Source organism: Juglans microcarpa x Juglans regia, chromosome 4D (genome assembly GCF_004785595.1).
Source record: "Juglans microcarpa x Juglans regia isolate MS1-56 chromosome 4D, Jm3101_v1.0, whole genome shotgun sequence".
NCBI classification, from domain to species: domain Eukaryota; kingdom Viridiplantae; phylum Streptophyta; class Magnoliopsida; order Fagales; family Juglandaceae; genus Juglans; species Juglans microcarpa x Juglans regia.
Genome location: NC_054600.1, coordinates 32,531,029 through 32,601,517, shown reverse-complemented (window position 1 = coordinate 32,601,517; position 70,489 = coordinate 32,531,029). Strand labels below are relative to the sequence as shown.

Sequence of the window (70,489 nt, the reverse complement as noted above, 5' to 3'; positions counted from 1 at the left end):
TGGCGACAGGGCAAGAGAGTTGGAGGATAGACAATAATGGTTTTCTTGTTTATGTCAGAGAGGGGCGAGAGTTGGGCGAGGAGCTTTGGAGATCTGAGTGTGAGAGGGGGAGCGGGATTTCCTGATGTGCAGTCACATTGTAGTTCCAATTAAAAGGGTACGTGGCATTATTCTATTGAAAGGCTGTTTTTCGGTGGAGGGCAGACGAACCGATTATAAGATTTTCTCTTTATATAAACGACTTGCGATGTTTACTCTCAAAATCAGTGCCTTAAAATTTTTATTTTAAAAATATAAGAACGGGAAAAAAGTGATAAGAATGGATATAGTTCATAAAATTAGTACAAAGAGAAAGTACATGTGCAAGACAGTGTTACATTCATGCAATAAAACATTGAAAAAACATCTATTTATTCCAGGTGAAAAAACCTCCACGCGCCATGCATCCTGGAGTTGCTTCTGATGACACATGCGACCCCCCGGCATCAGAGGCTTTGGACCCTCTGGATCTGACCCTCCATTCCATTCTTATGGAAGCGTGTGACCAACACACGCCGTCATAGCCTGTGTTGGTCTTTCGACTCAATTTTTTTCATACTGCTATCCTATGTTCCCGTTTTTCCTAACCGAGAACCAAGTGAAAGTGGACATGACAATCTCTTATAGCCAGTTCAAACCAACAAGATGCAGCACACTCCCATTTACTACAGTTTTAAGTCACAATAATATAGTTTGTTTCAACAGACTATACAAAAATCGCTTCAAGCGGCGTTGCCTAGTGGGGCATGGGTGGCTCCAGATCATTCTTCTTTCTTTTCTATGTAATATATCTGTTGGTTTTGAGATGATTGTAGCGAATTTTCACCCTACTAAAATTTGTATCCTGTAATCCTTTAATTTATCTATAAAATATTAAACTTACCTAGAAAAAAAAAATAGTGTTACATTCGTAAAAAATAAATTATAAAATTTATTTTATAAATTTATGTAATTTGATAAGATACTTTAAAATAAGAATAATCTTATAATTTAAACTAATTCTTCAAACTTGCCTCATTTGGTTATACAGTTCAGATGAGATGAAATGATATGTCTTATTGAAAGTTAAATAAAATATTGTTAGAATATAATTATTTAATATTATTTTTATTTTGAGATTTGAAAAAGTTGAATTGTTTATTATATTTTATTTAAGAGTTTGAAAAAATTATAAGGATGAAATAAAAGAGATGGTTTTGTATATTCAAACCGAGCATTAGAATATCTCCGTCGCAAAGGATAAGTATAAGGCAACGTTTAAATAGTGAGTTGATTTTAAAAGATTTATAAGCAGTAATAAAAAAAAAAAGTGGTAAAAAGTAATAAAAAACATTAAAGAAAAATAAAAGATAATGATAAAATATTAAATAATAATGGATAAACAGAACTTAAAACTTATTTGAAAATAGATCTCATCTCATCATCTCCTTCTCAAATATAATTTGAATATAAAATTTTTAAACTAATCATTACAACTTTTTGAAACTAATTATTATTATTTTTCAAAATTTTTAAATAAAAAATAAAATACAATTCAACTTTTTAAATTTCTAAATAAAAATAATATTTTATTTTTATAATACATTTTATTCAATTTTTCCTTTTTTATTTTCTAAAATTTAAAAAATAATTAACTCAAATTATCTAACTATTATTTATAATAAAAAATTATTTACACCAGCTGCTATAACTGTAGCATACTGTGTTAAGAAAGAAAAAAAAAAATATCATATAAAATATGCGGAGAGTACAACTGATATATAACCTTGCTTATTTACTATTGACGTAATTCTATTCAAATCACCTCTCACTGCCAAAATTCTATTCACAAAATGTGTTTTTTTCGTGGCGAACAGCGTGATTGAAACATCCAACCCCGACGGACAAAGGCTTCAAACAGACGAAGATCGAGCGCCAGAGAGAGAATGGAGAAGAAGCGTAGTCCGATAGAATGGTTAAACCTAATGGTCTCAGAACCCTATTATCTATTCCATTTTCTGGCTTTCTTCTCCTACTTGGTCGTCCGCAGCTCCGCTTCCCCACGTCTCTCTCCCCGCCTCACTCATCATCTCCTTTATCGGGTACTCTCTCTCTCAAATTGAGAACTTGTATTACATTTGCCATGATCTTGACCTTGGATTTTTTTAATTCCTCGACTTTTCATCTCTCTCTTTCCTTTACATCAATAGGAAATTCAAGCAATTCTGGCATTTTCTTTGTTAACTGTTATAAAGGTATGGTTTTTTTCCTCTACTTTCTCTGAGTGTTTTTATATTGCTATGCAATGTAGCATTTGGTCAATTTTGAAGAAAAGAAAAACCCAATTTTATAGTTTACAAAGTAAGGAGTCCGCATTTTACCTCTGCTTCTACTGAAATTGTCCTATGCGCTTAGACAAATGGTTTCGAAAATTATGTGGCTTTTAAGAACGCGAGTTGGAAGGTTATGGACTAAAGCTTGCATTATGATTGGATAAAGTAGCTAGGATTTTAGGAAATCTTTTTTTTTTTGGTCTGTGTCCTTTAACATAAGGATCACTTGAACTTTACCATAAGAGTTCTTGCTGGTTGCTAACTTTGCCATTTGTATGTTTGCAACAGATGGTTAGACAAGAAACCTGGGAGGCCTTTATTGCTGATATGCTGTTTTTTTCAAAGGTGGTCATCTCACCATTTCCTGTTTTTGCTAATTCTTAACATATAAGCGAGTAGATTCAATAGTTATTAGTCTGAATATTTTCTGTTGAAGTAAGAAAAGATAAAATCCAGCAAGCATGATTACAGGTTAACTATTAGTTAATGGATTAGGCGTGTATATTTAACCTTTATTTGTACAAAATACATGCTTCTGCAGGAAGGATGAATAGTTTTTTAGTGTTACTAGTAGTCAGAAAAATGTATTTTTTGACATCAATTTCCTCTAAAAAAAATTCCACCCCCCCCCCCTCCCCCCCCCCAAAAAAAAAAAAAATCATTGTCTATTTTCAGTATGGTACTTCTTATCTCATATTTTCTAACCCGAATGGCAGTTTCTGTCAGGTTTTACTTCTCGCTCTTGCTTTAGTAATGGATTACCACTTGGCACTTTGGTACTTGGGAATATTTTTTGGTAGGTACATTTTTGTATTGTATTTAAAAGCGAAAACTTTTTGACATATTTGATATTACATTTGGCCCCTAGTCCTAATTACTTTTGCAAAAATTCTTCGAATTTAATATGATTATATTATGACAGCAGTCCTCCAAACCCCTCTCTATGGTATTATGTACTCCTTTAATCTGATAGTATGCCAGTTATAAGAATTTGAGGATTTCTGTTTCAATTAATTGAATGAAAAAATAGTTAAGACTTAGAATACATGGCGAGTCAAAATGCTTACATACAAATAGATTTGATTATGTTGATGTGAATGCTTATATATTTTGTTTTGCATTTCTTTGCAGTCATATATATTCTAACTCAACAGCCTGCCTACCAAGGATTAGGTAAGGAGTAAATTTGTGTTTTCTCCCCATCTCCTCAATATAGATTAACATCAATAATATTCTTGTTATTATCATCGTTGGGGCAAGCTTTTGTTGACATGTGGTCAAGGATGCTTTGCTTCACAATGTGAGAAACTCAATGTTTGTTTTTTTTTTTTTCCATTTAATTGACGTCTTAGGTACTTCAAGTAAATTAACACCATTGCAGTTGGAAACTTTGCTGACAGAGGGGAACACATCAAGATTCTGGCTGGTTGGTTCTAAGGACTTCTCAGAATTCATATTGTTCAGAATTCATATTTTTTGACCATTTCAACTAGGCTTTCATCCTGATAAATTAACAGCACATGCAACTTTACACGAGAGGTTTCTAGAGGCATCTTTGTCTGGAGTGATTCCAGTACTTTCTGCTAGAGTTTTCTTATTGGCTAGAAACAGATGTCATTTTCCAGTTCATCAAATTCAAAACATTAGATAGACATGTAAGTTAACAGAGAGAGGATTTCGACTTCTTGGCCACCAACTTCTACTTTATATTGCATAAAAAATGTCCAATAACTGTATGAAAAGGAGGTTAGAAAACCTTGGTGAGGAGATTGAAATCCTAAGAGAGTTTAGGTATGGCGGAAAACTTGGTTGACAAGCAGTTGAGGAACTGGCTTAGATTTTTCATTGTTATAACTTATAGGTCTGGATGTTCACCTGGTAAAGCGTTTGCCAGGTCCGAAAAAAAAGTTTTGCTTTGTTCTGTTCTCTCCATACAAGATTTGCCACCAAGCTAAGATGGACACATACCTATTCTGTCACTGGCAAGCGTTTTCACCCTATCTTTTTGTAGGGATCTCCTAGGTGTTTAGTTGACATTGTAAATAGTCAAGGATATGAGAATAACACTGCACCTTTCAGGAGGCCCTCACTTGCCCATTAAGGTACAGGTCAGTCAGGCCTAGGCTATCAGATTGGTTGCTTTCTACTGCTTATTTATGATATATGATTGTTCTTACAAATACCAATCATTTATTGTCTTTGTTAAGATAAATATAAATGATCAAATCTACTTTTTCCTTTCAACTTAAGCTTTTGGGACAAGTAATGATTTCACATGGTATTAGAGCAGAAGTCTCGAATTCGAATCCTGACTCTACATTTCACCCATTTAATTAAAGATTCCACGTGTTAGGCCCACTTTTTGTGGGGGAGTCTGATCCACACGTGATGGAGAGTGTTAAGATAAATATAAATGATTAAAGGGATGCTAGGGGAATGGGATGAGATGAGAATTTTTTAAATAGTAGTGAGATAGTTTGTGAATAGTAGTAAAATAGTTTGAGTTAAGTATTTATTGGGTTTTGGGAAATAAGAGAGAAAAATTGAATAAAAAATATTATAAAGTTAAAAAATATTGTTAGAATATAATTTTTGTTTTGGAATTTGAAAAAATTGAATTATTTTTTGTTTGAAAATTTGGAAAAATTGTAATAATTAGTTTGAAATTATTTGTGTTTGAATGATGTTTTTGGGAAGGAAATGAGATGGGATGAGATGAGACTGAAATTGTTTCCAAACATCCTTTAAATCTATCTCTTCCTATCATCTTAAGTTTTTAGGACAAGTGATGATTTCATAGACTTCTTAAGATAATAATAGATTGCAAACGAGGCAGGTTCCTCAATGGGCTTCCACTCATGCCTTTCATCCCCTTATTTTCAACACTCATTTCTACAGATCCACTTGATTCCAAGTAAGGCTATATGATTATAAAAAACCCCACAGATGGGCGGAACCAGAAAATCTGGTTTGGGGGGGCCAAGTTAAAAAAAATAATTTGGGGGGGGGGGGGTGGGGAATACTAATTTTTATATAGTCTATTTTATAAGAACACATTTCAAAACTTAATTTTCATCAAATTTTGAAAATTTTGGGGGGGCAAGCCTCGTTCCGCCCCTGCCCACCCACAGAACATATAGAGGAGTTTATTGCTGGTTAACCTATTAGGTTAATACTTAATACTCAAGATGATGGTATACGTTCATTTGGTGTTTGAACTTTTTTTCCCCTCATTTCTTGAAAATTTTTTAGATGATTAAGGAACTTTATATTGCAGGTAGAATTTCGTGCATCATTTTCACCCGCTTGCATACGCACTAGCCAGTGCTTTCCAGAGCTCTCCATTACGTATGTTTTTGCACCTTACAAAGATCACAATAAAAGAAATTCTCTTCTCAGCAACTCTGAGTTGTGAAACAGTAGTGTTGTTGTGTTGCAGTAATCGAAATAAGCTGGTATCACCAAATTATATATGTGCTTATGCTTCCCTATTGCAGATACTCGCACAAAAATTTATCTTTTGGAATAGTTGATATTGGAATCTTCCCAAACGCTGCTGAAAAATTTGGAATATATCTTGGTGGTAAAATGAGATTAGCTCGGAAGCCGTTCAATTACTTTCAGTTTCACCATCTACATGTATCTTTAGTTATTTTAAGATATCGTATGGGGATTATGAACTTGCAGGGAGCATGGATCAACTTCCTACATATATCTTATTTGAGAATGCAGTTGAGGTTTCACGCATTCCACATTTGGATTCTGAAGCAAAATCTTCTCCTCCCATAACTAAGGTTCTTTCTGGCACTCATCTTAGTTCAGACTAATTCTTTTCAATGGCCGTAACCAAACCTCTCCTCTTCATCCTCATGATGTTATGGGGCTGTCAATTCTGACCTCTTTGAGTTGGTGGTCAATTTCTGTCTTTCATTTTGGTAAAAGTTTCTATGACATTTTTCCATGCAAGAGGGCTTACTGCTCTCCGCTAAGGGATTGAAATCCTAGCCCTAAGCTGTCAGACACTTAAAAAGTATGCTTTCTATTTCTCATATATTTGGGTAAGAAACACAATCTTGTGGTATATAACTTTGATATAGAAGATCCTTTTTTTTTTTTTTTTCAAGTGTAGAAGATGTTAGGGACGGAAAAGTGAAGCTCAGTTTAAAGAAAACAATATTGATGCCTAGATAAACCATTTACTTCAGCTGGATTTACTAATGATATACTGGTGTCTGAATAATTGTCGGAATTTGAAAATTGTTATGTTTACAATCAAATTACACTTAGGCCTGTATTGTGACTTCATGTGCAAGCCATAATAAGGCTTGATTTTGAAACAATCATGACTTTAAATTAACTCATGTATATGTTGAGGTGATATAAATTATTAATCATTAACAACCCGATTGTATATGTTGCAGAGACTTATATCTCGACATTTTGAGCTTGATCTGCGCCTCCTTGAGTATGTAAAGGGCAACTAGATAAATTTGCCAGTGATAGCGTGCTGTGCTGTACTCTAGGCGGTCTCCATTCTGAATGGTATGTATTCTTGACTGGCTTTGAGATGTAAAGAACACAACGAATTATTCAGTCCAGTTTTGTTTTTAAGTTTTTATTCTCCTCCTGTTGTGCGGTGCAAGACTAGACTATATTTGGAAATTGGAAAACTACAACTATTGCCTTATTTTATCCTACCATCAAGTTGGGAATTGGAAATTGATGCTGATATTGAAGTTGTTTGCTTAAACTTAAACCGACTGGATAAAAAGATTACTTGTCTTAGTTCGATCCCCATCCCCCTTTTAATTGCTTCTCAACATCGAAATGTTCAAATTTTTTTTATTTTAATATTCAAACAGGAAGGATAGCAAAATATTACAAAATGAGATGATTATAATGGAAACCTAGTAATTTAATTGTTTTTATAAAAATGTTATAAAATGAAGATAAAACCTCTAATCATTGAACCCACAATCCATATAACAAAAAGATGCAATCCATATACCACAGCTCATAATACAAACCCAAATAAAAGATAACCCACAAATCTATGCCCAAGTGGTGAAGGCCTTGGTCTTGGGGTATCACTCCCTTCAAGGTTCAAAGTTCAGCACCTCATGGGTGCAAACAATTCTTTGGGGCCATACCTCTTAGTGAAAAGTTAGTGATTTAACTAGTTATGTGTAGAGAAACTTCTGCGGGTGCAATGCACGGGATTTGAGTTTATTCTGCAGGGATGGGTCCGAAGAGCCCTGTCTTAGAGAGGTTCCTCAACATCAAAAAAGAAAAACAAGTTTGACTAGCCCAAATCCTAAAAAAAACAAAACCTAGGTAGATATTGACAACCAAAACGCTACTCATGTATTACCACATGTGAAGTCAACCAAAAAAATAAAAATAACAGAGCAGATCTAGCCAAACGATAGCATCTGCTAGTCACTAGCGGCGATGACTAGGGTTTCAGCGCTCAAAATAGAGAAAGAAGGATATACAACGAGTAGCAAGAGAGCTTTTGTGGATGATGACCTTTGATAGTACTGGCAGCGATGGTTGTGGTGCGAGTGTGTTTCGGGGGGTGGGATTGTGGGGCTGAACTGAAGAGTGAAGGAGTGATGATAAAAATAAACACGAGAAAAAAAACGAAGGGGTTGCATCTTTGCGATGTAGATTTTTTTAAAAATAAAAATAAACCAAATATCAGCTTTAAAATCGGATACTTAAGTTTAAATCTCGTATCTGGATTGGGTTATGGGGCTCACCCAGCCCCATAAATTGATTTAAGGTTCCAATCCGAAACCGTAAATTGATTTAGGGGGCCAAAAATGGTAAAATACAAATTACCAAAAAAAAAAAAAAAAACAAAACAAACAGAGAGGAGATAAATTTCAAACACATGCACAAATTTCTCTACAATACACAAATTCAAAATTATTTCCATCCTCCATCTCCGATTCAACCCATCCATTCTCCAATCTCCAATTCAAAACTAAAAAAACAAAATCTTGGGTTTCAGATTTCTTACCTTTGAGTGGTGGCAAATGCGAAGTTTCAAAATAAGTTCAAATGACGGTGGAGTGATTGGAGTCTTGGTGGTGCTGCTCTTGCAGTCATGCTAGAGAGAGAATAGATCAAGTGAGAGCGACTGAGAGAGCGCAAGAGAGATTGAGACAGAGAGTGAGTGAGAGAGAAGAGAGTTTGAGAAGGACGTGGGGCCACAGGGGGAAGGGGGGATCTTAACTAAAGTCTAAAAGTGAAACGGTAACGTTTTACTTATTTATAGGTTTTTTTTATATATATAATTTTAATTATATATATATATATATATATATATATATTAATCGAGGCGGGACTTTGCCCCTCCGTCTCCCACCTCTGTAGATCTTCTGGGGTGTGGACGGCCCCCTAACACCTTACTTGAGTGGACTGGAACTCCCGCCCCATATGGGCAGGAGCGGGGTGAACGGGGTGAGGCCCTGCTGCCCACCTTAGACTGGGTTATACCATTTATACAGGTTCAGACCAAGTTGGAGAAAAAATCTGGCCTAGATTAAGGTTCGGTTTGTATTCGTAACCCATCTCAATTCATTTCAATTCATCTCAACTCATTTCATTATTATTTATCAATTTTAACTCATAAATTTTACTATTATTCATAACTTATCTCACTATTTTTTATAATCTATCTCAACTCATTTTAATTTATCTTCGAATCCAAACGAAACTTAACAGTCTTCGCGGCTGGAGCATAAAGCCATGGGCGACCGACGAAAAGTGCTTGTTGCATTCACGCTTCAGAAGGAAGCTGCCACGTCAGAGGCGCATGATGGGACACACCGGACCGGCTCAAAGTTAATTTAAATAATTAAAGAGAAAAAAAGAGACAGAGAAATTTGCATCGGAGAAGGTGCCGCCGCCGAATATTCAGCTTTGCAGATTTTATATTTTTATTTTTAACAGCCTGTGGGCTGTGAGGAGTCGCCGTATAAAATCATGAACAGCCCCAGCTAGGGCCTAGGTGGGCCCATTATCTTTTTCCTCGCCGCTTTGTAGGCCCACCCTGGGGGGCCCTCCTCCCACTGCCACTTTTCCACCTCCTTTTACTTTTACTTGTGCTTGGCGAATGTAGGCCAAAAAAAATAAAAAAATCGAACCGTCCCAGGCGTGCCTTGGCCTATGAGCACACATTGTGTGAAAGCTGTCCATGGCTCGTGCATCATGTGCTAACTATGACATTGGTTTTTTGTTTTTTTATTTTATTTTTTTTGTTTGGTTTTGTTTGATTTTTTTTTTCTATGAAATTGTTACGTAATTAATCATCTGCGAAGGAACAAAAACACAGCCTTTATAACAAGTATTTTATATAACAATTCCCGTTGCTCGTTTGTTTCCTTCGATTTAATTTTTTTAATAAGCAATTAAGGGTAAACTAAGAGTCTTAGACGAAAGAAAAATCAACTATTTTATTTTGGAATGAAGAAAATCATAACTAATGTCATATTTTTGGATTTCAAAAAAAAAAAAATGTCATATTTGTGCATGGAAAATGATATTATATCTTTAAATTTGTCCCTTCAATTTGACCACTCATGTGTTTTATTTTATTTTTTAATTATTTTTACTTAATAGTTAAAGAAGTGAGTATTAGTGTATTGATTTTTTTATTATATTTAAAAATATTTAAACATGTTTATAAAATGTTTAAAATAATAAGAAAAAAGTGCAATTTACATTAGGGTGCACCGTTTTGTTTAGATAATGAGTTGATCTTAATTTATCTTATTTTATTTCATCTTATTTAATCATTATAATTTTTTAGATTTCAAAACAAACTCAAGGACATATTAGCACTATCCCGTTTGTGCATATATACATTGACATGATCGAAACATATTAAGAAATTGAATTAAAGGTTTGGGCCACATAAGCGCGAGAATAGGGAATGGAGGGAGAGGGATTTACGTCGGCCAAGTGACATATATCATATATGTAGATGTCTATGTCACTCTACGCTTTTCAAGACTCGGGGGAGAATGTCTCGTTGCTACGGATTCCGACATGCCCCTCAACTCATCTCTTTATTTTTTTTTTTCTTTGTTTTCGATGGGAAGTTTTACCAAATGATTTTTGTGAGTAGGAGCGGGTCATGTTGTTCTTTCCACAAAAATACAGTAAATTTGGTAAATTTTCCAAACTCCCGTTTAGAAATTAATCTTTTCTTTGTTTCCTAAGCTAACTATAACCGTTTGTTCATTTGTCAAGAAAATGCTACATCTCTTGAAAAACTGAACATTAGATCCAAATTAAAACTTATACTAGGGGAGGTTGAGATAGTGAGTTAATATGAGATGAGTTGAGATGAAAGTTAAAAGTTGATTCAAATATTATTTTTTAATATTATTATTGTTTTATATTTGACAAAATTGAATTGTTTATTATCTTTTATATAAGAATTAGAAAAGTTATAATGATTAGATGAAATGAGTTAAAAGACTTTTATATCCAAATCATATCTTAGATTTTCACTATGAATACATATCTCTCGTCATCTCGCATCTACCTCATATTGAATCTTTTTGTATAATCAAATTTTAGAAGTTGACTCAAGTGATAAAGACTTTAATTTTACAAAAAACTCCTTATCAAAGCCTATGAATTCTCAAAATTAGTTGAAACTCTATTCTTAGACACCTACTGCCAATCAATTTGTAAAACTAGGCATCACATATCAAATAGTTTTAATTATTAACAAAACTCGATTTAAGTCAAAATCTTATTTAAAATATAATTTGAGTCTAATCTTTTATTACAATACATGTCATGTGCTTCTTATAATGAATCTAATCTCAACGAGTATTAGATTTATCCAATGAAATATTTATATTACAATTTGATTTAGATTTAATTTATGTTAGATATAGACTTATTGAGTGATAAATATACGTTTTTTATACCTTATTATAAGAACGTATTTCAACGAATCCGTCTAATTAAAAAAAATAGATACAAATAAAACCTTGATACTAAGATTTAAGCTTAGTTAGGGTTGAATATCATTATTCTCAAAATCTTTCTTAAAGAGTTTTAATAGGTGATTTATCCTTCTAGAAATTTATTTAGAACACGGTAATGGAGGAAAAAGGAAAGGTTGAAGGACGACTTGGGTGGGTGGTTGGTGAGGAAGCACGTTGTAAAGTGGAAGCGCAACCTCACGCGTGCGGGGCCCACAAAATATGACCCCACGCCAAAGATATCAATTTTCTTGTATATAAGTCTGCTGGCGTTTACCTCACGCTAAGCTACACTTAGCAGCGGACACCTGTCATTCTCTCACTGCCATTCAACCATCCTATTGGTTGACGCTTTTTTTCTTTACATAATTAAAAAATATAAAAATAAATTCTACTGGCGGAACTGGCGGAAGATGTTATCTCTTTTACCGGCCCACATCCCTTTTGTCACCGCTGTTGACATATTGTTAAAAACAAAAACAAAACAGACGGGAAATGTTTTGTCTTATTTTATTATTATAATTTTTATATAAAATATAATAAATAATTTATTTTTTTTTTAAATTTTAAAATAATAATATTAATAAAAAATAATATTTTATTTAATTTTTTAACTTTCATCTAAAATTATCTTATACCATTTCACTGTCCAAATCGCATCTCATTCATCTTCCAACTTTTTCTTTTGAGTTAGCCATTGATGTCGCCACCTTCTCTTTTAAGCCCAAATCTGGACTTTTCGTAAATCGTAAACCACTTTATATAGGTCAATCTTAAGTAAAATATTCTCCGGTGCCAACAGATTTACAAAAAAAAAAAAAAAAATGCAAAACGTTTTCAATTCTTAATTAAACGTGTATTTGGGTCTATCTTTGGATACTGAACATCCAAGAATTAAAACTCCCACCTAAGTTGGTCTGCCATTTTCTATATTGTTAACCAATTGTTTTGCACTTGGATGGGACTCTATACATGGTCTTTTTTCATTTTCCTTTCAATTTTGGGAGGGTTTTGAATTTGATGGAAGTAATGGCCGAGACAAACTAGCATTGACTTGTAATCTTAGCTAGGGGAAAAAAAAGGCAATCGTCGACCCATTCAAATCTTCTAAGATGGTTTGAAATGTGTACCCATTTGCTACGGTCTTGAAATTATAGGTATAATTAGGCATACATGTAAAAGTTGGGTGTTTCCAAACTTTTACTACTCGAGCAGGAGGTTAAGACCACGGGCCGGGTGACTTATTTTGGCACGGAAACGACTAGATCTCTCAATCAATTGCATCAAGAAATTAAAGGAGGATGAAAAAAACATGTTGTACTTATTCAAAATTCTGCATTTAAAAAAAAAAATACACAAGGTAAAAGAAGATGAAGATGGTTATTTATATATTCGATCGATATGTATATATATATATATTATGTACGAGATATTTCGTACGTATGTATATATGCGAGATATTTCGTACGTATGTATATATGCACGTATCAGCTCTTACGTGAAGTCGATTTACGTGCTGATGAGGGGCGTTGCCGTCCAACATGCTCATATAATTTACGCGCTGTGAAGTTGGAGACTGGAGTCTCCGAGTCTGGATCTATTTATCTATATTCCCTCACGAGAGAGAGAGAGAGAGAGAGAGTGTGTTGGACAGTGCGAAACAAACGAAAGGAGTTGAAAGAAAAGCAGCAGCAGCAAAAGCAACAGGCAAACGCTAGACAGCAAAAGATTGCAAATCAAACAATGATGTGAAAACAAAAAAATGGTCACTGCTTATAATTCTGTCTGTGTCTGGTATCTGGGGTTTCTCGTTCCCAATCATTCTCCTAAAACCTCAAAATATACCCATCCCAATCTTTTTCCTCAATAAAAACAAGAACTACTGAACTGGTGCAAAGTCTGTCGCCTTCAGTGCCATATATAACTTCCATGGCTCCACGGACCTCTTCCTGAGATCTCTTCGCTTCTTCCCTTTTCTTTTTTACTTATTCTCATAAGCGTATAGGCGAAACCGCGCGCAGACGGTAAGCCTATTCTTATTAGCAATGGAATCTTAAAAAATTGTTTTTTCTTTCTTCTTCTTCCCCCGAGTAGTTTTGTGTTTTGATTTTGTTCCTCCTTAAATGTTGGTGAAAACAAAGTGTGCGGGGATGATGGGTGTGAGTTCGGCCTGCAAGGATGGAAATAAGGAGGGACTGGATAACGGCAAGTATGTGCGGTACACGCCTGAGCAAGTTGAGGCTCTCGAGAGGCTCTACCACGACTGCCCTAAACCCAGCTCCATGCGCCGCCAACAGCTTATTAGGGAGTGCCCTATTCTCTCCAATATCGAGCCCAAGCAGATCAAAGTTTGGTTCCAAAACCGAAGGTATCGTATTTTTCAGAATTACAACGGTTGTTGGCTTTGATATTTGTATATTGGATAATATCACACAGCTTTTATCTTTAATTAGCAACGGACATGGGAGAAAAAGTAAGGACAGGAAAAGTGTGAATGCGCTGCTTCATCAAGTTCTTTTGCATCTCATATTTCCATGAGATGCAAAATTCACCCTGGATCCGGAAAATGGTTTCCTCGTATCACGAAGAGATTTTTTTTCCATGTGTTCTAAATCCCCAGGTTGTCGAGGAAATTGAAGGCACCTAAAGGAAATCAAGTTTTTAAATTTACGTGCGTTTTTGCGTCTTCTTTATGTTTGTTAAGAAATTATCATAAATTCGTATCACGTCTTTGGAGGTCTCAATTTATAGGGTCTCCCAAGCCGAGAAATTAATGAATTTTTTCCCAGCTATATGAAGTAATCAAGTTCATTGAGGGAATAGTTTGCTCGCCAGCATCTGGGTAACGTTATATGTTTCTCTACTGGCACAGATGTAGAGAAAAGCAGCGAAAAGAGTCGTCTCGCCTACAAGCTGTGAACAGAAAGCTGACTGCGATGAATAAGCTTCTGATGGAGGAAAACGATCGGCTGCAGAAGCAGGTGTCTCAGCTAGTCTACGAGAACAGTTATTTCCGTCAACACACACAAAATGTACGGAATTCTAAACCAACCATTTATTATCATTTTCTGTCTATTGGGTTCCTTGCTGCTAAAAAATGAAGGAAAAGAGAAATATAATTATAATATTTCAAGCTTTCGTTTAGGCTTATAGGGTAATGAAATTGAAAATTCATCACTTAACAAGCTAGTTGATTCTTTTGGTTTCATTTGTCCTGTTATTGTAAAACTAAACCCCTGTTGGTCTAATTTTATGTTTCATAAACCACGAGTTTTGAGTATGTATCCGTGTCTTGCAGACGACCCTTGCCACCACGGATACGAGTTGCGAGTCGGTGGTGACCAGCGGTCAACATCATTTGACTCCTCAGCATCCACCAAGGGATGCTAGCCCTGCAGGGTTAGTGGGAATTCTGCTTCTTGTTGCCTGACGTTCTTTGTGCTCTACATTTGTCGTGTTTGTATGGATTTGTGAGATTTCTTGTATGTTTTCTAGACTTATGTCCATTGCAGAGGAGACTTTAACAGAGTTTCTTTCAAAGGCCACCGGAACTGCTGTGGAGTGGGTCCAAATGCCTGGGATGAAGGTGACTGGAGCTCTCTTTGCTATGATCTTTATTCAGTGCGGTTGGACCTTATTTCAATTGTTCTTTGTCATTTTCAAGATAAATTAATAGAATATAAAAACCTCGCTGGCCCTCTAAGCAACATCTTTCATATCCTAATCTTTTATTCACTAAATTCTGCCTTTTACAACTTTTCCACTTTTTAAAATAATAAAGTAGTATTGTTGTCTTATTGAGCATAGCGATCAAATGTTACTTGCTTTATTTCTTCTACACTGTTGTCTATAATTTGAAAAAGATATTGACATTCAAAGAACAAGTTCAATAAATCTACAATATCTTCCCCCACCCCCCACCAACTTTCCTTAACTTTCAACTTCTGTAATAAAGATCGAGTAGAAATAGAGTAATCATCCCAGCTTTCTCTTGAAGCATCATCCAAACATGATAATTTCTTCCCTGACAGACCAGTAGCTCCTCGATCTATCTTGATATATCATATATCATCTTCTTTGCTTCCTCTTTTGTCCCTTCTTGAAGACAATGAAACTTTAATTTACATTTTTTTATCATGATCGATGTGCCAATTCAGACCATTGTTGAAACTTTTCGAAATTTCAGTTCTCGAATTCCTGGTACGTACGTAATTTTCTAAATTAATCTCTGCAGCCTGGTCCGGATTCCATTGGAATCGTTGCAATTTCTCATGGTTGCCCTGGAGTGGCAGCACGTGCATGTGGCCTTGTTGGTCTTGAACCTACAAGAGTATGTTCCTTGTTGTTAAACGTTATTCTGGTTGGGGATTTATGGAAAATTTAACTGACTACATTTTAAACAGGTTGCAGAAATCCTCAAAGATCGGCGTTCATGGTTCAGAGGTTGCCGAGCCGTGGATGTCTTAAATGTGTTGTCCACTGGAAATGGTGGAACCATTGAGCTGCTTTACATGCAGGTATGGCCATCATTTCTGATTATACGGGTAAATTATAGACTTGTTGAACAAACTTTTAAGATTTCACTGCCTTCATTTAGCTATATGCACCTACAACTTTGGCACCAGCTCGTGACTTTTGGTTGCTGCGCTATACATCTGTTGTGGAGGATGGTAGTCTTGTGGTATGCTACTCATGCTTATTCTCTTATGAGTACCAATATAGGTTATTTTCTTGTTTTCCCCACACCATACTGTCCGAAACTTGCTGCCATTAATATGAATGTGTGGTGTCTTAGGTCTGTGAAAGATCACTTAACAACACTCAGAATGGTCCGAGCATGCCATCGGTACAACAATTCGTAAGAGCAGAAATGCTGCCAAGTGGGTATCTGATCAGACCTTGCGAAGGGGGTGGATCAATAATACATATAGTAGATCATATGGATTTAGAGGTGTGTAAATTTTCTTGCTTTTTATGCTGATGCAAGCTCATTCCTTTGGATGAAAGTATTGCTTCATAGTTTGACTTGATGTTTCCTTAAACTAGCCTTGGAGTGTACCTGAAGTGTTGCGCCCGCTTTATGAGTCATCAACACTACTTGCTCAGAAGACGACGACGGCAGTAAGAATTCTTGTCATATTATAATTTTGAATTTACATTCTTTTCTGTTTGAATGAATTGGACCAACAAAATGTTAAGCTTTCGCTGAGCGATGTCTTGCTTTGCCAAAGAATGGTGCTTACCATATAACATTTTGGGGAGGGTTGATAGGGTGTATCAATGACTGCAGCCATCTCGTGCTCTGTTATAACTTTGTCATTTTCACTCAGGCGTTGCGTCATTTGAGGCAGATCTCTCAAGAAGTTTCTCAGCAGCCAAATGTCACTGGTTGGGCAAGAAGACCTGCAGCTCTACGTGCACTTAGTCAGAGATTGAGCAAGTACTACTTTTCAGTTTTTATTCAAATTCCTCGTTTGAATAATTGTCACCTTAGATATTCGAGAATCTAACAAACTCTAATGTACAGGGGGTTTAACGAAGCAGTTAATGGGTTTACAGATGAGGGATGGTCTATGCTAGAAAGTGATGGCATCGATGATGTTACCATTCTGGTGAACTCATCTCCAGCCAAGATGATGGGTGGAAGTCTTTCTTATGCCAATGGATATCCTTCTGTCAGCAATGCAGTTCTATGTGCAAAAGCATCCATGTTAGTACAAGTAAGGATTACATTGGACCCGGAGAACAAGGAATTTGCTCAAAATTTACAAAATTAAAGATATTTTCTTATTTGATTTTATGGCCGTAAAAAAACACGTTGGGTAAAAACATAGACTACTTTCTGTTGGTATGTATAATTTCTGAGTGAATACGGTTTCATGAGTGCCCAGATCCTACAAAATTTGTAAGTTTGTCAAGCAAATTAGCTTGATTTTGGGTATTAGGGAAATGATGAAGGACAATTTTTTGGGCCTACCGTGTGAGGGTGCAAGTAGATATGAATTCAGGCTCTGAGAAATAAGGACATTATGGCCCTAGTTAAGTTAAACACTTGACACATTAATATAGCCTATAGGTAGGTAAACCCCCTAAAAATCCATGACCTTAAAAAACTAGCTAGGTATCTCATCTGCATTACAGTGGTAGATGTGGAAATTTCATCGTCAATCCAAAGGACAAGCCTAGGATGTAAAACATCAGTTTGTAATCTTCCTAGTATTTAGTCTTGACTCACACTTTCTTTCTTTTCTTGTAGAATGTGCCACCAGCGGTACTTCTTAGATTTCTACGAGAACACAGGTCAGAGTGGGCAGATAGCAGCATTGATGCTTATTCAGCTGCTGCCGTTAAGGCTGGTCCATGTAGTTTACCTGGAGTTCGTGCTGGAAGTTTTGGGGGTCAGGTCATTCTTCCGCTTGCTCACACAATTGAGCATGAAGAGGCAAGTGATTCTGCTCTGTGCTAAACTACATCCAGAAATATTATCAGCTTTCGTCTCTCACGCCATTATTGTGGATCGTCTTGAATTTGCTGTTATCTGATTGCTTGCCAATTTAATAAACTTTGAGTTTCTTAAAACAGTTTATGGAGGTCATTAAGCTTGAAAGTATGGGCCACTATCGAGAGGACATGATTATGGCTGGTGACATCTTCCTCTTGCAAGTAAGTATTGGTTTTCTTTCGTTCATTTCATTCTCAAAGAAATTTCCTTACTTAATTACTTACAAGGGTAGGATTATTGGAATGTAATCAACGCTATCTGTGTAATAGCACTAGGAGTAAGCCTCTCTGTTTAAAGGTTTCTGCTTTTCTTCTTACTTCTAGAACAACAAAACTTGATTTTCTGATGAGATTCTTAACTCGGATTTTTGGATTAGCAAGTTAGTAATTTTTACGTTGTAGTTGGCATACTGAATTCTCTTTAACTACATTAACTTCCAAGTGAAATTTTTTGTGATCGCATTTTTCTGCAGCTTTGCAGCGGAGTGGATGAGAGTGCTGTTGGCACATGTGCCGAACTAATATTTGCTCCCATTGATGCATCTTTTTCTGATGATGTACCTATTATACCCTCTGGTTTCCGCATTATTCCTATTGAGTCTGGAATTGTAAGTGTTTATCTTTAGATGATATAACCTCGTCCTTTTTCATGGCTTTATTTTTTGCATTATGCTTGAGTCATGTATATCATACTAATTATTTCATTTAAATATAATGCAGGATGCCTCCAGTCCAAACCGCACACTTGACCTTGCCTCTGCTCTTGAAGTTGGACCCACTGGAAACAGAACATCTAGTGAAAACTCTGGTAAATCTGGGAGCACCAAATCTGTGATGACAATAGCATTCCAGTTTGCATTTGAAATCCACCTTCAAGAAAATGTAGCGGCCATGGCTCGACAGTATGTCCGGAGTATAATAGCTTCAGTGCAGAGGGTGGCATTGGCGCTCTCTCCTTCTTGTTTGGGTTCTCATGCTGGATTTCTGTCACCACCTGGCACTCCTGAAGCTCAGACACTTGCACGATGGATCTGTCACAGCTATAGGTGTGTTGATTAAGTCTTGAATCATGCATTCATAGTCTTTTGTATGATATTCTGGACCAAGTCAAATTATACTATATAATTTTTGAACATTAGTTAACTTAGCTGTAATAACAATAAGAAAGATGAAATGTGATATATGTTACGTGTTTCTTTTTCTTAGAAACAAAAGGTTAGATGTTTATTATATATTCCTGTGTATCTCAACGTTGATCTTTACAGGTTGTATCTAGGGGTTGAACTGCTTAAAAGTGAAGGAAGTGAATCCATTCTCAAAACTCTTTGGCATCACTCTGATGCGGTCATGTGTTGCTCTTTGAAGGTATTTCTTTTATACTCAAGGTTTGCATTATACTCTTCAGAACACTTACTGTGTACACTGGAAAGTTGATCTGTTTTATATTTTATACAGGCACTGCCAGTATTTACATTTGCGAATCAGGCTGGTCTTGACATGCTTGAGACAACCTTGGTTGCACTTCAAGACATTACACTGGAAAATATTTTTGATGACAATGGAAAGAAAACCCTGTGCTCTGAGTTCCCACAGATAATACAGCAGGTAAAGTGTTTTAAAATATCCGAAAACGTCTAAATTTGTTTCGCTAACAAAGAAAAAAAATCCACTGGAATAAAAAATAATGATTATAAAAAAATGAAATTCCAATGGTTGTTGGGGAGACAGGAACGCCAAGAACAGAGTGAAGTATTATATACTTGTCCTTTTGTTTCATGATCTTAAACCAACCACCAGGGGGAGAAAGCAAATTTCTCTGGTTTTATGGAAGGGAGTGATGAGCATAAAAACCTGACTGAAAATTTATGGTACATGACCACATGCGTATATGTAGGGGTGAAACAATTTTGGTTCGGACAGGAAAAACCGACCAGACCGGACCGAATTTTGGTGTGGGCGGTTTTGGTCCACAATGTGTCGGTCCGGTCCTGGGGTCTATAAGTTTTGGACCTAACTGGACCGAAACCGACCGATTGAAATATTTATTTTTTAATAATATAATATATTATTTTTATATAGTAATTATAATTATGTAATTTTCATCTAATCTATTATCATTGACTATATAAAATGTTAAATAATATATGCTATCAATTAATAATATTGTATCATATATCATATGATAATATATGTAGATACATATTACATTCATACATACTTTACTATTTACACTTAATTAAAGTAATTAGGTAATTCTTTTTTAAATACCTAAGTTGCAAATAAGCATGAATAATATATGTACAATGAAATTATTTGATATTCATTAACCATATATAAAATGTAGGACATTATTAATAATTATGCATATTATAGAGTAAAGTCTAAGTTAGTAAGTAGTAACTATCAACATTATAAATATAATTATAACTAAATATTTTTTTTAATGAGTTAGTTATATAATCCATATTAATAATTCACTTAATTTTAATTTTAGTAATTAAAATTAATTTTTTTATTAATTTATTTGCAAAAAAAATGAAAAGAAAAGAAAAGAAAAGATGAAACAAAATAAATAAAATAATTGGGCCGGACTAGACTGACAACTAACAGTCTGGTCCGGCCCATTAAGGGTGAACAGTCTGGTCCAGTCCGAAAAAATGATGGACTGAAAATTTCGGTCCATCATCCCCAGACCGGATCGGACTGATTTACACCTTGTTATATGAGACTAGACCTTTATCAATTCAGATACAAGGGAGAATAGGAGACTGACCAATACAAGAGGGTTGCAAGGGAATCATTTTAGATATGCCTGAAAACCCTGAAGGAACCACAGGATTGACTTTCTTGCGTCACTGCAGAAATCAAGATCGACCTAAGGAAAAAAGTATTCACCTCGATGTTAAGTGAGAGTAGAAAAACAGTTTCCTTGAAATCTGGATGGAGTTGCCCTTCATAAAGCAGAGAGACAAGCGTTATCACTTTCATCTGAAATATTGTACCAAGCAGCTACACTTGTTATCTGAGAATAGAAAAATAATCCCTTTCCTTTTTTTTTTTTTTGGCACATGGGAGCAGGGTTTTATCTGTCTTCAAAGTGGCATTTGCTTATCTAGCATGGGGAGGCCAATCTCCTATGAAAGAGCAGTGGCGTGGAAGGTATTGAATGAAGAAGAGAATGCTCACTGTATCTGCTTCATGTTCATCAACTGGTCTTTCGTCTAAAACTTTGGAAACATAGGATGCAGAAAATTTATTAACATATATTTTCAATCCTACCCGAAACACTTGAATGCCTTTGTACTGTTATGAACATGCTGCACCGAAGTGCATCTGTATGTGGTCCCATTTTTGGTAACTGTTTATCATATATTTTGCCATATTTGTGAATCCGAATGTTATGCGGCTAGGAAAAGCATTACTTGGTTGGCGTTCCACTTCCTCCTCCTTCCTTCCAGTTATTCAATCAATTGGAACTTGCAATTACCTACTGGAACTTGACAAGCTGTTTTTCATGTTGAGTACTCGTGATATCCCAAGTGTAACTTATAACACCTGTTTAACATGCATTTAATTAAGCTTTACAACAGGCGTTCATGACCTCGTATCATTATGAGCATAACATCCATGTTTGTTTACACTTGGATAGGCGTACACGACCCCTGATGGCTGTAAATACTGTAAAATATACGTGTTAATGATTTTCTAAAGAAGCGAACCGTCTTCATGCACAGGGTGCACTCATGCATGAAATTTAATCAATTTTGTGTAACCAAACGAAGCCTTAATAGCTTCTAAATTGATTAATCAGGCCTATATAGTTCATACATATCTTCAAGTTTCACTTTCATCTCCATGCATTTGGTGTCGAGACAACCAATTAATGGCATGCATGCCAGACAATTAAAGCAAAAGGCCAAACAAAGTGGATCGATGTGCTTTTGGTCTCAAAGTGGACGTGCTCTGGTCTCGACTCTCGAGATCGAGACGTGCCAACTGGTCCGAGAGATTCAGATAGCACAAATTAGTGAGAATTTCAGTAGTTTTTGGATTAGAGGGAGATTGCAAAATAATATATAAATGCAGTACATATCAATATATGGGAGGTGACCCATTTCAATAAAAGTGGTACGCCTGAATTTCCATATATTTTGTTGGGTTTGGCGTTACTATTATTATTTATTGGCATGCATCGGGTTGCAAAAATAAAATTTCGATTACTCCCCGACAAAGAGACTAAACCGTACGTGAACTTATAATAATTAGAAAGGAATTTAATATTCTAATTACCAACGGTCACAAATGTGAGCCCTGTAAATAGCTTTGGTAGTATTCCATTAGATCTTGATCACCGACATCTTTTTTTAGAACATGATTAAGGGTAATTAAGGTCATTAATTAATTACGAAAATACTTGATGTGATTGATTAATAGGTTTCATCAATTAAATCTCTAGGTATCTCATGATGAAGACTGCTCATATGAAAACACTAGCGACGATCATAGTCATATTTAATTAGGAGATTTCAACGGCCATCACGTAATTAGGTCGTCCGTCCTTTCAATTCCCATTCTTTCAAAGGAAGAAGAATGTGAATCCAACAACATTCCCATTATATAATTACGCTGATCTCTATCTCTCAATGCAGATCGATGATCCTATAATACTGGTACGTACCCGTCGGTCCAATTCTTTTATTCTTTAATTAATCCAGAACACCATACATATACATATATATATATATACATGATTTAAATATATATATAAAATTAAAATTTATTGAGGAAATAAGCTGCAGTACTTTAACCTTATCTTTTACATGCAGTACCCACCTGCATGCACGTTGATTGATGTCCAATATATTGTTATGAGCAGGGGCGGACCTACCTTATGTCTATTTTTAAAAAACATTATGAGCAGTGGCCATGGCCCCTCAAAGTTTTTAAAAAATTAAAAATATACCTTATATTTTATTTGTAATTCTATAAGTATAGTAAATGCCCCCCAAAAAAATTTACAATCCCCATATGTTCTTTAAAATTTTTAAAAATTTCAATATGCCTAAAAATATTTTTCTTCAATTTTTTTCCTATAGTTCCAAAATTTTGAATAATTTTTGTATATTATTTATTTTCAAGGATATGGCCTCACCAAAATTAAATTAAAATTAAGATTAGGAAAAATAATAAATTTTTTAATATGAATTTCCAAGTTTTTTTTGTTATAGAATATTTTTTGTTATAAAATATTAGACTTCTTAATATAGAATCCAAAGTGAAAATATAAGAAAAATCATTTAAGATTGATAATTTACATGAAAAATATTTGAGAGGTTTTATCCTCTAGACTTCATTGAGCATTATATGTTTAATGTGACACGAAAATATTTAGATTTTGCATGAAACTTGATAAATTAGCTAAAGTACTAGAATGAAAGATGACATTTTAAAAGATCACTTGATAGTTTTATGAAGGAAAAAACTTCTAAATATTTCATTATAAAAAAAATAAAGGATTAATATTATTCCATGAAATATTATCGTCAGAAATTTGAAACATATATTAAGTTGTGTTTTTTAAAATTTTATTTTTGTGTGTATGTAACAAATTATTGAGATATGATTTTATATATAGTATATTTTTATGATTTTTTAGTTTTTATTTTATTTTATATAAATGTGTAACACAATAAAAAAGTTGGCCCCCCATATAAAAGTTATTAGTTCTGTCACTTGTTATGAGTAATGTTATGTATAATCATGAAGTAAATAAGTATCGTATAATTATTTTAAAAAATAATAAAATTTATTATTAAAAAATTAAATTTTTTTAATATAAATCTCGTATTCATTATTTTTTTAAAAATAATTATACGATAATGGTATATAATTACAACTTTTATTTCTCTAATGTCGTTATTTGATCCCTGCTTTATAGTTTCAATATTAATCAGGATAAATAAATAATTAATTTGTGTCTTTTCCCAAGGTGGAGGAGCAGCTAGCTTGGCACGCTATGATGAAAATGGAGGACAGGTAGGGTCGTCATTCTCTGTAATTTGTACATTAGCGCGCGGCAATCATAGCAAGCTGGGAGATCGATGGCCTTTGCTAGCTTTTTCCCAAAAGCAGGCCTATAATTCCACGGTACTACTTGTCAATTTAATATCAGCTGGGTGATCAAAATGTTCCACAGATTTCCCTTAGAATAATTGACTTCAAAAAATACTAGTCTTCCCTCTCTCAACCATGAGTTATATCATCATACCCTAATAAATGATCTATTCCTTCCAACCTACCCATTATACGATGAATCAGCCACATGACCAAAAAGTCACGATTTTAACATTTTCTCACCGCCACTATATAATATACTTTATAATTTGTCTTTGAACTTAATGATGATCAATGTCCCTGACAAAGTCGATCGGCCAATTACATATCATGCTTTACATGAACAGATAAGTAAGTTGAGAGCGATCTTTCATTTCGACCACTCGGCCTTCCACCATCCAATTAATGGACCCTTTTATCACTAGACTCGATCTACTACCCTCCATGCACATTAAGTGACAGGTTCAATCCAGCTTACTCTTTATATGAAACAAGGGCTTCAGTTTCCTACTCCACACTACCGATCATCATCCATCTTTCGACTACTTCAATCCCGTCACTTCGATCGTAATATCCGAATCTAGTGTCATTTCCATTGATATGGAACATATCAACATGATCAATTGCATTCCATCCTGTCCAAATGTCAAGTCTGGTTAATTATTTATTTTTTGTATATGTCAATTTTAACCTAAACTTTATGATCTTAACCCAATGCAGATACTGGAGTAGCCCTACCCCCCGAAAAAAAAAATCCTATCGATTTTTGAACATCATATTCTTTAAGACAAAATACTCTTTCAGAGAGAGTACATACATAATATGTCATTACAAAAGAAATTGAGTATTTATGATTAATTATTTACGACGAGAATAGATTAATTTTAGTAGAAGATAACTGACAGAAGATAAACAATTTTTTTATAGTGTACCAAATATATATTGATCGATGCAACACCAAAACTATATACCCCCAAAGCACTTAGGATCTACATACACTCAATCTCAAAGCTAAAATATATATACCAAAGTTATAACTTAGTACTTTGTAATTCTGTCAAAACTGATCATCAATGTCTATGTTTAGGTTAATCAGTAATGCTACTATACTACCTAGTTTACATCACTCATTTTGTCCACTTGACATCACGATTTAGTAAAAAATATATATTCAAAACAAAATAGCGTTAGAAAATACAAAACTCATAATTTAGAGGAATATTAGAATTCTCGATTTCTCGAAAATACCCTTTATCCTTTATATTTTTATTTTTAATATTTTTAAATTTTTTAATAAGTCACTTGACACCATAATGTAGTGCTATATTGACGAACAAAGTAAGTGATATAAATTGGGAACCATAATAGTATTTCTCTTAAGTTAATAAGGCCGGGATGTAAATAATTAACCGTTGGATCAGTGGTTTAATTTTCACTATACGTGGATACAGCCCCTCTTGATCAGAACAAATACCATTAATTAATTTCTTATGTCCATTTTTCTCTAATTTCTCCCCGATTTTCCGTTCTCGATTTCTCTGACATGGCATTAATTAGAAACATTCTTACCCCCGGCCCCCTCTTTTTTTTTTTAAAAAAGAAAAGAAAAATCTTCGGTTCTGTACGTGTGCATGATCAGTCATAAGTAGTCCAGGCTAGAGTACAATATTTATTAACCAGAATGTTCTTGAATCTTCAATATGCATGCATTCTGATATGCTATAATTAAATGCTAATTTGCAATATTCACGCAGCGATTAGCGCGTTCTTTTTCTCCAGTACTCCAAACTATCAATGCAAGAACGTACGTAGATAATTATAGCAGTATTTTGTGGGACGCACGCACTGCACTTCACGTATCCAGTAGTTATAATGATTACGTTAAAACTCAAAATAAACCCAACCTCTCTTAATTAATGAAAGAAACAGATCATCACAAGAAAAACTTTTGTAATATGGCCTACAAAGTAAAAAGCAAATAGGTAACCAAAAATTAAAAAGGCAAACATGCATGAATTGAAGATCGAACGTCAACTTCTTTTACCCAGTGAATAAAAAAAAAATACTTGATGATAAGGGAGAGAGGGGGAAAAGGGGGGGTGAGAATCGTGATCAGATCGTAGCTTTCTTGTGTAAAAAGAATGGAGTAGTCGAAGAACCTTTTGCATGGTCTCCAAGGACTATGATTAAAATCTTGAAGCTTTTGAGACGAAAGTATATATTTCAAATATCATGTCCGTGACAGCGAAACCAAGCTAGCTAGTTTGTTCCTTACAATGTCAGCTAATTTATACTATATGCTTAGACTGGTGTTTAGTGATGGAATCTTCTAACCATGTAAGTCCTCCACAAGTTCAGACTGATCAGCACAAGAGAAAAGGGATCTTGTCAGTCACTACCATCATTGCATAGATGTATAAAAAAAGGGGTGGGAAATCCTAATCACCATGATTACAATATAGAAAGAAAGGTTAATCGCAAGAAAGGTTGTGGCCAAACTTGGAAGGAAAGAGACTCATCCAAACACTTTCTCCTTTTAACCAAAGTGGAGCACATTTAATGCTTAATCAAATTCTATATTGAACAAAAGAATCAACTCGTGATCCAGCCTAACACTCTTTAAAACAACATCATCAATATTAATTTTATTTTTAAGCTCGGCTCCATCACTGCATGTTCGCATGCTTGATTGCCTATGACTTCACCCCACACTTTTTAGAACTGATTAGGAGATTACATATCGATATATCCTACCATTTTATAACAAATCAAGTTTTTTTTTTAGCTTATTTCTCTCGATATCTTTCCAAGTCAGTGAATTAGCAGGTTTTAAGTTTTCCAAGGACGACGTACTTCAACATGCATTTAAATTATACGGTGCGCATGGATGGTATGCATGTGATGAAATATCTTAAACTCAATCCCTTTGACGACAGAAAGCATAAAAAGCATTCATCACTGGGTAAGCAAGCTCCTTCATGCAGCTTTGTCCCTGCACATATATACAGCTTCTTGGCCAAAAGAAAGGAAAGAATCCATTTTAAGGACTGCCCGACAATGCGACAAACAGTACTAGCATCAGCCCCTTGAATGGTACAGTACTGGTCCCCTGCAAAATTCAGTGTACGTTGTTGCTTGACCCAACTCACTGATCAGGACCATTCAGCTGCCATTGCCCGTTTCTTACGTGTATGATTATTTATTAGAAATAGGGAAAAGTGATAGTGCTGGTGTAAGTACACGCGTGCTAGGTTCGGAATCTTCGGATAGACAAATAAATAAATAAAAACAGGCTATGAGTATTAACTAATGACGTTATTTTTGTCAAACAGTTTTCTTTTTGCTGAAAAAGAGCAGTATATGTTGTACCCAAGGAAATATTGCAGACCCTGTTTAATTTCCAGCGTAAAGGCATTGTTCCCGATATGAGCTGTTCGTATAATAGATTTCTGGCATACTAATGTTGTCTCTAAGGTAGAAGTAGGGTTGTTCATGAGCGATTTTAATCAGGGATTCGTCAACATATATATATATATATATATATATTATTGAATTTTAAACTAATTATATAAATGACTTCCCCACAGCCTTCGATTCCATCAAAGTTCATATGCAATCTAGCTCGATTCAGAAATTACTTGACAGACGCATCATAATTATATCGTTAATCCCCTTCTTATAATTTTGATAATTATCGAAAATTTACTTGAATTACTTGGCAGACGCATTATAACTGGTCACAGTGTTGTTTTTATATTTTTTCTACCTCCTACTAAGTGACAAGGTCAATAGATGATATATGAGATTTTATATTACTTGAAAAATAGAAGTTCTTATCCTTTATAATGATTTCAATGAAACTCTAATTATATCATTAACTAATCATTTTATAATATAGCCTATCATGTGACTTGAGCTTTATATTGGAGCGTTACAATTAGAACTTGAGGTCGTTCATAATGTTAACCAAGAAAATTGATATACTGTTTTAATTTATCATAAGTACTCAATAAAATATTTGTACTTGTATTTTAATTGATCTATGATGTTTTGTTGACAAATGCAATGACAAAAGTACTCCACATTTTACAATTTTTATTACCCTTCCGACCGTCCAAAATCCTTTTAGCAGGACGTTTATAATAAGTTGCCAGAACATGCATTAATATTAGAGAGTTGCATTTTTTTCCTATTTACTTTATAGTGACTCATTGTTTTTTTTTTTCTTATTTACCTAACAATGATATAGAACGGCCACCGACTATATTGACTTAAGGATATCTAGTACTGATTAAGTTCTTTGACTAGCTTATATTATAATTTTGTTTTTGTTTTTTCAATGAACAAAAGATCACAAATCATGATCATGTTGAGTTTTGAAGAACTGCATGCATGCATGCATGCCATGAATTGATGATCATGTTGTTCATAGTGAGAGAGAAAGAGAGATATGTCAGAGAAAAAGCTGTAGTTCATATAATGGCATTTAGTTTATCTACATGTTTCGACTCACTAGTATGTAAAACATACTATGTAGTAATTAACAAAAGCAGATTTGAGTAACCATCATTTAACAGTACCTTAATTAATTATATAAAAATTAAAAAAATAGAAAAAGAAAGAGGTAAATAAAAATCTTAGGGGGCAAATTATTCTAATAATTAGTTGAGGAAAACTTTAGGACTGAAACGCAAGAACTTGAACTGATCAGCACAGACTGGAGGATTTTCAAGACCTCGCTTGCGCATGGTCTAGCCATGGGGTCAGTGGCGGTGCAGTGGAGGGCTAGGTTCATGGTTTCAACGATCTCGTTCTGATTATGATCAGATGTTGCATCTTCCCTAATCATCCTATCAATCCACACATCAAGATGACAGTCTGAGTAGCAATAACGAGCCCACTCCACGATGTTTTCGTGCATGCCAAATTCCGTGTCGGCAGGGCTTTTTCCTGTCAGCAATTCGATCAAGAAGAGACCAAATCCATAGATATCACTCTGCTCTGAGATGTCTTTGCTTTGTCTGGCTTCTGCAGTCAATTCCAAAACTCCATCTGGTTAATGGATTTTCGATCTACAATTTTTATGTACGTGGTACGTACGTACGTGCATGGGTTAATAATATAACGACGTACGTACGCCAATTTTTGCCAATCGAAGCATGCGGCCACATGATCTACTATAGACTTTGAATTTAAATGCAAGCTGACATATATATATATATATATATATATATATATATATATATATATATAATGACGCTATTGCTCCAAAGTACGCATGCATATATATATATATATATATATATATTTATATATAAATATAATAAATTAACCTAAATATTCTTAGAATTGGCTAGCTAGCTATACATAACCTGAAATTAATGCTTGTTTGCGGCACGACACTAGCTTAATTACTACTCCATGATTGGCAACTTAATTTTAGGCACATCAATTTTCCTTTTGTTTTGATAGACCCAGAATGTAATTTACCCATCAGTACTTCAGCATACAAAAACTAGCCTGCCCATTAATATTCTTAAAAAAAAAAAAAAATTAATCTAGACGAACATCAAATTTCCCCAAGTCTAAAGATTTAGCACTGCATTTCTAGTACTTATAATATATCAATTTCATAATCTTAGCAAAGCATATTCACCACAAGAGAATTAATTAAATCCCTGCTAAACTTAACTTTGGGGACTATATATAATTAATGTGTAGGTAGAAATATATAATAACAGGTTTTCGGATATTAAATTGTTGATACGATTAAATCTGAATAGTTCCTTCATACAAAATTATGCCTAAAGATTAACAATTTATAATGTCATAATTAAATGCTCGATCTAAGAATTTTAAGGAATTTTTTTCGACATTAATTAAGCGAAAAAGATATTTAAAAAAAAAAATGAATCCAAACAGGGATGACGCATGTACTAATTATATAAAGTCTTCATTAGTGGTAAATTAATCCTAGCTAATACATCCAATTGTTATCGTAAAGGGTAAATTAGTCATGTACGTACCTGGGGCAACGCAGTCTGAAGGTATGATCAAGCACTTGTTGTCCGTAGAAGCCAACCGGCCAGGAAGGTCCAAACTGAGGCGAGCCTCATCTTTTCCGTCAACCACAACTTTCTCTAGCGATATGATACCAACCAGAACACTCGGCGAACAGTAGCCATGCAAAAAGTGCAGTGCTTTCGCAATGCCAATGGCAATTTTACGTCGCCTCTCCCAACTCAAGTTTCCAAGAATTTCACTCAAAATTTTCCCTTCCGCATTCCCGTAAACTAAAAATACTCCATTTTCGGTCGACCGGCATACTCCGATCAACCTAATGATGTTTGGATGCCGAAGCCTACCAAATTCGGCGATGACAGACCAGAAACTCGGCGGGATTGAATTTGCATCATTCATTTCCTTCACGACGAACTGCATGTTGCTGATCATGAAAGACTTCCCCCTGTAGGATCTCTCTTTTCCGGCCTCTCTCATGATTACATTTTCTTGTTTCGCCGATGATAATATATCATCGATTGTTATGGATTTTGAAGCCCTGGAATCAAAGAATTGCATTTCCCACAATATTCCATCTTCGTTTTCCACTCTTTTCAGCTCCAATTCCTTTCGTCGCTGAATGAAAAGGATGACAAGAGCAGCAAGAGTAAACATTGCTAACACAACCAAAAAGCAAGTGAGAACATACCACCACATGCGACTTTTTAGGTTTTTGCATGGCGGCAAACCGCTCGAAGCATCGCCGCCGCAAAGATCGTTGCCTGCAACGGCGCTGGCATTTATGTAAAGAAATGCCCCAGTGGACGGTAATCTCCCATGGAAATGATTATGGGAGATATTCACTTCTCCGAGGGATTCCATTCTTCCTAAATTTGGTGGAATTTCTCCTGACAAGTGGTTTGCAGATAAATCAAGCTGACCGAGAGCTGGCAGTTCAGCGAGATTGATTGGTATATTTCCACTGAGGTGGTTGTGGCTGAGGTCTAAACTCACAAGCTTCTTGCACGATGACAATTCTTCTGGAATATTACCAGAGAGCTTGTTTTCGCTTAGCTGCAACAGCATTAGATCTGATAATCTCCCAAAGCTCTTGGGGATATTCCCTGAAAACTGATTTTCCGATAAGTCCAAGTTCTGAAGCTTGCCACTGCCAAATGAGCCCGGCAACTCCCCGAAAATTTTGTTTTTCGCCAAACTCAGCATTTCCAGTGATGGCATATCCCACTTTTGCCCATCGATTCTGCCAGAAAGATTGTTGCCTGACACATCCAAGAAGTATACTAGCGGCAGTTTTGTGAACTCGGGCGATAAATCCCCGGAGAGACGATTGTTTTGGATACGTACTCGTCGTAAGCTTATGCAAGAACTCAAACTCTGGGGAATTTCGCCTTGGAGAGAATTAGAGAAGAGGATGAGCTTAAAAAGTCGACCCGAGTTGCACAAGCTTTTTGGTATTTTTCCGACGAGAAAATTGCTGGAAAGGTCGACTATAGTGAGATTGTTTCGCCTTCCAAGGTCTTCTGGGATCTTGCCAGATAACTTATTCGACCATAATTGGAGGACTTGAAGCCGAGGCAGAGAAGCTAAAGCAGCAGGAATCTTTCCGGTCAAGTTATTGGAGAAAAGATGAAGAATCTCCAAGTTTTGCAACTCACTTATGAGTTCCGGGATCTCACCCGAAAGAGAGTTATCGCTAAGATCAAGCGAAACAAGCTTTTTGAGATTGAAAAGTGATCTTGGAATAGGACCCGTGAGCTTGTTCTTGTAGAGGAAGAGATACTGAAGATTGATGAGGTTCCCGAGAGATGATGGAATTTGTCCACTTAGATCGTTGTAGACAAGATCAAGATGATTTAGAGAAGTCAGGTCTCCGATCTCTTTTGGAATTTCACCCGAAAGATTGTTGTAGCCTAGGTAAATCCATTTCAAGTTCTTCATTCGGCCTATTTCTCCAGGGATTTGACCAACCAGCTGGTTAGAAGCCAAAGTAAAGACTTTCAAAACTGTCAGGTTTGATATGGAATTTGGGATTTTACCCACCAAAATATTTCCACCCAGATCAAGAAATTTTAGGCTCCAAAGCAATCCGATGTTGTCTGGAATTTTACCCGAGAGCATGTTGTTGGAGAGATCTAATGTTTCGAGGCGGGAAATGGAAATGCTGGGCAATGGACCTGATAGATTGTTGTTACTAAGATTGAGATAAAGAAGAGAAGGGCAAGAAAATAAATTACGAGGAATTTCGCCCGAGAGCTGATTGTCGGAGAGGTCAATAATTTCGACATACTGCAACTGGAAAATTGAGACAGAAATTTTCCCAGAGATGTTCTTCCCGGAGAGCTCAATTTTTTTAACGTGGGGAGGGTTGCCACAGGTTATGCCGTGCCAATTGCAAAAGCTGGTAGAGGAGCTCCAGTTGGAAAGAAAGCCTAAGGGGTCTTTGATCGAAGCTCTGAACGGCAAGAGAGACTCTAATTCCTCACCATACAACGCGGGGAGATTTATGAGGAATAAGAACAATAACATGAACATGGACAATGTCCGTGAACATGTTTCAGCTCCTTTCTTGGCCATGTCTAGCTTGGTTTATGTAACATCTACGTAACAGATGAAATCAGAGGAGGAGATGAAAGTTCTTACTAAAATGATAAGAGCATTTTCTCCCCATCAAAGATTAAGATGTTGGTCATCATTTCTCGGATCCCAAGCTGTCAAAAGGAAAGAAAACAATAAGCCAAATATTAACACGTACGATTTTCTACATGGAATTCCTAGCTTTAATTGAAGTGTATAGTGTGTAGTATATAAAGCATTTCTCTTAAATTAAGGAGCTTACCACATTTGCATGAGATTATTATGAAACCAAGCACTGATCGATCTAGAACCTGTACTAAGCAAAAAAGAACAGAATCAGACGAAATGCATCTCCATAATTAATTACACTTCGAGAAATTAAAGAGAACCAGGAGAATATGCATGCATGCAGTATGATCTAAACTCTTTTTAGACAATATAACTATGTAACGTACCTGAATCGCATATTAATGGGAATTTAGCAGAAACTGAAGATTTGTAGTTAAGAAATGTGGATTAAAAGAGAAGAAAGGAGGACAGATTTTGAACTATTGAAGAGGCTAGGGTGAGAGACATTAATGAGATATACAACTACTTAAATAGGAGGGGGGTTAAAGGTGTAGAAATTTAAGGCCACGGTTCGAGAGAATAATTGCGAAACTGCACCTTGACTTCCTTTAGAATGATGTTTGAACACGAGCGGTTGAAATGGAAACAGGGACATATGTTGGAAAAAGCCTCTGATTTTGTCGGATTATTTACCAAAATTCTCTTTTGACTGACTGACTTGGGATATTGACAAGGGTAATGATCTGTAACCGTTGAAAAGTTTGAAAAGTTTTATGGGCATGTGGTTGTGTATGCCGTTCATGTTGTACTTGTTTACACTTGCTTTCGAACAAAGTTTTCAATCTGTTCAATCAAATTATGAACATAAAATATTGGTATGGCGCATGTTGATAATTAATTATGAATAAGATTTTAATGTTTGGAAAGAGCTAGCACAACCCCATTTGCTTACATTTTAAGAGGTAATTAATCAAATGCCTAGCTAGTGGTATACTAATCTATAATTTCTTTTTTATCTTAAAGTTTATTATTCCTGATGAGACTTGACTTATCCAGAAAAGAAATACTTTAGTCACAAAGGTATTACATAAAAGTAAATCCGCTTGATGTAGTACGTCAGATTGTAAAGTTATTTTTAGTGTAAAGTAGATCTAACGGATTACGTGAAATCATATCAGTTTGTGAGTTTATTTTTATGTAATCTCTTTATGTCTGTGGTAATTATATAACTGCTACAAAAACTACCATTCAAACTGTTGATATATAAAACTACTTATAAAAATATGTATTACATCAATAAATATGACTGGAACGGACAAAATCTAGAATGAAAAATAATATTACTCGTAATAATATTAATAACAGTTACGACAATTACAATTTTGGCCAAAACCTGACCTTCTAATTTTAAGGACCTGATTAGACTTATATTAAGGGTAAACAAGATCATAATTTTATCTTCTTCTTTTGCAACTAATTCTTCAGATATGTCATGGCCAGTATAACTCGGATTTAGCCCTCTAGTTTCTCTTGGGCAATCAATAGAACATCATTTTTTTCCTCGGCTTCTATTTTCAGGCTTGGTTGGAATTTCATTAATCATTAAAGCATCCACGAATGGACTGTCATTGGTTGTTTACAGTACTTTGTCAGACAAAATTATGATATAGAAATTCAGACTAATTCGAATTTGAACCTTAGACTGTAATTTTAAAGAAGTGAGGACGACAACTAGCAAGTCAGATCGGGAAAAGGACGAACTTCCTTGCATTAAAGCAATATTCTTGAAACCCTTTCGTTTGGACTCTTTATGATCATCTTGGATTCTCTCTAGCAGTAGAGAGAGAGGAAAAAAAAATTTAGTCAGAAAAAGAGTACAAGCACATAGAAGGAGTTACAAGGCAAACAGAAGTGAGAAGATCAGTGTGGTTGTAAAGCTGGAGAGAGAGAGAGAGAGAGAGCTAAGCAGAGGAATGAAAAGAAAAAGTTGGTGGTCTTTACGTTACATACACTAATGCTCGTGCGCACCCTCTTTCTTCCCCGTTCTGCTTTTGGGACCCAAAGTCTCTTTCTCGAAGGAATATACAGTGTGTGGTCTTTATCGCACCCGGCATGCCGGTCTTTTCCATTTTCTAGGGTTTTACACCCTCCCATGCTATCCCTTGCATAGTATTTTTCCACTTTCTCTCTTTTGACATTTTTAAGCTTGTGTTTGAATAGGGAGATCATTCTACTAGTATTTAATATTTTATTATTATTATTTATTTACTTTTTACTATTTATTATTATTATTTAATATTATTTTTTTATTTTTTTTATCTTTTTTTATTATTATTTACAGATTATCTGAAATCATTCACTAACCAAACGTAACCTTAAGCATTATATTGAAACAACAAAGTGTAAATATAATTAGTACAAGCAGAAAAAGTGGATGAAAAAAAAGAAAAATTAATTAAGTAATAAAGAAACCATTTGAAAAGAACATTATTTTGATACAATATATATATATATGTATATATTTATATTAATGTTTTCAAGGACCAAAGGAAGTATTTATATATTTTCTATATATATGTTATGTCAATCATGGTCTCAACATATAATAAGAAGCTGCCATTTGGAATCTGCATGCAACTACTAAGCAATTATTTGGGGAGCCAGATGGAGGAATATTAGAAAAAATAGTGGGTTGCGCAAACAAAAAGTAAAGTATATATATATATATTTTTAAAGACCACAATAAATTGGCCTGAAAATATGTTGGGTCCAGGCAGAGGCTGGCCAGATACTTCAAGAATAATTGAGGCTCAAGTTGTACGTACCCCCAGTCTGCTTTACAGTGATCAAATATATATATATATATATATATATATATATATATATATACTCTTGGAATATGTGTCTTGCATTAGTTCTGAACATTTTACCCAATTAAGTCCAAGGATAATTAGATGCGATGAGATCAAATTTGCATAAGCTTAATTCCTTGTATTTAACCTTTCGAGTAGATCAAGGAAATGAAAACTCGAAAGAACTTTAAGCAGTCTCGCTCCTCCCTAGCTATCTGTCACCAGCTGTCATCTAGACAAGCATTAATGTAGACGAAACTATGTTTTCTTACTTCTTCAGTTTTCTTTTGATGAAAAACCTGGGTGGTTTTTTTTTTTTTTATCGGACAATATCATTGTTCACGCTTTCCGAATAAATGGCAAGCGAACTCAGCAATGGGTCTAGATTTACATCCTGTCATCCAATGATCGTGCATGAGAATATATGATCTATATGTATGTAATGGTCTACTAGAATCCATGACATAAAGTATTATGATCGATATCGGTCATGATGTTTCCGGGGTTTCTTATATTAATTTATGGCATATATGATTCAACTGCAATTAATTAGTTCAACATTAATGAAAAGTTTATATATATATATAGAAAAAATTTATTTATCATCTTCTCATCATTTTATGATATATTAAATGATATGTTTACAAATAAAATATAATAAATAATTTCTAATCACTTAATGCCACATCATAAGATGATAGAAGGATAATGAAAATTAAAATGATGAGTAATATTAGTCACATATATATATATATTTATATATATATGCTGTAAAGAGCAAAACCAGGTTCGGTGCTTCGTTTGTACTTATAGTAATTAATGAGGCACTTTTCATTTCTATATACATTTTATAATGTTCGATCGTTATTTTATTTTGAATTTAGGTTATCACTTTTTTCCCTTAATTAGGTATGCATGACGTGGAACCGACAATTTCCCTTAAATAAGGGTCTCTAATATCTCTTTCGAAATCTCATGTAGGGCGTAATGTTCATAGTTAGTGGTCCAGTTCAGCCATACACTTTGCCCAAAACTTTAATAAAATGGTTTGACTAATTAATTAAGGATTATATTATAGTAGCAATGCCGGTAAGCATTAATGCTTTTTATTTTTTATTTTCCCACTACTTTTTAAAAAGAATAAATTTCCAATTCAGCCTCTGATCTACAGATGTCGGGTTTCAAGGGTCCACTAAGATTACTGCTAACATGGGCTACTTATAATGCATCCAAGAGCTCAACTCAGTATCACATGGCATCAACTGGGCGGTGGGTGTGAATTTAGATTACGTTTAGATGTTGAAATGAGTTGAATTGATTTAATAAAATATTATTAGAATATTATTTATTTATTATTATTATTATTATTTTGAGATTTAAAAAAGTTAGATTATTTATTATATTTTGTATTGAGATTTGAAAAAATTATAATGATGAGTTGAGATGAGTTTTGTTTTTAAAGGAAGTTAGATTAATTGCCGACGATTCAAATTCTCCAAATTCTTCAAAAAGGTGCACGGAAAATTAAACGTCTCATCTGCATGCACATCAAACCCATTTAAGGGTCGTTCTCATTCGGTGATTTAGGTATGAAATCCAACGGAAAAAAAAAACCGAAGTCCGATGTAAAGTAAAATACAGTATAATAACAGAACTAATTAACAAACTGAACTGTGCAAATTAAGTACTGCGGGTACTGGACAAAAATACAGTTATTTACATATATAGTCATGATCTAAATAAATTAAGAGTGCCAGCTGACTAACTGAAACTTGATCACTTAACTGTAAACCGTGAATCTTTGGACCAAAATATCTACATGATGAGTTCTTCGTTATCTTTAACTAATTAAATAAGTTGGCAAAAGTAGCACCACCACATAATTATATAAGACCAGTACATGACACAAACATACAGGTTTCTACTTACAAAATATGCCGGTTACACATATATATACAGGTTTCTACTTAAATAAATTGAGTCTTGCAACTAAATGTAGCCTGAATGAATCCTGTTTTCTTTTTCTTTTTTCAATTTTGGTACATTTCAAGGTTCTCTGCCCTTTGTGTTGGTTCACATTGTCTTGGCCATAAATATTGGTTGGTGGGAGTCATTTTCTTGACGGTATGACCGGAAAGTGTTCATATTTTTGGGGTGATGGGGAGGTAGCAATGATTCAGTTTTGCTTAATTAAGAACGAACTTCTAAGCTTTTGTGTTGGTGAAGATCATTTTTGAAGTGGGCCAACCAGTTCAGATATTTTTAACTGGGATGTTATAATACCAATGTTGGGATCAGACGAAGACGCTCGACGCCACTCTTTGTTTCATTTTCATGAAGATGAAGACGAAGATGAAGACGTCTTCTGCAACGGCCACTCTATTTCGAAAACACAACAACAATGGCAGACCCAAATAAGGAAATAGATTCTTTTCTCGGTGTTCTTCTGAAAATTTCATATGGGCTTAAATTTGAGCAAGGCAGATGGTTTACAGATTGAAAGAAACATTTACAGATGGTTTACTCAAAATTAGGTAGAAAGAGGAGAGAAAAATCAAAACAATGTGTTTTGCCTTTTCATTATATCCCGCTGCTACCTAAATGAAACACGGTCGTTTCACTTACTGACATGGAGCCGGTTGCGGCGTTGCGCAACGTTTACTAGCCTTTAGCATTTTTCTTCTACTTAATTCTGAATTTAAAGGTCTTCGAGTGCAAAACGTGGCCTATTTTACAAAGGTTTGGCCTTTTTCTTTTAATTTACTGGAAGTATATGCCGATGGATTAGCTTACTGTTGTTAATCGATCTGAGGATGATCGAGGCCGAGCCACAGTACTATATATAATTATATATAAAATTTATAGTTCAGCCACGTCACCAATATAATTTTCATCGTGGACCCCGACTGAGCTAAAAAAATCACATGCACTTTTAAGAAATTAAGGTGGCCCATATTCCATGCTAGCTCTTTTAAACCCTAGAGAAAGTGGAGGGGTATTGCACGCGTGAAACTGATCACGTACGTGCTATGTGAGATTTTGCTTGCATGCACCAAGCTAGGCTAGCTTCAGTTGAGATTTGCTCGATCAAAGTAATTTTTCGGGATTGAGAAATTGGTTAATTGGTACCATTCGGAATTATCGACCATATCTATATTCTAATAATATTTTATATAATTTTTAACTTTTATCTTAATTCATTTTATCTCATTTCATTTGTAAAAATAAACAAGACTAAGTAAAGCTTAATTTAGATTATCTGCAGGCTTGTTGATTAATATATAGGACCGAGCTTTGATTTGCTAGTCGCCAATGATTTAACATGTATTTATTGAAAATTATTTTCTTGATCGAATCAACTTGGTATGGACCGTATGCATGGTACAAGAAATCAGCCAGTATTTGGGTAAAATTAAATCACCTTACTGCATGCATGCATGCATGGATAATTAAAAATTAAGAATCTACTTATAAATTCTTAAATTGCAAATCAAAGAGAAGAAATTAATCGAGCAACGTACGTTGTGTATATGTTTTAGCCAGACTGAAATACTTTAACGATTGGAGCATGCAACCACAGTAATTAAAATTTTGAAAATTTATTGTATATATGATATATAGCCCAATCAGTCGTATCCAGTATTAATATGTACCACAAAAGCAACATGCATGACCAGGCCGGTAAGGAGTTTGGGCATCAATATTGCTAAAATAATTAATATTATAATTAGTTTGTAAGATCAATATTTGGAAAACAGCTCGTGCTTCGGCCTAACTTTGTCATTGACGAGTTCTTGGAGCTCCTGTTTTCACAACTTCTTTTCGCTATATCTCTCAGTATGCATGCCAATGAGAGCTTCGGGTTGAGCCTGGCTGTATTGTTGAATTTCTGGAAAAACTCCCTGTGAGAGGCAACCGCATCTCCAGTGGATGTTTTTGGAGTTCGAATTAGCCTTTCTTTTACAGCTTCGGAACAAAGGCCGCATACCCAATTTCCTGAATAAGATTCTTCAACTTCTACGATGTAGGCCGGGGTGCAGTCCTCTTTGAGGCCACAGCATTTGCATTCAGCTTGCTCGACGTCATTGACTATGGCAATGGTCTCTAATTCCTTGCTATTTTTTTCTATCTCCACAGATATGTCGGAGACCACCTTTCGCAGCCTGATCTGTTCATTCTGGAGAGTAAGATAGAGAGAGAGAGAGGTAACCAGGCCATGCATTAGCTCGATAATATAACAAGTGAAATAAGCAATGTAACACTAAATTAACGACACTATATATGATGAGGTAAATTAGGAGATGGAATAGTACCTCTGCTTCATTAAGTGATTTTGATGCCATATCTTCCTAATTAAAGAAGTTAGCTTCACTTCAATTCAGACTCGTGTATACATTTGTACGTACAAAAAAAGTCGCTGTTTTGGGTATTTTATAAGTGATCAGAAGAATCGATCTGATCTTAAAGTGGATAGAATCAACAGGGAAGTGGACGTCGTTGTCATAATAGGCCAGCTAGCTTATCGATCGACAATTTCCATGAGGATTGAACGCTTTACAGGCTTAAATATCTCAAATTTCACGGATGAGGCCGGTTGCTTTTCCAATATTAATGATTAATGTGCAAATTGCAGAGCTAGTAGCTAGGAACGGCCAGGGGGCGGGCAGTAGCTAGCTAGGGCTTTTTTCTGCAATTTGCAGTGCTGCAACGATCGATATTGGAGAAGACATGGAAAGATCGTCCGTGGGTGTTCGAGGGTATGAAATACTAATCGCTTTCCTTACTCGTGAGGACTCACGAGATCCATTATAAGGAACCCGATTTGATTGTGTTTTGCTAAAACAGACGTAGTCACGTACGTGCATCTTTGTAATTCAACTGGCCTGACCTGACTATATATATATATATATATATATATATATATATCTTAGACTGCATGCTTGTAGTCATATAGATGAAAGCTGTAGAATATTTTAAAAACAGAGAGAGGGGAAATTAAATGAAGCTCAGGAACTAAAGGAGAGACAGAATTAGCACTCAAAAAACATCATTTATATTTCTCTCTTTTCCTAATTAGTTGATTTTGGCCTCGATTTGAAAAATGAGATGAGATGAAAAAATTATAAGTACTAATAGTAAAATAGTTTATGAATAGCAGTTGATTTGAGTTAAGACTTTTTTTAGAGTTTTGGAAAAGAAGAGAGAAAATTTTGAATAAAAATATTATAAGTTAATATATTATTATAATATTATTTTTCTTTTAGAATTTGAAAAAGTTAAATTATTTTTTGTGTTTTATCTAGAAGTTTGAAAAATTAATAATAATTAGATAATGAATAAGTGAGTAAATTTATTTTTTTAAGAAAATAAAAGGATTAAAATGTATTTTGTGTTTGACTTCTAAATAGTGTTTAGAAAGGAGATGAATGAATTCAAAGGAGACATTTATCTCTTCTCAGAAGTTGCATTGTTCTGTTTGGGTCACGGCTTTCTTAATCTTCGTATGGAGGCAGCCCATTACAATACATTTTTCTGTAACCAAGCACGGCCTTCTTAAAGCTGAATAAATTGTGGGTCTCGGACTCGGCCACATCTCCTACAAGTCCAGGTTAACTAGAAGCCCGGAGATGAGAGCCCAATTTTTTATCAGACTGATTTAAGTTGCGTTTAGATATTAAAATATTCTCATATATTCTGTAAATAATAATATAATATTAAATAGTAATAAAAAATAATAAAAAATAAATAAATAATAATAATAAAATAATACCACTGTCAAAACTAGGCCTTAAAAATAAAATACTTGTTTATTGACATTCTGTATATAAGTATGTGCCTCTCTATTTTTTGTAATGAAAAATTATACACATAATCCTGACAAAAATTAAAAAGGACCGTCTCTACTACTAAAAATAAACTTTTGGGCGGTTTCGATCACCTTTTTTTTTTTCACTAACTATTAACTTCCTAAATAAATAATTTAATTTTTTGAAAGTTTTTATAATAATTGACCAATTTTCAACTCGGGCCTTGGCATCCCTAATTAAGAGCATTCTTATTGGCTAATTAGGTAAAGGCAAAGCTAAAATCACATATTTTTTCTTTTAGCTATTTCATTTAAGAAAGATTATGATATTGGATTATCTATCTATTCGTCAAAATAATAATAAAATATTATTAAATTAATTTTTTTATCTAAATTATTTTTCTCATAATTTTCAATTCAAACCCATTTTAAATTATATGAATCCAAGCACCTATATATATATATATATATAAATAATAATTAGTGGTACAAATGTTATATATGTAGCAACAAAATGAGAGAGAAATTAATATAAATTATCCAATGCCATACAAATATAGAAAGTTACTGTAACTAGCAAGCAATATATTTACCTTTTGCCTCTTCCAATATAGACCCTTTTAAGGGATTGTTAGCCAAATTTTAGTTTGCATTTACGTTTGGCTATGCCAATGAGATGCTCTAATATATAGAATGTAAACGTACAGGTTCTAGCTAGCTAGGAGATTATAGTTAAAACATTCCCATGTGTATGTATTTTAACATTTATATATATGAAAAATTGTTAACTAATTCTCAAAAAATTCTCTCAATCCGATCGACTATGCTTATATGTAAAATAACTGTTTTACTTGGAGTACCAACTACCAACCTAAACGTGTTTTTGATACCATAATATTTTTATATAACTTTTTCTTCTTATATCTCTCCCTCTCTTTTTTAATTATTTCTTTCGCTTCCTCTTTTCATCTACATATCTTTTTTCTATATCAATATATCTTTCTCCATTTTTTTCATTTGTCTCTATCTTTATTGAGATCCAGAATAAAATTTGAAGAAGCATTAATGACGCATGTTCTTAGAAAGTTTATCATAATTAAAATTGGAAAGTCTTGATTGGGATAGAGACATTATTTTTTTATTTTTGGAATATGAAAATTGTACGCTAATTGATCTAATTCTGGTAGCGCTGATGCATGCTAAATATATAAATCAACTAGTGCACTTGAAAATAAGTGCAAATATACTCATGATTACTAAATTTCAAATTAAAGATATTAGGAAAACTCTACTCCGACCGAGGAAGTCACCGATTTTATTTAATGGTTAAGGAAGTGTTTTATAATAAATTTATGATTTTTATTTATTTTTTAAAAATGTTTAAGGAATTAAACAAATGTTTTAAAAAAAATTTACGCAATCGGCCGGTAAAGAACTAATTCGGTGACTTTTATCTATCACCCAAGATATTATTGCTTACAAACTACGTACCCATCGTTACAGATCACTTGATCATGAAATTAGAATGATATATATGATTGTTCTCTTCACAACGTTTAACAACTAGCCCTTGCATGCAGTGAAAGTCGGAGCAGAGATTCGATGCAAGTTAGTGTAGGGGAATAAAGAGATGTTGAAAGTCTTCAAGGGGTGCATGTTTATCGTTTCATCTACAAAAAATGCCACTGCTCTTGGACAGGGCATGTAGCAAACGTTGGGGTATGAGTAAAGGCAAAAGTGGCTGCAGGCAACCGCTGGCGAATAGCTAAACCCAAATAATATAATTGGCCATGCAGATTTCTCGCTAGCTAGCTGATCATGCACCAACATATCATAAGAACGTACGGCCCCATCCTCTTTGGTGGCTCAGTCATTGGCCACCGACTGGTCGACAATCTCCCTCGTGATCGCCGGAATACAACTCGAGCTCCTTGCAAGTCCACCCTTCTTTAGATCAACCACCTTATCTCTTGGACTCTGAGACTTGGCTCTGTTTGATCTCGGGCTCTTCTTCAAAATCTCTTTCATGGCCTCAGCTTGGTACAACACAGGATATGACCTTCCAATCTTGTTGAACCTGACACACGCAGTCATGTGCTTATTCAAAGCCTCCTCTCTTTTCACTTCATTCTTCTCCATCTCTTCACTCACAGCCACAGCGCACAGCCCACAGATTAACTTCCCCGAGAACTTTTCACGCACGCAATTTATGTATTCCGGGGTGCACTCTTCCGACATGCCACAGCACTCGCACTGAGCCTCCTCTACCTCCGATATGGGTGGGAGGTGTGCGTCGATGTCTTCTTTGCTTAGCTCCAATGAGATGTCGGATATTGTTCTTTGGAGACTTTCCATTGAAAGCTTTGGTGGTGGCTTACTAACGTTTTCCCTCTTGTAGTGGGACCCGATGGGATTTTCTCTGTGTGGAGCCATGAGGATGAAGGATAGCTTTAATTGAAGTGGGATTGTGGGAGGGTTTTCTTCGGAACGAGTTCAGAAATTTGAGGACTTCTCATGTGGGAAGCAAGGTGTGGATTGCCAATGTTCTTATTTATAATGGCCTTCTATATCTGCCGAAGCCTAGCTAAGATCAGCAGATGTATGTGGACTATAAACGATGTTACCTCAGCAATCAATAAATGTGTGTGTGAGGGAGAGAGACGGATGGAGAGTACGTACCTACTATATACCTACCCTTAACAGCCTGGATTTTTCTTGAAGATATCAGAAAATATCAGCCTTTTCTACGTCTATATTAATTACAGTAACCAATACTACTGCGCGCGTACACACGAACTTTCGGTTTTATTTAGTGGTTTTGGCTGAAAGAATTATTCTTGGACGAGTGATTATTTCACGTTATATTAGAGGAGAAGTCCTCCGAGTATAACAACACTATATTTTTGCAGAATTACACCTTTTGCGAATCCCGGTAAAGGGAAAGGAACAAAAAAAACTGTGGTTATTCACATGAACATTCAGTTCAACCATACATATATATGCAGTCCTTACTTCAGCTTTTTCTTCTTTTGGCTCTCTTTTTTTCAGATTGTTTCTGGCTTTAGGCAGAAACAAATTAATAAATTTTCCAAAAAGAATAATATGGGTTTGTCTTTACACATCCGATTGATCCAAAGAACTCCAGAATCACGAGAAACATAGTCAATCATGTGAGAGAGAGAGAGAGTTAGAGAGATGCAGAGAGAGAGACAGATGCACTTTTCAGATGGATGATTTAAAGAAAAAAACAAGTATTACAATCACAAGTATCATGAAATGAGGAAAATAAAAAGTGGTTCCAGCTTCAGCCTTCCAGTTCCAGGCTTTACTTTGGGGAGAAGAAAGCTGAGAGAAACCAGTCTTCTCTTGCTGCCTGTATTCCTGGTTGAAAAAATAAAAGTAGTAATATTATGGGATGATAAAAAAATATCTAATAAAGTATTATAAATGTATCACATCTTAATGAAAATGAAAGGATGGCGTGGTATAAAAAATTTTCCAAAATAAAAATACAACATAAAGGGCGTTGAGTGCGTGGATTTGTTTTATGAGAAAAGGAAACGTCACCAAGTACGTCCACACCCTTCATTTTCAGGGCTGCCACCCCCTTACATCCAGCGGTCACCCCCCGTCTGCCCTCCATGAAAAAAACTATATATTTACAATATTTATTTATTTTTGTTTGTTTGTATTTAAAAGGGTCTGCCTGGAGCAGGATGCGGTGTAAATAAGGATTTTAAACCAACCAATAGTTGCTTGGCACGTATGAGTTTTATGTAATGTAAACTAGAATCGGTTGTAGGCAAAAAAATCGAATTACAAGGGTTTCTCCCCCTCGCCCGCGTTTCTACCCCCTCCCCCTCACCTGTATCCCTCTTTCAACTCTCTCTCTCTCTCTCCGAACTCTCGCTCTGTGCATAATCCGTTGGATGAATTTGTTGCTCTAGTGTATTTTTTTGTGCATTTATCTCTAGATGAATTTTCGAAACTATTTAATTAGGTGTATTTTTTATGCATTTTTAGGTGCTGAGTGTGGTGGTTTCAAATGGTTATGTTGATAAGAGGTTCAGACCGAAAGATTTCTATTATTTTTCATCAATTTCTTATTTCTCAGCAGCACATTGCTTTTTTTTTTTCCCAAACTTTCCCAATTTATGTCATCTTCTGTGATGTATGGTGCTATTTGATATTTTCTGAAAAGTTGATAATGTTTATATTCTTCATTTCTTGTCTGGGGGTATTTTTGTTCCTGAAATCATTATGGAGTCCATCTGGTGTTTGAGCTTGTCCATCTGGTGGGAGGGGATGGGGGAGGAAGAAAACGAATAGGAGTCGGAGGGGACTCGGGGATTTGAGAGGTGGGTAATATTCTACAGGCTCACCCATTGTAAATCATATGAGTTTCATACGTGTTCTATTTCTATTGGAGGTTGTAAACTTCTAATTTACACAATTACCGATTTGAAGCTTTTTCCATTTAAAAGGCAGCATTAACTACTTAATAATATAATATTCATTTGTTATCCAGCTTATATTCATGATCGATCTAGAAACTAATTAAGAAAAAAAATAATCAATTGGCCTTTTTTAGTATCATTCTCTTCATTTCTTAAAAATTTATGGCCTCTTTAAAATAAGTATTCTTTTTAGTACTTGGCTCCAATGACATTTTACGTGTTAGATTTTGATTGGTCGTTTCATGCATATAATACGCGCAGCATTGATGGAATTGGCGGGGGATGTTATATAAAGTAAGTTAATTGCGAGAACTATATATATATATTAGAATCGGACTACTCTGTCGCCTACTTGGCTGTTAGTTTTTCAAATTTTTTATTTTTAATTTTTCTATTCACATTTCTTTAATAGATTTAAATATTTTTAAAAAATAAAAAAATACATCAATACACTTAACTTTCTTAACCATTGAAAAAAAAAAAAAAATTCAATAAATTTGAGCGGTACGTTTGAGACTTCATAGTAAACTTTTTCTATATATTATATACACTATTGCTTTCAAAGTGGAGTTTGAGTCCGCAGATTCAATACGAAAAGGGAGTCCCATCATGTTGGTAATATCTGGTAAAATAAAACATCTTGTCAGAGAATGGTAGTATCTCAATAGGGATTAATTGTATTAGATCACGTACGTTAATCTATCTACGTACAAGTTTAATATCAGGGTGATGTACGTTCTTTATTCCCAAGTACGTAGGTTAAATATTATAAAAGCACAGCAGGAAATCAAGAAATAACATTATAAATAACATAAATCTAGAGCTAAGTTTCAGGTTGCGGATATATATTGGAGGGCATCGTCAATCTTCTTTACCATGAATTGAAGAGAAGACTCAAGATAAGAGCTAAAATCATAGAGGAATTACCACTCAATCTTACCAAAATTAGTAACAATATTATTATATATATTAGAGTACTCTCAATAGATTATTTATCATATATTTTAAAATACATCATCAAAACTCATTTTTTCTATTTTATATACTGACTTTTACAATATGTCATCCATCAATTTATCTATTTTTTCTCTATATTATTTAAATATTCTTTTTTTATTCTTTTTAAATATTTTATTTCTACCAATAAATTTACAATATCCATATATTTTTTTATATTTTTATATTTTTTTTATATACAATGTAAAATAATTCAGTCCTATACACCTAAAACAAAAATATATAAGCCAAATAAAACTTAAAAATAAAATCAAATAAGAAAAATTTTTTTTAAAAATAATTTCAAGATATTTTTAAGAAAAAAATGAAATATGTATTTTAAATGATGAACAATAAAAAGAATTTATTTATATAATAAAAATCAAAGTAAATAAAAATAGAGAATAAATGAAATATCAACAATAAAAAAATTTTTACAGGATGAACAGTATCCACTACATGTAGCGGGATACTGTAGTTAAATATATTTTACATAATCGGATAGAGTTTCTTTTTAAAACAATTCTTCAAATTATTTACATTTTTTATATAATAAAAAAGTCATTGGAGTGTTCTTAGTGACGAAACCTGCAATATTCTGGAACACGCAATAATATCTTACCAAAAATAGTTTAGAATGCACAAGAGGTACTATAATGGACACCAAAAACATCTGGTTTTTATTTTCGCAAAACATACAATATTTATTCTTAATTCCAAATGCAACACACACACAGCAACTTTATTATTTTGGGATTAACCACAACCACAACAACAACAACAACATAGAACACGTAAAAGAGTGTAACTTTACTTATCTCGTCTCGTTTTATCTCATTATTATAATTTTTTTAAATTTTTACACAAAACATAATAAACAATTCAAAATTTTTAAATTTTAAAATAATAAAAATATTAAAAAATAATATTTTTATAATATTTTATTTAACTTTTATTTAAAATCATTTTATCTCATATCATTTCATCTTATTATCTAAACGAGATCTTAATTAATGGATAGGAGTTGAGTGCAACATATAACTTTAACTCTTCTACGTGAAGAGTGCAGTTCTTCTATGTTTTTAACTTGCCACTGAAGATATATCGCATATGGGCATCTTGTGTCTTTTTTTTTTTCCTCGGTGGTTCATTTATCTTCTTATGTTCTTTGCCATGGAAGATAGCATAGCCTGAACAAAATAGGCCAACTCATCTTGTCTCCACCCTTTAATCGGATTAGCGACTAATGACCATTGGATCTTGCACCCTTGTTTGCTTTCCTCGCTGGTTGGATATACCGAGGTTGAGAGTATTGCCATGAGGGTCTTGATTAGGAATGAATTTGGTCAGATTCGGTTGGTCCATATGAGATTTTTGAGGTCAGATCGAACCCTTAATTCGGTCCAAGATTTTTCCACCCTTGATTGGACCAAACTCTCATACGGACTGAGTTGGGCTGTTCGGTCCGACACGACCAAATGGGCCAATTTTTTGACATATGGCCCAACTAATATTGCTAGTCAAATTTCGACCCAAGTTCTGACTTTTATCCTATTTTTAGCTTAAATTATTATTAACATACAAAAAATAGAAAAAAAAATTAAAAAAAAAAAACTTGAAAAATATGCAATATGCCAAACATCCAAACTCTAAATAAAAGAAAGACATAGAAAAAATGGAAAAATATAAATAAAAGTTATCCATATCCATCCAAAAAGGTTATCAATTATACTAATAAAATTAAAATTAAAAATAGAGAAAAATAAATTTAAAAAAATTCCTAATCTTCCAAGCTCTAAATAAAAGTTAAAAAACTAGAAGAAGTAAAGGAAATGACTTAATTAAGTGTAAATAGTAGAGTATGTATGAATATATTATGTATCTACATATTATAATGAAATAAATTATCATATGATTTATGATATATTATTAATTGATAGTATATATTATTTAATATTTTATATAGTCAAAAATAATAGATTAGATAAAAATTACATAATTAACTTATACAATTGAAATATAAAATAATAAGTTACATATAATATTTTAAATATATATATATATATTTGATCGGTTTTAATCCGGTCCGGTCCAAAACTCACAGATCTCGAGACTAGACCGAAAACCAAATTTCTGGTACATGGAGGATCGAAACCGATCAAACATATTTTTGGTTGGGTCAATTTTTTCAGTCCAGACTAAAAATTTTATGACCCTAGTCTTGATGCTGACGTTATTTTCCGTGACCTCGTAGCTCAAACTTTTCTTGATGGGATCTATCCTGATCAGCTTCTCATGGATCCACAATTGCTTCGTTTGCTCGCGTCCGTCCATCCCATACTTTTGTTGGGGTGGCAGCGCAGTAGAGGATGAGGCCAGGCTAGCTGCAGATCCCTTTGACAATGTGACTCTTGTCGATTATGTTAGGGAGCCCATGTGTGTAGGTTCAGAAGTCCTCCAAGAATGGCCATACTTCTTCTGTTGTTGGGATTGCTAGTTCAGCAGTGAGATTTTCTTTCCATTTTGGTACATGTACTGGTGCTTCCATTTGTGTGAGAGGGATTAGAGAGAAAGAAGAGAGAGAGAGAGGAGCGGGAGGAATGTAAAGGAGATATTGTTGAAGAGTAATGATAGATACAATCATAAGTTGTGCAAGGTGTATTCATTTTAAAATTTTAATATTACAAATTTTTTTTTTTATGTGAGTCATATATTTGTTCACTTTTTTTCAAAAAAATATGCGACACTTGCATACTTTATGGCTGTAAATATAATTTCTCATTATTAATAGTCATGTTCACTCGACTTCCGAACAAGGTACCCGATAACTCGGATATATCCGGCCCGAAATCCGAAGGAATCCGAGTTTTTGAAACCCAGGAATTCAAGTTCCGGATTGTACCTTTTTTTTTTATTATTACAAAAATTTCTTCCTTGAGATAATTCATATTAATGTCTATATCATATATATATATATATATATATATAGTAATTCACATGATTGCATGCATACGGTTGAAAAAGTAAATGAGAAGTAGTGACATATTGCCAATTCGTAAGGTTAAACATGATTTTAACTCAACTTTACGTAATGATCTCACTTACACTATTTTTTGCTTCTAAAATTGTTAAAAAAATGAGATTTTTACGGAGAAGAAACTTGAATTATAGTCTTTAATTAACACTGAAAAGTAAAACATCATCCTTTAATTGCATCAAAACAGTATTTGTAAAATCCCTTTACAAGTTGTATCACGTCTTTTAGTTCTATTACAATGCAGGTAATGCTTAAAAGCAAATTAGTAAGAAAACAAGTAATGGGCCAAAGTACATGTTCATGTTCATGTTTCTTGACCACTAATAAAAAGTCACGTGGAGAAGAGAGTAAAAAAAAGAAAAGAAAACCATAAAAATTGATAATTCATTAGATATAATATGTATTTTTCTTTTGAATTTCTTAAATGAACAGGTGTGCCCGGATTGCAATCTGAAAAAAAAAAAAAGAAAAAAAAAAGTACGGAGTTTAATACCTGATACCCTAGAATTTTTTTTTATGATGGTATTGGCCTAGATTTGTTCGGGGGGCCGTAAAAAATCCCCGTCTTAATGAACAGGCCTAATTATTGAATGTAGATATAGTTAGCGTAGCTGGGGTCTTTGCTATTTACAAGAAGAAAAATGACTGGTACAGACTCAAATAGACGAGTCGGGTATGGTTTTTCTGTAATATATATATATATATACCTCATCATATAGAGTGCAAAAAAAAAAAGTCCAATTTAATTTTAATATGATCTATTTTTTATAAAGAGTCAGCATAAAATTTATCTATTTAAAATTTGTAATTAACATTATTCCTATAATAAATTGAAGGCATGCTACGTACGTAATTGAATTTATTTTGAAACAAAAAAAAGTACTGGAATTGGATAGCGAAAACAAAATAGAGAGAGAAATTGTGGACCAGTTGTGGTCCAGCTTGCTTGTTATGTGTATGTGAGGAATCTAATTGCGATATTTTGTTTACGATTCTGAGTGAAGGATTGTATGTGCAGTCTCGTTGATAAATAGAATAAAAAAAATATTATTTTTAAAATAATATTATTATAATTTTAAAATTTTTTTAAACATAATTGTATGAGCTTACATGAACAGTTCCCATTTAAGAAATGTATGAAGACTAACTCTATAAAATAATTGATAATAAAAAGTATAAAATAATATTTTTGTTTTAAAATAATATTAACTAAGCTTATATAGAGTAATGCTAGATACAGGTTGTACAAGAGTCGTGCACACATTCTAAAAAATAGTGAGATATACTGTTAACAAATTTATTTTTTTTCAAGCAGATTTCATATTTAATTATTTTATTTAAAAGGAATGTCTAATTTTTACATATTCTATGACTGTAAATATTATTTCTCGTATATATATATATATATATATTCGTACACACGTTTTTCGGATTTAAATCAGTTTCAAAGTGGGTTTAAGCCCGCAGGGCCGCAGATTCAGTCCGAAAAGGCAGGCCCGACTATACATAAATAATACACCAACAAAAAGTAGTATGAAAGAAACTTGACTGTGGCGACGACATGTCGACCCAGTGCATCTGTGTGAAAGGCCCAATTGTGGGCATAAAGGCCCATTACCAATTGCAATTGCCAATGATAGAATTGAGAATGGGGCCACGTATAAAGCAAAGTCCGTCTGTTAGATCAACAGGCCCCGCAATTTAAGGGACAGATGTGCCATTTTTTCATTCACTAATTAACGCGAACGGTGCAAAAACATGTTGTATTGTTGTGTAGCACCATCATTGGTTGTTTCAAGTTACGGTCGGTGCTTTATGAAAAGAAAATGCAACCATGTGTCACCTCGAGGTTCGGATCGTCCTTACTTTAATCAATTCATCATTTTTAACCCTACCAGGTCATATTTCCTAGCAAAATAAACGTGGCAAAAGTTTTATAAATAGTGTGATAATTATGCCACGTGATCTATTTTTTATTAAAATTATTGATCAGTGTTAGCTGATGTAAAATATATTTTTAATTAATAATTTAAAATTAAACAACTTTATAGGAAATTATCATTTAAAATATAATAATAATTTATTGGGGGAAAACTGAAAAGTACAATTTCTTTACTTTCGTCTTGCGTGTAGACAGAGACCACCTTAGTTGGAAAAATATAGGGGGAAAATCCCAAACAAATTGTGGCCAGATATTATAGCTAAGAAAAGGCAATAATTCAAGGTAAGAGCTCCTTCCGCTTTTACTAATAAAGTTCTCGTATATCTTTTCGTTTTCCTCATAGTGATTAGTGTCAATGTTGAAAAGTACGTATACCAAAGCTGTCCTTTTAGATGAGACTTTTCCTATAATTTTAATTTTGTGTTTTCTAATAAGATTAATGTATTGAAATTTTATTATTAATAAATGCAACACATATGTATCAGCTTTAAAAATTTATCGGATAAGAAATTTTATAAAAATATATATTTTGATATAATATATTAGATATATTTATAATAAAAATAATTTAAAATTTTAACATATCACATTAAATTATATTAATTTATAAATTTATTTTAATAAAAAAAATTGTGGGCCTAAATTTTAATTTTTAATTTTTTGATTACTTAATTTGTACATTGCCGTGATACTGATTGGATTAGTAGGGATGACGGTGATGGAAGGAACGTGAAAGGGACAAAAAATGAATTTGTGGTGAGGCTCCGAGAACCTCTCTATACACGTGAAAAAAGAAACTTCATTGTCCTTTCGCCGTCTCTTTCGTGCGTTCTCAAAAGTCAAAGAAACGAATCAGACAAATATTATATGTGGGTTTTTCATATTATTTAGAGCACTAGTAATGATTTATTTATCTTTATTTTTATCTTTATATTTATATAATATATCTTTAAATTTATTTATATAAACTTATACGTTTCTAAATTTTTATATAGTTATAAATATTAAATAGTTTGAAAAAATACTATTCATTCTCAAAATATTATTTTTAATTTTTTTTCTCGCTCCTATCCATTAAAATCAACTTTATGAAATTTATATTAAGATAATTTTGATATATGAAATTTGTATTAAGTTGATGATATAAAATGTTTTTTAATATATATTAATATTTATTGATAAATTTAGTCATTTTGATATATGAAATTAGTAATATTTAGATATATAAAATTTATATTTTTGAGCATATGGTACTAATTGTAAAATATATAAAAATAATAATAATTTTAAGAAAAAAAATTAAAAATAATAATATTTTATTATTATTTAGTTCAAATATACATAATCTAATGTGAGAATTTTTCTTAATATATAAAATAAATTTTTAAAAAATATGATTTTAAGGATACATATAAAAAAAAACTAATGTTACTGCTCTAAAGCTTTAAATAGGCTTGACCAGTGAAACAAAAAATGCCTGGGTTGAATGGGGAGAGCAGTGGTTTTTGCGTTGCATTGGAATAGAATATTACGTCAATGTACGGGTATGGACATCACGTGTTTGTTATAATGCCGCAATGCGCGTTCCTGGAAGAAGAAGATTGTGGTTTGGTTTGAGTTGATCAACAACATTTGTTGTTTAAACGTCTTGTTATATGACCTTTTGGATGACTCATTCTGCATCCATAACCTCAATGGTTTTTCGAACTGTCATTATTAAAATCACTTGTCGTGTTCTGATATATTCAAACCGTTTGAATCTATGATCTTTTTTCTTGTTTTTTTTCTAGGTTAAAATACCTCGTTATTCAAGATATGTAATAACTAATATATACTTTTTATAAAGATAACTTTTTTATTCAAAAAATTTAAGCTGTTTAATAATAGGTATCAGTCTTCTTATGAATTATGCTACGATCTAGATGACCCCAATGTTAACTTGTCCTAGGAATCCACTAATAAGATGCCACGTCATCGATTTCATCGACCGCCCAGTCATCGAGTTAATGTGGACTGTCCGGTCCGGTTTCTCTCAGGATGTAGGACCAGCGGTATACGACAAGCAATTAGGGCCGTCATCGTAGGACCCACGTGCTCAGACCGTGAACGTTTAACGAGATTTCCTCACCTTGTCCGTAAATTACACACTACGATTATAGTCTATAAATATACAGTTAAGGCGCAGAAGTTTTCCTCTTCTCTCTCTCTCTCTCTCTCTCGCCGTCCGTCCCTTTATGCGCGTATCTGTGTGGTGCAATAATCTCTCGGTGATACAGAAAGAATCCATCTCAGCCATCCATGTCGACGGCCGAGATGGAACAACTGACCTCGGGGGCGAGTAACCGGATCATTCCAATCCTCAAGACCCTAAGAGCCTCCCTCATTTTCGTCTACACACTTCTCATATCTCTCATCCTCTTCATCCTCCCGCTCCGGCCCCGCCGGCTCTCTCCATCCACGGTGGTGCCTCTGACTCAGACGCCACCTTCCAAGTTTTCCAAACGTAGAATGGAAGACGATGACACCGCGAGAAGGAGAGCCTTAGCCGAGAATTTGGACATGGGCTTCGAGACTCGCGATGGGGAATGCCGGTGCCGATGGTCCACGTTCTTGTTTTCAGGGGTACGTGGGAACGCCCTCTTCTGCCGCTCGTGGGTTCCGGTCTCCGCTGAATTGAAGTAAGGTTTTTGGAAGAATTAACGTTTTTAGTTCATCTATCCACCTAACATGGTCGGTTTGGTTAGGAAATTACTCAAAACTGAAAATCTGGGTGTTAAATTATAGAAGAAGGAAGTAAATTGGGATTTTTCTTTTATTGTTTCGAATTGGGAGAGCGGAATAATCATCAAATGAAATTTAATATTCCACAATCCGTTTAAGAGTGAAATGTTACTTTTGGTTCAACTTTTACCATGAATACATTATTTGGATGCTATTTATCCAAAAGAAAAAATCAGAATTTCGTAAGGAAATTAGTTATGAATTTCTATGTTGCTCTGTTCAATGGAAAAAGGAGAAAATGAACCCATCTTCCTTGCATCACCTAGTCATATTTTGGCGTCTTAATTCTGCTGGAGGTTTCGAGTTGGTTGCAAGGAAAATGTCTGAATGCTTGGTTGAAGGTTTTAAACTTTGTCGAATCTTAGCCTTCTAGGGTATGATCCAAAGCATAATTTTTCCAAATGAGTTTTAAATTCAACTCTGTACTGTTTCAGGGTTGTTTTGCTATATCTCTATTACCTATGTTTGATTTACATACATTACTGTATTTTCTAATAAAATTCTGGCGCACCAGGAGTCACACTAGACAAAAGGATTACAGGGCTCTGGTTCTGTTCCACTCATCTTTAGCATGTACTGTTTTTACATTTGTTGCTGTTGCATTAATTCTGCTGTTCTATCTGTACTTATATCCTAAGCATGAGTGGTTTGTGATTTCAGGGGTATATTGATTATCATTCATGGGCTTAATGAGCACAGGTAACTTTGGTTTTCTCAACTCCCTTTTCGATATTAATACTCATAATTGATCAGTTTAATAGCATTTGGGATCTCATCCATCGTCTACCCTAAGTTGTTAACTACTAGATTTTAAGATTTTTTTTTTTTTTTTTTACTTGGTGTTCATTTTCAGTGGAAGATATGCTCATTTTGCAAGGCAACTAACATCATCCAATTTTGGTGTCTATGCGATGGACTGGATAGGTAGCTATGTCTGGAAAACTTTTGGTTGAGTTGTTTTACTTTAATAGTTCTGAAATGACAAATGTTACCTTTATAGCAAGAAAGCACAAGTTTCATATCAGTAATCTCTTACTCGGCAAGGAGAAATTTGAAGCTGTTCTTTTATTTCTTTCTTTTTCTCTTTCTTTTTTAACGTATCCTTCAAATGATTTTTTTCCTTCTCCTAGCATTTGAAACAATAATATTCTGGATTAATATCAGGATACTTCAAAATATCTCGAGAAATAATGTCCTCAATGCAATTTTATTAATTTGGAGTACCAGCACTTTTTTGTTTTTATATGATCGTGTGTGATACCCCATATGATATGAATAAGGGTAAGTGGTGTATGGGATCTCACATTGATTGGGAAAGAGAAGTTCTTACTCTTTATAAGATTCCAATGAGACTCCAATTGCATCATTGATTAGTCTTTTTGGAATATAGGTCATGTGGTTTGGGCCTTCCATTGGGGCGTTACAAAATGGTATAAGAGCCTATCTCAACCAGAAATGTGGGACTTGAGCCGTGCCACCTACAATGGACAAGCCCGACGAGGACGTCGGGAATTTAAGGAGGGTAGATTATGATAGACCATATGATATGGATAAGGGTAGGTGGTGTATGGGATCCCACATTGCTTGGGAAAGAGAAGTTCTTGCTCTTTGTAAGGTTCCAATGGGATTCCAATTGCATCATTGACTAGTCCTTTTGGAATATAGGCCATGTGGTTTGGGCCTTCTATTGGGGCGTTACATCGTGCTATCATGGACTTGAAAAAATTATCATTTTATTATAGAAAACGTGTACACCTTTTTATTTTTTGTTGGTAATCATTCTCCATCTGAGATGATTAAACAGAAACTGTGAGGTGATCGGTTTTTCTTTTCTTTCTATATAGGTCATGGCGGGAGCGATGGATTGCATGGATATGTTCCTTCACTTGACCATGTTGTTGCAGACACTGTAAGTTGAATCGTAATTCTGTCAATCTTGCAATTGGGTTTATATACATTTAAGTGAACAGAATTCATATTACTCTCTTTTTGTCGGGTAAAATAAAATTGGAATTCAGATTAGTAATGAGAATTTCTTTTAAGTGATTTCCCATCTTTCACTCTCTCTCTTTTTAAAATCTCTATCTTGCATTTATTTTTTTTTCCAGTCCCGTGGCTTTCTTTTCAATGCAATAAAAAATGTAATATAGGAAATAAAGTAAATATTATTTAGTTTATATTAAAATATAAAAAGGGCTCACTTATGTTTGTCACCTTTGGCCTCAAAATCTATTGAGCCAACTTTGGTTATGGTCAAGTCAATGCTTACCTAATCTTTGATAGAACTATTCGGTTTCATTTCTGTGAGTCATATCTTAGTAGTTTTGAATGCATAACATTCCAAAATACCGTTCTGTGAGCTCTATGTTTCCTTTTTAACAGGGGGCTTTCCTAGAAAAACTTAAAATGGAGAACCCTGGAATTCCATGCTTCCTCTTTGGTCACTCCACTGGAGGTTCTGTGGTTTTGAAGGTAAGGGGTGTGAACAGAGACATGATACTAGTTGAGCTGCTTTGATATTTGATAGTTTTAATATGAAATTTGCACGTTTGAATAGGCAGCTTCATACCCTCAAGTTGAAGGCATGCTGGAGGGAATTGTATTGACCTCGCCAGCTTTGCGCGTGAAGCCAGCACATCCAATCGTTGGGGTAAGTATTTTTGGTTTCACTGAGTTCCAATAATCTAATAGGTACAATGCAGTATACATTGAAGTTGAGTGGCAGAAAACCACCAACTCCTATGCATTTTGAGAATGTATTTAATAATGCGTGCTTCATAATTGAGGAAAATATTATATTGGTGGTTCCATGCTGGTAAAATTTTTACATGGGGAAATTTGTACCTGATGAATTCATGCAGGCTGTGGCACCTATATTTTCTCTGGTTGCTCCAAAGTTCCAGTTTAAAGGCGCAAACAAAAGGGGCATTCCAGTTTCTAGGGATCCTGAAGCACTGTTGGCAAAGTACTCAGATCCATTAGTATATACGGGTCCCATAAGGGTTAGAACAGGCCACGAGATATTGCGCATTTCCTCTTATTTAATGAGGAACTTTAGGTCAGTGACTGTCCCATTCTTGGTCCTTCATGGAACTGCTGATAAAGTCACGGATCCTCTAGCCTCAAAGGATCTATACAACGAGGCGGCGTCCGAGTTAAAAAACATAAAGCTGTATGATGGCTTCTTGCATGACCTTCTCTTTGAGCCTGAACGAGAGGAGATTGCACAGGACATAATTGCCTGGATGGAGAAGAGGTTATATTACGTGCTTGGTCTTGGAAATGTTGGTAATATCTGGTAAAATAAAACATCTTGCCAGAGAAAGGTAGTATCTGAATAGGGAATTGTATTAGACGGTAATCTATCTACATGACTGAGCTTTTATTTAACGGCTCAAGCTATTTGGAAAGCTTTTATAAGTATATAGATGTTTCTTTTGGCTCAAGCTCGTTGTTGAAAAACGTTTTTAAAAAGAATATCTGGTTCTGCATCAGAGAGAAGTGGTCGTAGTGATTGATCAGAGTGACCAAGATTAATGAAGGATGGTATTGACGGTATTGGCTGTTGTAATTGTCATGGGGGGTTTGTCGAAGAAATTGCTTAGTTTTTGTGCGTCTTTAACATGAGTAGTACTGCAATAGTTTCTGATTTTTCAACTTGCAATGGTTGTAAATAGGTAGGCTGGGAAATTAGTGGGGAGAAAAAAAGAAAAAAGTCTTCAGAGACTTTCAAAGTGTGCATGTAAATCACCGTTCATTTGAAGACCCATATATGTATATCACCGTCGATTCCCATCTAAAGTTCATTTGCCATTTGTTTTCCTTTCTTGTTTTTTATCGATCAAATAACAAAAAATATTATTTTCAACTATTAAAATAATGGAAAAATAACAACCACGCAATATTAAATGTTTTCCTTAATTTCCTAAATACATCTACAAATTGGGCATGAACTCGTTCGAGTACCATACCACAGCACCATCCAATCTCAAATTAATAGGATCTCAAATGTGAATATATATATATATATATTCACACACACACATATATACTCATACACACACACACACACATATTCATACGTACGTTTTTTAAATACTTGGCTCCAACGTTTTTTTTATTTTCTTTGAATTTTTGGGAGTAAAGCTGAATGTTATTGACTTTTTGGGAATTAAATGAACGTAATTTACGTTCGCTGCCTCTATTGTCTTTGTTGCCATTTGGTTTTATAAAACGTATGGTATTAATTTTGCTGCTTTGATGTTGCCAGCGTGATAAGCACAATAACGGCATCTCTTTTACGAGATTTCAAGCTACTAATATTCTTGCAACCTTCAAGACACGGCATCTCGTCCACTTTTAGTTCCATAACCGAAAGTTTTTAATGTTGAGGTTTGATTTTATTATCATGAGGACATTTGGATGCATGTATTATTATTGTTTTAAGTCGTTTTAAGATTTTATTGCTCATTACTTTAATGTTTGGTTGGCTGCCGTATGTCGAGAGATTTATTCTCTGTGGGAAAAAATCAGTTTCATTCATATTTATTTATTGCGATAGTACTGCTACAATTGCTAGTGTACAAAACCGTGGTAAATTCAGATCTTTTTGAAGAAAAACACAGTACTGTGAGAATTTTTTTTTTATTAATGGTGTTATTAATATGGATCCACTAAACAAAGATGTTGAGAATACATCGAGGAAAATGAGATTAAAACTAATAATTCAAGAGTCATGTATGAAGATACTCAACTTGGAGACCAAAGATGTTGAGAATCGGGTTCAATGGAAAAAACAAATCATATGATGGTCGTAAGAAATGCACTATTTATTTTATTTCTCATTTTTATTATGTGAGTGAATTTATCCTGTAATGTTTTGGAGGATGAGTTTTTAGAGAAACTCTTATTGAGATTCTATAGCTCTTATGAGTAGGGTGTAAAAATTACAGGAGCATCATTGATAGATTTCACCTATGTGAGTGTGGGAGTGTGATCGCTCTCTATGAGATTTGGATTTATTCTCAAATACACTCATGAAACCGGGATGAGCACAAGGCTGTAATGTGCTGGCTAATAAAGCTCATGTCAACGCCTGGGTTACTATGTGTGAGTAATAAGTTTTTATTTCTTTTAAGTAATTATAGCTCAAATCTGATACCACAAGTGACTTTGAAGTAAAAGTTGTTATTTCACTAAGTGAGAGTTCAATGCAAAACATACATTCATAATGCATAATAATCCGTATTTGTCTGGAAGTATCTCTTACTTATTTATTATTATTATTTTATTAAAAAATAGTGAGAGAATATTGGAATTTTTTTTAAAATAATTATTAGACGTTATGAGTTTTATTGCTTTTAAAATAATGTCTGAAGTAAGTGTTCTCCGTAGTTACTTTTAAACTTATCATGTTGGTGCCTGCATGCACTTTTATCCTCTCACAAGTGAAATGATTATTTATTTGAAATTTGGCTTCTAGGTTGTTGAAGTTATGAACAAATATGATGCTCAATGCATACATGAAGTATTTAAAAGTAATAAGCTGGGATATATCAATGATAGCTCAATTTCTAAAAACTGTTATCGCGTTTTATTTTATTTTTAAAATTTTCTATTTGCCACGTCTCATGACAATTCGTAAGTAGTTAATCTATGAGTTTCATAAATCTTTTGAGGATTTCATCATCCGAACTTTGTCAATGCTCATTCTTTAATATTTGTAATCATTTCTCCTCAATATTTAGCCATCATAGAGTTAGCAGACTGCAAAGTACGGACATAAATCTCTGGAAAATCATGCTATAATTGAGTTGTCTAGATTATTTACTTAGGATAGTTTTTTCCCAACAGAAGGAAAAGATAAAGACAACAAAAAAGAAGGCTTTGGTACCACTAAAATTGGATATACTGAGCATATTCCCACTAGGGTTTCCAGTCCACTTTTAGTCCCATAACCGAAAGTTTTTAATCTTGAGATTTGATTTTATTATTTTGAGGAAATTTGGAAAATAGCGTCTTGGGATCTTTGCCACGGAAGATAGCGTCTTGGGATCTTCTGTCTTCTTTTTCTTAGCAATTATTCTATCTTCTATGTTTTTTGCCATGGAAGTTAGCATAGCCTGAATAAAAGATGCAAACTCATCTTGTTCCCACCCTGGAATCGGATCAGCGACGAATGACCACTGGAGCTTGCACCCTTGTTCCTTGTTGATTGGATATACTGAGCATGTTCCCACAAGGGTCGTGATGCCAACATTATTTTCCATGATATCGTAGCTCAAAGACTTCTTGATGGGATCTATCTTATTCAGCTTCTCATAGACCCACAATTTCTTCGATTGCATACGCCCGTCCCATACTTTTGTTGCGGTGGCAGCGCAGTAGCGGACGAGGCCAGGCTGGTTGCAGATCCCTTCGACAAAGTGACTCGTGTCGATTACGTCAGGAGCATATTTGTGTAGGTTGCAGTAGTCCTCAAAGAATGGCCATGCTTCTGTTGCTGTTGCAATTTTGAGCTCTGCAGTGAGATTTTCTACCCATTTTTGTTGTCCTAGTGCTTCCATTTGTGTGTGCACGAGGAAGAGAGTGAGGGAGGGAGCGAGGGAGATGTTGATCAGTGAGTGATCAGTGTGGATATTGTTGAAGATGTGTTCTTGTGTAGTTGGGGTCTTCGCTATTTATAAGGAATCGAATGCATGCTACATATGAAATATAACCACTATGTGTACGAAAGGAATCTATAAGGAATCGAATGCAGGCTACATGCTACATATGAAATATAACCAAATATAACCACTATGTGTACGAAAGGAGTCTATAAGGAATCGAATGCAGGCTACATGCTACATATGAAATATAACCAAATATAACCACTATGTGTACGAAAGGAGTCTATAAGGAATCGAATGCAGGCTACATGCTACATATGAAATATAACCACTATGTGTACGAAAGGAATCTATAATTTGCAAGATTTTTTTATGGACAATATAAAAAATAATTGATATGTAAAAAGCATAAAATCATATTTGTGTTTTAATTTTTTTCTACAATAACAATAAAGTGATTTATAATTAATACACTAACTTATAACTATAAGCAGTAAAAGTAGTACTCTACTATAGATGACTGATGAGCAAAATACGTACATGGCAAAATGTACGTGGACAATAGAGAACCGTGTAGGGCTGAATAGATATCGACAAAACCAGCCACCATTGATGCTAACCAACCGGCCGGAACCGATGGAGAACCGGCCGGCGTGTGGCGATTATTTGCTCAAACCGAAGTTGATCGGTTTGGTCTCGGTTTGAATCATTGTTAAACTGCCAAATCGGCTAATAGTATATTATGTTTCAGTCTTATATATGATGTGGAATGGCGTCGTTTATGCCTGTACTTGTGTTTTAAACACTACAGAAACGACGCCGTTTGATATTAGCCTTAACGTATAAAAAAAATAAGTGGAACTACGCTATTTATTTTAAATCAAAAGGCGTCATTTCGATATTATATCGTCTTCAACCTCCGTTCTTCTTCCCCAATCGATTTCCAGTTTCTCTCATCCTCTCTCTCTCTCTCTCTGTCTCTCTCTCAGACCACCATCGCCGCTAGCTCAAACTGGGAAACCAACCGTGAACCGCAGGAGAACCATCGGAGTCGATACGGTCAGTTTTCTCCTCTCCATCGTTCGGTTATGGTCGGTTGCTCCTCCATATTTCCTCTTATCAGTTGACATCGGTATTGCACAAAAACTACGCTGAAGGTGCCAATTTTCATCCTTAGAATTGTGTGTTGTCTAGCTAGAAGAGGCTTACGTGCATGAAAATGATGGCGTGGAAGATCATTACCAAAACCTCCACGACCTAGACTCTTGAGAGTCATTTGTTGAGTCAATGAGGTGGCACTCAACTTGATTTCATATTAATGAAAAATTCTACTCATCATCTTCATACTACACACCACACATAATTTTTAAATTTTTTATTTTTTTCTTATCAGATATATAGTGTATGGATGATGAGTAAAAAAATTCAATTAGTTTAGGAAGAATAAAACAAAAAAAATTAAAAAAATTGAAAATATATTTTTAATTTTTAATTTTTAATTTTAATTTAAAATTAAACAATTTTATAGGAAATTATCATTTAAGATATAATAATACTTCAGTCATAAAAGAATTACACAAAAATAAATCTACAAACTAACGGACTTGATACAATACGTTTGATTGTAAAGTTACTTTTAATATAAAGTAGATCTAACTTATCACGTGAAGTCACGTCAATTTATAAATTTATTTTTATGTAATCTATTTATGTATGTAACAATTTTTTTAAAATATAATAATGATTATTAAAAAAAGGGGAAAATTACAAACAATTTCTCCGTACTTTTGTCTTGCGTGTAGACAGAACCCACCCTAATTGGAAAAATATGGGGAAAATCCCAAACGAATAAGCATTTTGTGGATCGAATGCACGACCAATCTTATCGGGATCATTACCCCACGGTCCCTTTATCTATCGAGTCGGGCCGCCAGAGTGGCCCGCTCATCATTAAAAATATATAGGTTTATTATCTTATTATTATCAATCTATTATTTAAAAGTATTTTAAAATTTTTTATTTTTTAAATATTTTTTTAAAATCTTTAATTATTAAGAAAAAATTTAAAAAATATATAATTTTATTAACAATCACTTTCTTAATCATTAAGTAAAATAAAAAATTAAATAAATAATAATAAATAAATAAATAGTGATAAGGAAGCACTAATCTTACCATTCAAGAAGCTTTTCCTTTCGTCTATCTTTTCGTTTTACTCAAACTGTCAATGTTTTTAAGAATGTATTGAAATGTTATTATTAATAAATGCAAAACATATATATCAGCTTTAAAATATTATCGGATAAGAAATTTTATAAAAATATATATTTTGATATAATATAATAGATATATTTATAATAAAAATAATTTAAAATTTTAACATATCACATTAATTTATAAAATTATTTTTATATAAAAAAACTGTGCGCCTAAATTTTTTATTTTTTGATTACTCAATTTGTACATTGCCGTGATACTGATTGTGTTAGTAGGGATGGAGGTGATGGAAGGTAGGCGAAGAGGACAACAAATAAATTTGTGGTGAGCCTCCGAGAAGTGAAAAAAGAATCCCACTGAAAAAAGAATCCCACTGAAACAAAAAATGCCTGTGTTGAATGGAGAGAGCAGTGGTTTTTGCGTTGCATTGGAATAGAATATTACGTCAATGTCTCGGTCTGAACATCATGTGTTTGTTATAATGCCGCAATGCGCGTTGCTGGAAGAAGAAGATTGTGGTTTGGTTTGAGTTAACTGATCAACAATATTTGTTGCTTAAATGTCTTTTTATATGACCTTTTGGATGATTCATTCTGCATCCACAACCTCAAATGGTTTTTCGAACTGTCGTTGTTAAAATCACTTGTCTTGTTTTGATATATGCAAACCGTTTGATTCTTTTCGGGACATGACGACAGATAACGAATCTGTATTTTTTTTTTTTTTTTGGGTTAAAATACCTCGTTATTCAAGATATATAATAAATAATATATACTTTTTATAAAGGTAACTTATTTATTAACAAAATTTAAGCTGTTTAGTTCTATTTTTAAAGTCTCTCAAGTAGAATGAGTTTTAATTTTCAAATAACTTCGACAATCGTGGTTTGTATTCACAATCTATCTCAACTCATCTCAACTTATCTCACTATTATTTATTACTATTCATCAATTTTAACTCACAAATCTCATTACTATTTATAACTTATCGAAATTAATCTTAACTCATCTTCGAATTTAATCATCACTTTAGATTTATAAAACTTCTGACAATTCAGACTTATTAGTTAATATGCAACATATGTTAATATGTCTGTCGCATCATTAATATTATGTGAATATTACTGTATTTTATATGTTACGAATAAAAAATATTATATTATTAATTATTGGTTATAAGTGGCGAACAAATCATAAAGCTAAATATTATATTCATTTTTAGCTCTATCATAAAAATTTAGATTACAATAATAATAGGTATCAGTCTTCCTATGAACTATGCTACGATCTAGATGACCCCAATGTTATCTTGTCCTAGGAACCCACTAATAAGATGCCACGTCATCGATTTCATCGACCGCCCCGTCATTGAGTTAATGTGGACTGTCCGGTCCGGTTTCTCTCAGGATGTAGGACCAGCCGTATACGACAAGCAATTAGGGCCGTCATCGTCGGACCCACGTGCATAGACCGTGAACGTTTACCGAGATTTCCTCACCTTTTCCGTAACTTACACACTTCGAGTGTAGTTTATGGTTACGTTTGGGTATAAGTTTAACTCAAGTATTGTCATTAATATTTTTTATTTTATTAATATTTTTTATTTATTTTATTAATATTTTTTATTTTTTATATATTATTTTTTATTTTATTATTATTTTTTATTACTATTCATAAATATTCTTAATATTTTTTAAATATTTTCATTATCTAAACGTAGCCATATAAGATTATATTTGTTTAGATTTTTAAATATATTGAATTAAATTGAATTGAATATTATTTTTTAATATTATTATTATTTTAAATTTTAAAAAAATTAAATTATTTATTATATTTTGTATTAAAATTTAAAAAAATTATAATCATCAGATCAGTTGAGATATATTGAACAAAAAGGAAATCAAATATACAGTTAAGGCTGAGAAGTCTTCCTTTTCTCCCTCTCTCTCTTTCTCTCTCGCCGTCCGTCCCTTAATCCGCGTATCTGTGTGGTGCAATAATCTCTCGGTGATACGGAAAGAATCCATCTCTGCCATCCATGTCGACGGCCGAGATGGAACAACTGACCTCGGGGGCGAGTAACCGGATCATTCCAATCCTCAAGACCCTAAGAGCCTCCCTCATTTTCGTCTACACACTTCTCATATCTCTCATCCTCTTCATCCTCGCGCTCCGGCCCCGCCGGCTCTCTCCATCCACGGTGGCGCCTCTGACTCAGACGCCACCTTCCAAGCTTTCCAAACGTATAATGGAAGACGAGGACACCGCGAGAAGGAGAGCCTTAGCCGAGAATTTGGACATGGGCTTCGAGACTCGCGATGGGGACTGCCGGTGCCGATGGTCCACGTTCTTGTTTTCTGGGGTGCGTGGGAACGCCCTCTTTTGCCGGTCGTGGGTTCCTGTCTCCGCTGAATTGAAGTAAGGTTTTTGGAAGAATTAACGTTTTTAGTTCATCTATCCACCTAACATGGTCGGTTTGGTTAGGAAATAACTCAAAACTGAAAATCTGGGTGTTAAATTATAGAGCATGGAAGTAAATTGGGATTTTTCTTTTATTGTTTCAAATTGGGAGAGCGGAATAATCATCAATTGAAATTTAATATTCCACAATCCGTTTAAGAGTGAAATGTTGCTTTTGGTTCAACTTTTACCATGAATACGTTATTTGGATGCTATTTATCCAAAAGAAAAAATCATAATTTCGGTATGAAATTAGTTACGAATTTCTATGTTGCTCTGTTTAATGGAAAAAGGAGAAAATGAACCCTTCTTCCTTGCATCACCTAGTCATATTTTGGCGTCTTAATTCTGCTGGAGGTTTTTGGTTGCAAGGAAAATGCCTGAATGCTTGGTTGGAGGTTTTAAACTTTGTCGAATCTTAGCCTTCTAGGGTATGATCCGAAGCATAATTTTTCCAAATGAGTTTTAAATTCAACTTTGTACTGTTTCAGGGTTGTTTTGCTATATCTCTATTACCTATGTTGGTCTGTTTGTGAAGTGAATTTTGTATTTCTTTTTGTGTATGTACCATGCTCTGTTTATATACCTATTGTGAGCCTTGGAGCCAATCTGCAAGGGGTTGGTTGTTAACTTGGATGATTGTATGAGGTACATACATTACTGTATTTTCTAATAAAATTCTGGCGCACCAGGAGTCACACTAGACGAAAGGATTACAGGGCTTTGGTTCTGTTCCACTCATCTTGAGCATGTACTGTTTTTACATTTGTTGCTGTTGCATTAATTCTGCTGTTCCATCTGTACTTATATCCTAAGCATGATTGGTTTGTGATTTCAGGGGTATATTGATTATCATTCATGGGCTTAATGAGCACAGGTAACTTTGGTTTTCACAACTCCTTTTTCGATATCAGTACTCAAAATTGATCAGTTTAATAGCGTTTGGGATCTCATCCATAGTCTACCCTAAGTTGTTAACTACTAGATTTTAAGATTTTTTTTTTTTTTTTTTACTTGGTGTTCATTTTCAGTGGAAGATATGCTCATTTTGCAAGGCAACTAACATCATGCAATTTTGGTGTCTATGCGATGGACTGGATAGGTAGCTATGTCTGAAAAACTTTTGGTTGAGTTGTTTTGCTTTAATAGTTCTTAAATGACAAATGTTACTTTTATATCAAGAAAGTTCAAGTTTCATATCGGTAATCTCTTACTCAGCAAGAAGAAATTTGAAGCTGTTCTTTTATTTCTTTCTTTTTCTCTTTCTTTTTTAACGTGTCATTCGAATGATTTTTTTTCTTTCTCCTAGCATTATGATCAGGATACTTCAAAATATTTAGAGAAATAATATCCTTGTTGCAATTTTATTAATTTGGAGTACCAGCACTTTTTTGTTTTTATATGATCGTGCTATCATGGACTTGAAAAAAATATCATTTTATTATAGAAAACGTGTTATTTTTTGCTGATAATCATTCTCCATCTGATATGATTAAAAAGAAACTGTGAGGTGATGGTTTTTCTTTTCTTTCTATATAGGTCATGGTGGGAGCGATGGATTGCATGGATACGTTCCTTCACTTGACCATGTTGTTGCAGACACTGTAAGTTGAGTCGTAATTCTGTCAATCTTGCAATTGGGTTTATATACATTTAAGCGAACAGAATTCATATTACTCTCTTTTTGTCGGGTAAAATAAAATTCGAATTCAGATTACTCATGAGAATTTCTTTAAATGATTTCCCATCTCTCACTCTCTCTTTTTAAAATCTCAATCTTACATTTATTTTTTTTTCCAGTCCCATGGCTTTCTTTTCAATGCAATAAAAAATGTAATATAGGAAATAAAGTAAGTATTATTTAGTTTATATTAAAATATAAAAAGGGCTCACTTATGTTTGTCACCTTTGGCCTCAAAATCTATTGAGCCAACTTTGGTTATGGTCAAGTCAATGCTACCTAATCTTTGTTAGAACTATTTGGTTTCATTTCTGTGAGTCATATCTTTGTAGTTTTGAGCGCATAACATTCCAAAAATACCATTCTATGAGCTCTATGTTTCCTTTTTAACAGGGGGCTTTCCTAGAAAAACTTAAAACGGAGAACCCTGGAATTCCATGCTTCCTCTTTGGTCACTCCACCGGAGGTTCTGTGGTTTTGAAGGTAAGGGGTGTGAACAGAGACATGATACTAGTTGAGCTGCTTTGATATTTGATAGTTTTAATATGAAATTTGCACGTTTGAATAGGCGGCTTCATACCCTCAAGTTGAAGGCATGCTGGAGGGAATTGTACTGACCTCGCCTGCTCTGCGTGTGAAGCCAGCACATCCAATTGTTGGGGTAAGTATTTTCGGTTCCACAGAGTTCCAATAATCTAATATGTACAATGCAGTAGACATTGAAGTTGAGTGGCAGAAAACCACCAACTCCTATGCATTTTGAGAATGTATTTGATGAATAATGCGTGCTTCATAATTGAGGAAAATATTATATTGGTGGTTCCATGCTGGTAAAATTTTACATGGGGGAAATTTCTACCTGATGTCTTTATGCAGGCTGTGGCTCCTATATTTTCTCTGGTTGCTCCAAAGTTCCAGTTTAAAGGCGCAAACAAAAGGGGCATTCCAGTTTCTAGGGATCCTGAAGCACTGTTGGCAAAGTATTCAGATCCATTAGTATATACGGGTCCCATAAGGGTTAGAACAGGCCACGAGATATTGCGCATTTCCTCTTATTTAATGAGGAACTTTAGGTCAGTGACTGTCCCATTCTTGGTCCTTCATGGAACTGCTGATAAAGTCACGGATCCTCTAGCCTCAAAGGATCTGTACAACGAGGCGGCGTCCGAGTTAAAAAACATAAAACTGTATGAAGGCTTCTTGCATGACCTTCTCTTTGAGCCTGAACGAGAGGAGATTGCACAGGACATAATTGCCTGGATGGAGAAGAGATTAGGTGCTGGTCTTGGAAATGTTGGTAATATCTGGTAAAATAAAACATCTTGCCAGAGAAAGGTAGTATCTGAATAGGGAATTGTATTAGAAGGTAATCTGTCTACATGACTGAGCTTTTATTTAACGGCTCAAGCTATTTGGAAAAGCTATTTGGAAAGCTTTTATAACTATATATATGTATCTTTTGGCTCAAGCTCGTTGTTGAAAAACGTTTTTAAAAAGAATATCTGGTTCTGCATCCGAGAGAAGTGGTCGTAGTGATTGATCAGAATGACAAACATTAATGACGGATGGTATTTGACGGTATTGGCTGTTGTAGTTGTCATGGGGCGGTTGTCGGAGAAATTGCTTAGGTACTGCAATAGTTTCTGATTTTTCAACTTGCAATGGTTGTAAATAGGTAGGCTGGGAAATTAATGGGGAGAAGAAAAAAAAAAGTCTTTAGAGACTTCCAAAGTGTGCATGTAAACCACCGTTAATTTGAAGACCCATATATGTATATCACCGTCGATTCCCATCTAAAGTTCATTTGCTATTTGTTTTCCTTTCTTGTTTTTTATCGATCAAATAACAAAAAATATTATTTTCAACTATTAAAATAATGGAAAAATAACAACCACGCAATATTAAATGTTTTCCTTAATTTCCTAAATACGTCTCCAAATTGGGCATGAATTCGTTCGAGTACCATATCACAGCACCATTATCTATCTGCACGTCTTTTTCCGCCATCCCTGGCATGTATGCATTTTCTACGCAACCTCCAAATGTTTTATTAGGATCTCAAACTAATAGGCTCCAATGTCAAGATTTCAAAACATGATTACATGCGGTTTAATATCAGATGTAATACAAAAGCACAGCAGGAAATCGAAAAATAATATTATAAATAATAGCATACATCTAGAGCCATATTTCAGGTTGCGGGTTGGAGGGCATCTTCAATCTTCTTTACCATGAACTGAAGAGAAGACTGGATATAAGAGCTAAACTCTTCAAATCCCTGCCCTTGTACCGGATCACACAGGAATGACCACTCGATCTTGCACCCACGTTCGCCTTCATCATCATGGATTGGCAATACTCTCATCGTCGCGACGTATGACTTCAAGCCGATGTTATTATCAATAACCTCGTAGCTCAAACACCGTTTGATGGGATCAATCAGCAGCAGCTTCTCTTTGGCCCAAATGGTCGCCGATTCCTCTTGGCCGCCTGATGATGATGGTACCGTGGAGGCGCAGCAGCGGATCAGGCCAGGCTGGCCAGGGATCCCATCGACATGGTAACAAATGTCAACACGAAAGCACTTGTGTATGTTGCAGAAGTCCTCCAAGAAAGGCCATACTTCATGTGCCCTTGCGGTTGGGAGTTGTGCAGAGGTTTTTCCCTCCCATTTTAACGGCAGTGTTTCCTCTTCCATGTGTGCGTTCGAGATACAATGGATAGAAAAGCTAATGATTCAATGCGTTTCTGTGTATATATGGTTTTAGTGGGCGTTATCTTTAAGGATAAGAAGGAAGGCCACCGAAAGGCCAGGTACCCATCAGTGTTGTATATATATTTTTAAAAAGCATTTTTGTGTATTTTTTTAGTAAAAAATATTAAAAAATAAATATAAACAAATAGCTTAAGAAAAAAAAGAAATGATTTGAAAATCTCACACAAGTCCTTATAAAAAAATTAGGCCCTACCTATAAAAAGTGTTAAAAAAATTATTCGAAGCTTGTA

General features: G+C 34.3%; 8 protein-coding genes across 14 annotated transcripts; 3 read left to right on the top strand and 5 right to left on the bottom strand.

Annotated features, from left to right (window-relative positions):
• Positions 1–1,874: 1,874 nt before the first annotated feature.
• On the top strand, positions 1,875–7,080 carry LOC121261143 (thioredoxin-related transmembrane protein 2). Its single transcript, XM_041163343.1, has 10 exons — positions 1,875–2,120; positions 2,229–2,273; positions 2,640–2,696; positions 3,078–3,147; positions 3,483–3,524; positions 3,704–3,777; positions 5,629–5,699; positions 5,849–5,934; positions 6,039–6,145; positions 6,773–7,080. Exons 1-10 carry the CDS (start codon positions 1,965–1,967, stop codon positions 6,833–6,835), a joined length of 771 nt encoding a protein of 256 aa, XP_041019277.1. The 5' UTR covers positions 1,875–1,964; the 3' UTR covers positions 6,836–7,080.
• Positions 7,081–13,002: 5,922 nt separating this feature from the next.
• Positions 13,003–21,300, top strand: LOC121261142 (homeobox-leucine zipper protein ATHB-15-like). Its single transcript, XM_041163342.1, has 18 exons — positions 13,003–13,730; positions 14,235–14,394; positions 14,661–14,761; positions 14,858–14,948; positions 15,597–15,692; positions 15,766–15,879; positions 15,960–16,043; positions 16,158–16,313; positions 16,409–16,483; positions 16,693–16,802; positions 16,890–17,082; positions 17,619–17,804; positions 17,945–18,025; positions 18,337–18,471; positions 18,584–18,909; positions 19,129–19,228; positions 19,319–19,468; positions 20,942–21,300. The coding sequence occupies exons 1-18, from the start codon at positions 13,486–13,488 to the stop codon at positions 21,086–21,088; spliced, it is 2,550 nt and encodes an 849-aa protein (XP_041019276.1). The 5' UTR covers positions 13,003–13,485; the 3' UTR covers positions 21,089–21,300.
• A 7,130-nt stretch (positions 21,301–28,430) lies between these two features.
• Positions 28,431–33,154, bottom strand: LOC121261141 (leucine-rich repeat receptor-like serine/threonine-protein kinase SKM1). 2 transcript variants are annotated; one of them, XM_041163340.1, is made up of 4 exons: positions 33,028–33,154; positions 32,835–32,883; positions 30,004–32,706; positions 28,431–29,005 (listed from the first exon to the last, which is right to left on the bottom strand). In XM_041163340.1, the coding sequence occupies exons 3-4, from the start codon at positions 32,570–32,572 to the stop codon at positions 28,632–28,634; spliced, it is 2,943 nt and encodes a 980-aa protein (XP_041019274.1). In that variant the 5' UTR covers positions 32,573–32,706; positions 32,835–32,883; positions 33,028–33,154; the 3' UTR covers positions 28,431–28,631. The 2 variants fall into 2 exon arrangements, with proteins under 2 accessions (XP_041019274.1, XP_041019275.1); XM_041163341.1 differs by having other exon boundaries at positions 32,835–32,888; positions 33,028–33,141.
• A 6,066-nt stretch (positions 33,155–39,220) lies between these two features.
• LOC121260301 lies at positions 39,221–39,715 on the bottom strand. The gene has a single exon (XM_041162128.1). The coding sequence runs from the start codon at positions 39,713–39,715 to the stop codon at positions 39,221–39,223; it is 495 nt and encodes a 164-aa protein (XP_041018062.1).
• Positions 39,716–42,729: 3,014 nt separating this feature from the next.
• LOC121261140 lies at positions 42,730–43,943 on the bottom strand. The gene has a single exon (XM_041163339.1). It carries the CDS (start codon positions 43,730–43,732, stop codon positions 43,166–43,168), a length of 567 nt encoding a protein of 188 aa, XP_041019273.1. The 5' UTR covers positions 43,733–43,943; the 3' UTR covers positions 42,730–43,165.
• A 2,643-nt stretch (positions 43,944–46,586) lies between these two features.
• Positions 46,587–49,086, bottom strand: LOC121260300. Its single transcript, XM_041162127.1, has 3 exons — positions 48,967–49,086; positions 47,962–48,077; positions 46,587–46,662 (listed from the first exon to the last, which is right to left on the bottom strand). Exons 1-3 carry the CDS (start codon positions 49,084–49,086, stop codon positions 46,587–46,589), a joined length of 312 nt encoding a protein of 103 aa, XP_041018061.1.
• Positions 49,087–53,890: 4,804 nt separating this feature from the next.
• LOC121261137 (monoacylglycerol lipase) lies at positions 53,891–68,882 on the top strand. 6 transcript variants are annotated; one of them, XM_041163331.1, is made up of 8 exons: positions 53,892–54,409; positions 55,173–55,211; positions 55,366–55,436; positions 56,357–56,421; positions 56,895–56,984; positions 57,070–57,162; positions 57,374–57,768; positions 68,755–68,882. In XM_041163331.1, the coding sequence occupies exons 1-8, from the start codon at positions 54,030–54,032 to the stop codon at positions 68,792–68,794; spliced, it is 1,173 nt and encodes a 390-aa protein (XP_041019265.1). In that variant the 5' UTR covers positions 53,892–54,029; the 3' UTR covers positions 68,795–68,882. The 6 variants fall into 6 exon arrangements, with proteins under 6 accessions (XP_041019267.1, XP_041019265.1, XP_041019269.1 ...); XM_041163333.1 differs by lacking the exon at positions 55,173–55,211 and having other exon boundaries at positions 53,891–54,409; XM_041163330.1 differs by lacking the exons at positions 53,892–54,409; positions 55,173–55,211; positions 55,366–55,436; ... (2 more) ...; positions 57,070–57,162; positions 57,374–57,768 and adding exons at positions 65,287–65,760; positions 66,641–66,679; positions 66,834–66,904; ... (1 more) ...; positions 67,877–67,966; positions 68,052–68,144 and having other exon boundaries at positions 68,360–68,882.
• Positions 68,883–69,506: 624 nt separating this feature from the next.
• Positions 69,507–70,239, bottom strand: LOC121261139 (lachrymatory-factor synthase-like). The gene has a single exon (XM_041163337.1). It carries the CDS (start codon positions 70,179–70,181, stop codon positions 69,675–69,677), a length of 507 nt encoding a protein of 168 aa, XP_041019271.1. The 5' UTR covers positions 70,182–70,239; the 3' UTR covers positions 69,507–69,674.
• Between the last annotated feature and the right edge of the window lie 250 nt (positions 70,240–70,489).

What these genes read in the sequence shown, in the direction of transcription:
- LOC121261143 (XM_041163343.1), top strand. Translation starts at nt 1,965, where the DNA reads ATGGAGAAGAAGCGTAGTCCGATAGAATGGTTAAACCTAATGGTCTCA. An exon ending in CTCATCATCTCCTTTATCGG is followed by an intron (nt 2,121 to 2,228) that starts GTACTCTCTCTC and finishes TTACATCAATAG; the next exon opens with GAAATTCAAGCAATTCTGGC. An exon ending in ACACATCAAGATTCTGGCTG is followed by an intron (nt 3,778 to 5,628) that starts GTTGGTTCTAAG and finishes TTTATATTGCAG; the next exon opens with GTAGAATTTCGTGCATCATT.
- LOC121261140 (XM_041163339.1), bottom strand. Translation starts at nt 43,732, where the DNA reads ATGGCTCCACACAGAGAAAATCCCATCGGGTCCCACTACAAGAGGGAA.
- LOC121261142 (XM_041163342.1), top strand. Translation starts at nt 13,486, where the DNA reads ATGTTGGTGAAAACAAAGTGTGCGGGGATGATGGGTGTGAGTTCGGCC. An exon ending in AGGGATGCTAGCCCTGCAGG is followed by an intron (nt 14,762 to 14,857) that starts GTTAGTGGGAAT and finishes TATGTTTTCTAG; the next exon opens with ACTTATGTCCATTGCAGAGG. An exon ending in TCCCACAGATAATACAGCAG is followed by an intron (nt 19,469 to 20,941) that starts GTAAAGTGTTTT and finishes ACATGGGAGCAG; the next exon opens with GGTTTTATCTGTCTTCAAAG.
- LOC121261141 (XM_041163340.1), bottom strand. Translation starts at nt 32,572, where the DNA reads ATGGCCAAGAAAGGAGCTGAAACATGTTCACGGACATTGTCCATGTTC. An exon ending in TTCAGACTGCGTTGCCCCAG is followed by an intron (nt 29,006 to 30,003) that starts GTACGTACATGA and finishes AATTGACTGCAG; the next exon opens with AAGCCAGACAAAGCAAAGAC.
- LOC121260300 (XM_041162127.1), bottom strand. Translation starts at nt 49,086, where the DNA reads ATGGACGGACGCGAGCAAACGAAGCAATTGTGGATCCATGAGAAGCTG. An exon ending in ACGTCAGCATCAAGACTAGG is followed by an intron (nt 48,078 to 48,966) that starts GTCATAAAATTT and finishes TTCCTAATCAAG; the next exon opens with ACCCTCATGGCAATACTCTC. An exon ending in AAAGGGTGGAGACAAGATGA is followed by an intron (nt 46,663 to 47,961) that starts GTTGGCCTATTT and finishes CTATGATTTTAG; the next exon opens with CTCTTATCTTGAGTCTTCTC.
- LOC121261139 (XM_041163337.1), bottom strand. Translation starts at nt 70,181, where the DNA reads ATGGAAGAGGAAACACTGCCGTTAAAATGGGAGGGAAAAACCTCTGCA.
- LOC121261137 (XM_041163331.1), top strand. Translation starts at nt 54,030, where the DNA reads ATGTCGACGGCCGAGATGGAACAACTGACCTCGGGGGCGAGTAACCGG. An exon ending in CCGGTCTCCGCTGAATTGAA is followed by an intron (nt 54,410 to 55,172) that starts GTAAGGTTTTTG and finishes TTGTGATTTCAG; the next exon opens with GGGTATATTGATTATCATTC. An exon ending in ATTGCCTGGATGGAGAAGAG is followed by an intron (nt 57,769 to 68,754) that starts GTTATATTACGT and finishes GATGGAGAAGAG; the next exon opens with ATTAGGTGCTGGTCTTGGAA.
- LOC121260301 (XM_041162128.1), bottom strand. Translation starts at nt 39,715, where the DNA reads ATGCATGGCCTGGTTACCTCTCTCTCTCTCTATCTTACTCTCCAGAAT.